The sequence below is a fragment of the Leuresthes tenuis genome, unplaced genomic scaffold (genome assembly GCF_036924035.1).
Source record: "Leuresthes tenuis unplaced genomic scaffold, fLeuTen1.0.hap1 SCAF_47, whole genome shotgun sequence".
NCBI classification, from domain to species: domain Eukaryota; kingdom Metazoa; phylum Chordata; class Actinopteri; order Atheriniformes; family Atherinopsidae; genus Leuresthes; species Leuresthes tenuis.
The window spans coordinates 61,951-134,039 of NW_027325401.1; the positions used below are offsets into that span (position 1 = coordinate 61,951).

Below are 72,089 nucleotides of genomic sequence, written 5' to 3' on the forward strand. Positions count from 1 at the left end.
GACATCCTGCAAAACAAAAAAATGCTAAACTTTACTCTCTGGAAGATCAAAGGAATCAAACATCTGGAACATATAATCCAAAATGGACATTTTATTTCATTTGATGAGCTCATATCACAACATGAGATAGGCAGCAATAAATTCCTAGAATATCAACAACTTAAGTCTATAATAACAAAGAAATATATCCTCCACCAACCAGACTTACAACTCCTGATTAGGGTAGTAGAATTTCTAAGCATCTGCACCCCAAAACTACTATCAAAAATATATAAATTATTGTCTAAGATAGATGACACAATGTCTCTACCGTCCTCAAAATGGGAGGCAGATTTATCCATCAGTTCTAGTCATAGCTTCTGGCCACATATATGTTTGAACACCTTCAGAATGACTCGAAATCCTAATTTACAGCTCATACAATACAAAATTCTTCATAGAACACACTATACAGGACAAAGGATGTTCAGGATGGGTCTAACACACTCAAACATCTGCTCACATTGCACAGATAACACACCTGATGATTATGCACACGCTTTGTGGTTTTGTGCGCCTGTCCAGAGGTTCTGGCTTGAAGTCTTTGCGGACCTATCAACATGACTAAAGTGTAGCATTCCTGCATGCCCCACACTGTGCATACTGGGTGACTTAGACAACATCAATGTGGAATTTAGCTTAGCACACATGATCCTCACAGTGTTATGTATAGCAAAGAAAACTATTCTCATGAACTGGAAAGCGAAGAACAATCTGTGTATTAACCAGTTTAGAAATTTTCTTTTAGATTATATTAGCATGGAAACAATGTTTGCTTCCTCAAAACATCAATTGGCTGAATTTAATTCTCTCTGGTCCCTTCTGATTAGCTTGATCACATAGTGGTGGTGGTGGGTTGCTGTCCCGTCGCTCTGGGCGGTTGGGTGTGTGCTGGGGGGGGCTGTGTGGCTTCGGGCGTCTGGTGGTCTCTCGGGTCGTGGGGAAATACAGCAGCCCTGTATTATTGCTTCCTGTGAAATCAAGATACAATGTGCACATGCTGGTTACAAATAAGAAAATACAAACAACAAACAGTTTCTTCCATGGTTCACAGCATGTGTATGATCATCTTCATCGCTGGTCTCAGTAAGGATGTTTCAATCTTCGGGGTCAGAGGTTACTAGCACTTAACACACCGGTGGAGTACAGCTTTTACTGCTGACTCTTATCTTTGTCCTTCCGGGCGTGTTGGTTAGGCTGATGTATGTCAGGGTGGAAGTCATCTACTGGTTCTGGTACCTTCTTACAGTGACTGGCATGAATCCAGGTTGCTCTCTCTGCAACTTTAACAGCTGTGTGAGTGACCAGTAGCACCTGGAACGGGCCTTGCCAATGTTTGGACTTCCAATGTTTCCTGCGAAGTTCCTTCACCACCTGTCATCTGGTTGGAGTGGTGTGTTTTCTGTGGCTGGAAGGGCTGCTTTTACTGCCTGTGAAACTTGAGATAGAACAGTGGAAAGGTTTCGACAGTAAGACAACATAGCATCATCACAAACAGTTGTGGAAGGGAGGGGTCTGGTTACAGGTCCCAATCCCAGGTTAGGAGGTCTGCCAAATAAAATTTCAAATGGGCTGAGATTCACTTGAGCTCTGATTCTCATTCTCATGTAGATAAGCACAATAGGTAATGCTTTTGTCCATGGCAGACCTGTTTCTTCACAACATTTGGCTAACTTGGACTTTAATGTACCATTTTCTCTTTCCACAGCACCTCCACTCTGTGGATGATAAGCACAATGTGTGCGCAAGGTTATTCCCAGGAATTTACCAACCTCAGTCAATGCAGTGTTTACAAAATGTGTGCCATTATCACTGCTGATCTTCTCTGGAATGCCCCATCTAGGAATGATTTCTGTTTAGCAGTGCTTTAGTCACTGCATTACTGTTTGCATGTTTTGCAGGGAAAACTTCAACCCATTTACTAAACACGTCCACTATTACTAGTGCATATTTCTTTCCTTCAGCTGGTGTGAGTTCAACAAAATCCATCATCAAATGTTCAAAAGGTTTCTCTGGTGGAGGGTGTGCAACTTGCGATGTGTGTAATGCCTTTCCTACATTATGTGTGGCACAAACCATACATGACTGACAGTATTTTTGCGCATATGAACTGAACCCTTTTGTGAACCACTGAGCAGTGAGTGCATTCAGCATCCCCCCTTTTGACACATGGTTCAACCCATGTGTCAATTTTGAAAAATGAGGAAAAAAATGTTTAGGTAGACAGGGTTTACCATCAGGTCCCATCCAAACACCATCCGTATGAGTTGCACCCACAGAGGACCAAATGCGTCCAGAGGACCAAATTTCATCTGCAGAGGCAAAAGTTTGCAAAGCATGGAGATCTGTGAGGGAGTCTTCTGCCTGCAAAGAGAGGGAAGCGAAAACAGGAAAAAAATTAGCTGCTTGCTTAGCTGCAGCATCAGCTCTGGCATTGCCACAAGCAACAGGATCGTCTGAGTTAGTGTGAGCCGTACACTTACAGACCGAGATTGCTGTAGGCAAAAGGATCGCATCAAGAAGATCAGAAACCTGCTTGGAGTTCAGAATAGTTTTACCATCTGATTTAAGGAAATGCCTGTGTTTCCACAGCGCACCAAAGTCATGAACAACACCAAAAGCATATCTGGAATCTGTGTAAATAGTGACAGACTTACCAGCTGCCAACTTACAAGCTTCAGTAAGTGCAATAAGCTCAGTAGTTTGAGCAGAGAAATGTTTAGGAAGAGAACCAGACAACAAAGTGTCATGTGAAGAACATACTGCAAACCAAACACAGTTTGTACCTGTGGCTGGATCACGCAAAGCTGATCCATCTACAAAAAGAATCATGTCAGAGTTTGGAAGAGGAGTCTCTAAAAGATCAGGTCGGGGTGTACAAACTTGTTCCAAAACAGCTTCACAGTCATGAGGCTCCCCATCCTCAGGAGTCGGAAGCAAAGTAGCAGGATTCAGAACAGTACAACGTTTAACAGTGACATTTGGCATATCACGGAGCACAGAGGTGTATCTGAGCCAACAAGCAGTTGAAAGATGTGAAGTTTTCTGCTCGAGAAGAATAATGGCAACAGCATGAGGAACCAAAACAGTCAAATTAGCGTAGCCCACAATATCTTGGGAGGCCAGGACAGCTTTCTCTGCAGCTGCAACAGCACGAAGACAACCAGGCAGGCCTGCAGCCACAGAGTCCAGTTTTGCTGAGAAATGAGCCACTGGCCTTTGCCTGCCCCATGTTCCTGCATAAGAACAGATGTCATACAACCATGCTTCTCATCAACTGCCTGTATGAAAGGTTTATGAGGATCTGGAATGCCAAGTGTTGGTGCTGTTTGAAGAGCCAGCTTAAGCTGACTAAAGGCTGATTCAGCCTCAGGAGTCCATGGAACACGATCAGCTGACTGGAGCTGCATGTCAGAACTGCAGCTGCCTTTACCATGGATAAGAGCACCTAAGAGAGCTTCGAGAAAAGAGTAGTTAGGAATAAAGTTCCTGCAGTAAGATGTTATACCTAAGAATGACATAAGCTGTTTTTTAGTAACCGGTTTAGGAATGATCTGAACTGCAGCAACATGTTTAGGAGAAAGTGAGCGCCCATCCTTAGAAATCACATGACCCAAAAAGGTGACTTCGTCCTGTACAAACTGTAACTTAGAAAGGCTGGCTTTATGGCCATAAGAAGGAAGATGTTTCAACAGATTCACTGTCTTTTTCACACTGTTGTTTAGATGGACCACATAAAAGGATGTCATCCACATACTGCAAAAGAGCAGAGCCTGTGGTTGATTGAAGTTAATCCAGACTAGCTTTGAGGGCAGCATTGTAAATAGTGGGACTTTCACAGTACCCCTGGCATAACCGGGTAAAAGTCCAAGATCTCCCTTCAAACTAAAAAGCAAACCAAAATGGGCTATGAGGGTGCACTGGCGACAAGTCAACCACTGAGAAAAACTGTGCATCTGATGTAATTTGAGACAAAATAGTGTGTGGGTTGGGCACAGTAGGAGCATGTGGCTGAACTGCAGCATTCACCGCTTGGAGGTCCTGTACAAAACGCCATTCATCTGGCTGGCCAGCATCTTTAATCTTTTTAACAGGAAACAATGGAGTAAGCACAGGTGAATTTTCAAAAGGAACAATAACGCCTGTTTTCTGAAAAGATTGAAAAACAGGTTTAATCCCTTTAATTGCTTCAGGCTTAAAAGGGTATTGTTTTTTACATGGACAAAAGTCTGATTTAGGGGTGACAATTACTGGTTCACAGCCTTTTATCAACCCCACATCATATTTGCTCTTAGCCCAAAGATCATTGGGCACTTCAGCCAACATGGGTATCGAAGACAAATCTGTTTCAGATAAAAAACATGCTTCAAAATGTGATTCTGTGGTAGGAATTAAGTCCACAGTTCTTTGACAATGCATTGTACTCAAAAATGTTTTTTTGTATGCTGACAATCGTTCAGAAAACATCAAATTTGGATCAGCAGGTGAAACAGTCCACTCCATTTCTTTTTGACATGTAGCAACAAACTCTCCCACACCTTGTCACTGCCAGTGTGTACGTTTGGCCAAGGAAATGTGAGGGCGAGTACCACAAACATTAAAAAAATCAAAGTGCTCTGGAGTCAATAAAGTAGGCGCACATATTTTTTCACTTCTTCTCATAGTCATTGTCAGGCCCCAAAGAAATGTGTGATGTGCAGTGCAAATCAGTAGGTTGCATGAAATCAGAAAGGGGTGAAACTAACGCTTTTTCTTCTTCCACTAGTTGTTGTGAAAAAGGAGAGCTGGGAAGTTTCCACTCATAAGCATATGTAAGTGCCGATGAATCAAACTGCACTGCTGTGAAAAAAGGCTGTAACATAACCTTAACACCCTCTGGTGTAGAAGTTAAAATAATGCCTAATTTACACATGAGATCACAGCCCATCAGGTTAATGGGACACAACTCTGATAACAAAAATGAGTGTTTGAAGGAGAGCTCATCGGGAGTGACAACACGCAATGGGCATTGTCATTTTTTCCTTCACAACCTGGCCTGATGCAGACATACAGTAAACGTGGTTTCCACTTAACTTTGGAGGACAATCAAACTCCCCTGACGTCACTACTGATGAACATAAGTTCCTATATTCTGAGAGAAATATCTTTGCTCTAGGACGGAAATAGCATGCAAAACTTTACTACGTGAATCACAGTCGGCAAGCGTTGCTTCACTACACAGAGCAGGAAGAATGTGTGAGTGTGTTTGTGCTATCACCCATTAGTGGAGGCTCCGCTGCCGCGTGACGTCCAGAACCTGCCTCCCACCCTCAGTCAGCCTTTTGCCCAATTTCATCACTGTTTAGCTGTGGACAGTCCTTCTTCCAGTGTCCAGTCTGGCCACAGTAAAAACAAATATTCGGATCATAGCTCTGGCGTGGCCCATTTCGACCTCCTCTCCCACACGTCCACGTCTTCGACTTCGGCCTCGTCCTCTGTTTACACCAACTGCGTAATACATGGTCATGGTTGCCAAATGCAGCTCCTTTTCACACTTGTCCCTTTTGGTTGTCTTACGCGTCTCAACTTGGTTCTGAGCATGGCGAGCATATCGGCGAACGTCAGCCAAACGAGGACCCTCACACCATCCCACGTAAATGTTCTTTACTTCAGTGGCGACATCTATATAATATTGTCTGGGTCCCGTTAAAACATGTATTTTTCCCATCTAATTCCTTGTTTGCTTTAAAAAGAGTATTCCCCATTTTCTATCCCTTCAGTTGCCAACCAGTTTGTATGGAGTACACTGGAGCAACTTGACTGATCAGTAAAACACTGCTTTTGTTGTCACCGCAAGGCTTCCCCCGTCGGTTGGACACTACTGAGTAACTACAACTCAACACAGTTTATACACATAACATTCATATACATACTAACAAACAAACAAACAATAATTTATCGCAATTTTCTCATCTCTGTTTGAACGTACACCCAGGTAAATATTCCTGTAGTCTTCTCATACCGACTATGGACCCATTCATTGTTTAACTTCACTGTTTTGCAAATCCTAATTGAATATTACACATTGACATTGAACTTTACTGGATAAGCAGGTCTTCATTGCATTCAGCAGCCTATATGTGAGCATCTATGTGTAAGCTGTTCTTCTTTGCATTTATCAGCAGCAAGCAATTCTTCACTGCACATGCATATGTAAATAGTAAAACAATTCCAATGTGTTAGCGAAACCTCCTATATCACAGTGGTTTCTAAGATCTATTTTAAGTTCTTTGCCATCAGTGAGATGACATAGTTTACAAAGTGTGTCAAATTATCACTGAAGATCTTTTCAGGAATTTCAAATCTAGAAATGAGTTATTTTACGCGTGATTTTGCTACTGAGAGTGCATCTGCTTGTGCACATGGAAATATTTCAGACCATTTGGTAAAAACCTCTGTTGTCACTGAGCAGAATCGTTTCCCTTAACATTAATTTAGTTCAATGAAATCTACACAATAATGAAATAATGAAATACAAACAAATATGTTGAAAAAGATACACTGGCTTAGGGAATTATCTTCGTTTTGGTCTTAGATTGCCCTGTGGAATGTATTTTGCACATATTTGACCTGCTAGACAAAACTTTATTAATTTATTTATTCTAAAAAAAAAAATTCAATAATTAGTAAAACCATATGCTGTAAAAACCTTGTTCATTATTGCTTCCATCCCTCCTGTTGAGACATGACATGGTCCGTGGCTCAATACTGCAGCATATTTAAACAAATTCTTTGGCAGTATGGTTTTCCTTCCGGTCATTCATACGAGTCTATTATAGATGGCAATTGAATAACATCTAATAATGCTAAAATATTTGTAGTTTATACATTTAGCTGTGGATGTCAACATACCTGTTTTTCCAATGCTGTGTTAACACATGTACAGTTGAGAAGGCATACTGACTGTCAGTGTAAACGTTAACAACCTTTTTGTTATTTAATTTACAAGCTTCAGTTAAAGCTACCAATTCGACTGCTTGAACAGAGTAATTTTTTGGTAGTGGTTGTTTTAAGAAAACTTCAGTTTCTGTTACTACTGCAAATCCTGTAGCATTTGTGCCATCAGGGTTTTTTGCTTGACCTGTTGAATAAATATAGTTATTTCTGCATTTTCATAACGTATATCAGTTAAGTCTGGCCTGGGTAAAACACTGATGGTTATTTCTGACATGCAATCATGAGGCTTTCCATCTGTGGGGTAGGTAGCAGTGTGGATGGATTAAGTGTAGCACATCTCTCGACAACAAGGTGTGGCTGTGAAAGAAGAACTGTTATGTAGGAGAGATGTCTGGTAAAGATATTTTGTTAAGTAACCATATCACAGCCACTGCATGAGGTACCTTAAGTGTTAATGGGTGAAATAACACCATTATTGTTGATGCCTGCACTGCCAATGGCTTCTGGCCATTGATTCAAAAGTACGATCTCGTCCCTGTTTCCCCCTTTCAGTGGACACTGGCCCCTAATTACCGCAATTCAGCAGGGGGTCTTTCATTAGGAGTACTGGACTCCCCCGTGCACGGTTTCAGCTCCGACCCTGGAAAGCGGAAAAAACGTTGAGATCTGGTTTGAGGACCCAATTGTTGAGAAAAGTCTCTCAATGAGACTCAGAGTTGCTGGAGTCAGTTAATGCAAATGTTTAATCTTGCAGCAAGTTCAAGAATGTGTGTGTGTATGGGTGTATGTGTGCGAACGTGTGTGAGTTTGTGTGTGTGAGAGTTTAAAGAACCTGTTATCCACAGGCAGGTCTTAACTAGTATGGCACAGGTCCAGCCTGTCTCATCTTTTTTGGAAGGTCCAGCGCTCGGCCGTAACCCTTCTGTCTGTTTGGACTCTCACATACATTCGGTTAATCATAGAAAAACGAGAACAAAACTTTTTAGCCCCTTAAATTCATAAAACAGACATGGTGCAGTTATTTCCATTCTAGAAAATAAGAGTAATCACCACCATTCCTATAAATTCTGGATATTCTAACAATCTGAATCTTTTTTAAATGTTCGATGAAGCCCTTTGCTGTTCTGTTTAGAGACTCAGCTGATCATAAACCAAGTTTTGCTCTTGAACCAAGCTTCTAAACTCTTCACCTTTTTCATTTCTCAGTTAGTATTCACTTTAAAACTGATTAAAAGAAAAATTAAATGAATGCCTATCAACAAATGTGGGATCTAAACTCTAGTGCTTTCTCTAAAATAATTTCCTTTCTCAATTCAGAAATGTGTGTGTGTAAGTCGCAACACCCGTGACACCAAAACGGCTTTCTTTTCTCTCTTTTCTCTACACTCTGCACTGTGAGCACACACACCAAATCAGAAAGGCTTTTTTCTCTCTTTTCTACATTATGGACTGTGGGGACAGTCCATAATGTGTGCCAGGGCGTTGTCTCACGTATTAGATTATGCTTAAGATACGAATGGGTTTATCAGTCACATCAGAATCCATACATACTGATCCTCCCGTAATAAAATGGTCGGATCTTATCAAACACACTTTGTTTCTTGTGACAAGTCAGCGAAACAGCGTATACACGTCAAGACACTGAATCAAGTTTGCCACAAGAACTCATAAGTTTGGCAGTATTGCTCTGCCGTCAGCAATCATACACCCATTTTATTTTCATGAGACATGTGCAGGCACCTGTTCATCTACTGTTCTATCACTATGAATTAGTTTATCTATTATCAATAAGGATACTTCTACAACTACTATCAAAGTATGTCCAGACTTCTTATGTTGTCAGTTGCTATATATGAATAAGTGGGTTGCTACTGAAAAGCATTAAGCATGTCACACAGCCCAAACATATAACATTTCAGGACACACCACACAGTTAACAACCACAGTGAAGCGTGTCAAAGCCCAAACATGTAACATTCAACAGGACACTTACACAACACATTCAAATCAAACAGTCAGACAACATACAAGAACATATACCCCAGCCGGCATTGCTCCCTGCCTATTTTCCTACAACTCACTATGTGTGCGCACACCTTTATTCACAAACTCTTCAACTTATACTCTTTTACCGAAGCTGCTACAGCTCGATTGGCCAAATACCCTTAGATCCTATTTCGGTGAATTTGACATCTGCCTTGTATGTAACAGATTAGCGGTTTAGCAGTTTTAATTTAGTTTGAGTGAAGGAATTCATTTTATAGCAAAATCCGAAATCGTGAAGAACTCATGAAAGTAAGCTTATTCTCGGATTCCTGAAACTTTAGATTTGCTCTTTCTTTTACTGCAAAGTACAACGTTGAGCAGCACTAATGAGTTGTTTCTATTTTTGGCAGGCTTTACCTTTGCGGATGAAGCCCTTTCTGTCTGTGCAAAAGAAATCTTGTTACTGTGCAGAGTGACTTCTCTGAGTAGAGTCGCCTTACTTGTTGCGACTGTGCCGATGTTCGAAGCTGGAGTGCAAAGTTGTTGCTTGAATGGTGCTCGCTGGAGCGTGTGGTAGTGTAAAGTTATACCATTTAAAAGGGCTGAAGAGTGCTCAGTGCAGCGGGTGGGCGGAGGTGCAAAGTGACACTATGGCCATAAAAAGAACACCGCTACAAGTGCGCATTGTGCCAGGAAGGGCCCTCGGACGTGAACCAGTGGACAGTTATCGCTTCTCGGCCTTTTGGCTAAGATCAAGTGTAGTATCTGTTCTTATCAGTTTAATGTCTGATATGTCCTCTATGCGAGGACTACATATTAAATGGATTTTTATCAATAGGAGTTGAAAAAGGAGCTTGCTCCGTTCACTCCAAGCATCGACCCGGTACTGCAGTGCCGCTGGGAACGGTGCGCTCTCCTCTGCTCTTGTGAAAAAGCAAACAGCGGTGCAGGATGGAAGTTTCTTTTAATCTGCTGAGAAAAGAGAGTGAATGCGAAGCAGACTTTAACACGGCTCTGGGAGCGAGCCGAGTGCGGGCTAACCGGGACAATTGCTTGAAAGAAACGCGACACCGAATGAGCAGTCAGAACAAAGCCTCAATACGGTGTTCCTGTGTTGTTTGTGGCTGCCTTGTCTTTTGCACAGAGTAAAAGACAAGGCAGCCATCGAATAGGGCCCGATTGTTCCTACTTGGTCAGCCGAGGAGCAAGGGGGGGAGCAAGCGTCTCAACCAAGCAAAGCTCACCATGGGGAAGGTGGCTATGCCAACTAGCCTGATGCCATGCTCCCGCAGTGATGGATAATCGTACACTGGTTTCTCTTCATAATGTACAAGTCTTTCGCCTTTTACTAAAGACTTCCGTGGAGAGCAGCACTAATGAATTGTTTCTATTTTTGGCAGGCTTTACCTTTGCGGGTGAAGCCCTTTCTGTCTGTGCAAAAGAAATCTTGTTACTGTGCAGAGTGACTTCTCTGAGTAGAGTCGCCTTACTTGTTGCGACTGTGCCGATGTTGCTTGAATGGTGCTCGCTGGAGCGTGCGGTAGTGTAAAGTTATACCATTTAAAAGGGTTGAAGAGTGCTCAGTGCAGCGGGTGGGCGGAGGTGCAAAGTGACACTATGGCCATAAAACGAACACCGCTACAAGTGCGCATTGTGCCAGGAAGGGCCCTCGGACGTGAACCAGTGGACAGATATCGCTTCTCGGCCTTTTGGCTAAGATCAAGTGTAGTATCTGTACTTATCAGTTTAATATGTGATATGTCTATGCAAGGACTACATATTAAATGGATTTTTATCAATAGGATTTGAAAAAGGAACGGTGCGCTCTCCTCTGCTCTTGTGAAAAAGCAAACAGCGGTGCAGGATGGAAGTTTCTTTTAATCTGCTGAGAAAAGAGAGTGAATGCAAAGCAGACTTTAACACGGCTCTGGTAGCGAGCCGAGTGCGGGCTAACCAGGAGAATTGCTTGAAAGATACGCGACACCGAATGAGCGGTCAGAACAAAATCTCAATACGGTGTTCTTGTGGTGTTTTTATAAAATGCGGTGTAAAAAAAGGTGTGAATGCCCCATAGAAAACTAAAAGGTGGAGCGGAAGTGTTCGGCTGCAAGAAGGTGTGAATGTCCGACTATATTTGGTGAAAAGCAGGTGAAGCAAGGTCTGAATGCCCAACCTTACATCATCAAAAGCGAGATAAGAGGTTTTTGGCTGCAAGAAGGCCATAGTTTGCCAAAAGCGGGTAAGGTGCGAATGATCGGCTAAATATCAACAAAAGTGGGGGCGGAGGTCTTCGGATGCAAGTGGGTGTGAATATCCCACCATACAAGTATGGTGGAGAGGAAGCTGTGAATGGCCGACCATAGTTTGCAAAAAGCGGGTGAGAAAAGGTGCGAATGTCCAACCATACATGATCAAAACAGGGAGCGGAGGTGTTTTGCTGCGACAAGGTGTGAATGTCCACCCATAATTAATGAAAAGCGGGCAACAAGTAGGTTCGAATGCCCAACCATACATCATCAAAAGCAGGAGTGGATGTGTTCGGCTACAAGAAGGTTTGAATGTCCGAGCATAGTTTGTAAAAAGCGGGTAAGAAAAGGTTCGAATGCCCGAACATACACCATCAAAAGAGGGAGCGGAGGTGTTCCGCTGAAAGACGGTGTGAATGTCCGACCATAGTTGGTAAAAAGCGGGTAAGAAAAGGTTCGAATGCCCGAATATATACCATCAAAACGGAAGCGGAGGTGTTCGGCTGTAAGAAGTTGTGAATGTCCGACCAAAGTTTGTAAAAAGCAGTTAAGAAAAGGTTCGAATATCCAACCAAACATAATCAAAAGTGGGAGCAGAGCTGTTCGACTGCAAGTAGGTGTGAATGTCCACCCATAATTCCTGAAAAATGGGTAAGAAAAGGTGCGAATGCCCAACCATACATCATCAAAAGAAGAAGTGGATGTGTTCTGCTACAAGAAGGTTTGAATATCCGACCATAGTTTGTAAAAAGTGGGTAAGAAAAAGTTCGAATGCCCGAACATACACCATCAAAAGAGGGAGCGGAGGTGTTCCGCTGTAAGATGCTGCGAATGTCCGACCATAGTTGGTAAAAAGCGGGTAAAAAAAGGTTAAAAAACCCGACTGTACACAATCAATAGCGGAAGCGGAGTTGTTCGGCTACAAGAAGGTGTGTAAGTCCACCAATAATTACTAAAAAATGGGTAAGAAAAGGTGTGAATGCCCAACTATACATCATCAAAAGCAGAAGTGGATGTGTTCGGCCACAAGAAGGTTTGAATGTCCGACCATAGTTTGTAAAAGGCGGGTAAGAAAAGGTTCGAATGCCCGTACATACACAATCAAAAGAGGGAGCGGAGGTGTTTCGCTGCAAGAAGGTGTGAATGTCCGAGCATAGTTTGTAAAAAGTGGGTGAGAAAAGGTTCGAATGCCAGAACATACACCATCAAAAGAGGGAGCGGAGGTGTTCCGCTGTAAGAAGGTGTGAATGTCCGACCATAGTTGGTAAAAAGCGGGTAAGAAAAGGTTCGAATGCCAAAATATACACCATCAAAAGCGGAAGCCGAGGTGTTCGGCTGCAAGTAGGTGTGAATGTCAGATCATAATTTGCAAAAAGCTGATGAGAAAGGTGTGAATGACCGACAATAATTGCTGAAAAATGTGTTAGAAAAGGTAAGAATGCCGGACCATTCATCATCAAAAGCGGGAGAAGAGGTGTTCGGCTGCAAGAAGGTGTGAATGTCCAGCCATAATTACTCAAAAACGGGTAAGAAAAGGTAGTATTGCCAGACCATAAATGATCAAAAAAGGGAGCGGAGGTTTTCCGCTGTAAGAAGGTGTGAATATCCGACCATAATTGGTAAAAAGCGGGTAAGAAAAGGTGCAAATGCCCGACAATGTATGATCAAAAGAGGGAGCGGAGGTTTTCGGCTGCAAGAAGGTCTAAATGTCCAACCATAATTTGTAAAAACCGGGGAAGAAAAGGCTCCGAAGCCCAACTATACACCATCAAAAGCGGGAGCGGAGGTGTTCAGCTGCAAGAAGGTCTGAATGTCCATCAATAATTGCTAGAAAACATGAAAAAAAAATTTCGAATATCCAACCGCACATGATCATAAGTGGGAGAAGAGGTGTTCAGCTGCAAGAAGGTGTGAATGTCCACCCATAATTCCTCAAAAATGGGTAAAAAAAAAGGTGCGAATGCCCAACCATACATCATCAAAAGCAGGACTGGATGTGTTCGGCTACAAGAAGGTTTGAATGTCCGAGCATAGTTTGTAAAAAGCGGGTAAGAAAAGGTTCGAATGCCCGAACATACACCATCAAAAGAGGGAGCGGAGGTGTTCCGCCATAAGAAGGTGTGAATGTCCGACCGTAGTTGGTTAAAATACCCGACTGTACACAATCAATAGCGGGAGCGAATGTGTTCGGCTACAAGAAGGTGTGAATGGCCGACCATTTTTTGTAAATAGCGGGTAAGAAAAGGTGCGAATGCCCGACAATGTATGATCAAAAGAGGGAGCGGAGGTTTTCGGCTAAAAGAAGGTCTGAATTTCCAACCATAATTTGTAAAAACCGGGGAAGAAAAGGCTCGAAAGCCCGACTATACACCATCAAAAGCGGCAGCAGAGGGGTTCAGCTGCAAGAAGGTCTGAATGTCCATCAATAATTGCTAGAAAAAATGAAAGAAAATTTTCGAATATAAAACCGCACATGATCATATGCGGGAGAGGAGGTGTTCAGCTGCAAGAAGGTGTGAATGTCCACCCATAATTCCTGAAAAATGGGTAAAAAAAGGTGCGAATGCCCAACCATACATCATCAAAAGCATGTGTGAATGTCAGATCATAATTTGCAAAAACCTGATTGTGTGCAGCTGAACACCTCTGCTCCCGCTTTTGATGGTGTATAGTCGGGCTTTCGAGGCTTTTCTTCAACGGTGTTTACAAATTATGGTTGGAAATTCAGACCTTGCAGCCGAACACCTCCGCTCCCTCTTTTGATCATACATTGTCGGGCATTCGCACCTTGTCTTACCCGCGTTTTACAAACCATGGTCGGACTTTCACACCTTCTTGTAGCTGAACAACTCCGCTCCCGCTATTGATTGTGTACAGTCGGGTATTTTAACCTTTTCTTACCCGCTTTTTACCAATTATGGTCGGACATTCACACCGTCTTACAGCGGAACACCTCCGCTCCCTCTTTTGATGGTGTATGTTCGGGCATTCAAACTTTTTCTTACCCACTTTTCACAAACTATGGTCGGACATTCAAACCTTCTTGTAGCAGAACACATCCACTTCTTCTTTTGATGATGTATGGTTGGGCATTCGCACCTTTTCTTACCCATTTTTCAGGAATTATGGGTGGACATTCACACCTACTTGCAGTCGAACAGCTCTGCTCCCACTTTTGATTATGTTTGGTTGGATATTCGCACCTTTTCTTAACTGCTTTTTACAAACTTTGGTCGGACATTCACAACTTCTTACAGCCGAACACCTCCGCTTCCGCTTTTGATGGTATATATTCGGGCATTCGAACCTTTTCTTACCCGCTTTTTACCAACTATGGTCGGACATTCACACCGTCTTTCAGCGGAACACCTCCGCTCCCTCTTTTGATGGTGTATGTTCGGGCATTCGCACCTTTTATTACCCACTTTTTACAAACTATGGTCGTACATTCAAACCTTCTTGTAGCCGAAAACCTCCACTCCCTCTTTTGATCATACTTTGTCGGGCATTCGCACCTTTTCTTACCCGCTTTTTACAAACTATGCTCGGACATTCAAACCTTCTTGTAGCCAAACACATCCACTCCTGCTTTTGTTGATGTATGGTTGGGCATTCGAACCTACTTGTTGCCCGCTTTTCATTAATTATGGGTGGACATTCACACCTTGTCGCAGCCAAACACCTCCGCTCCCTGTTTTGATCATGTATGGTTGGACATTCGCACCTTTTCTCACCCGCTTTTTGCAAACTATGGTCGGCCATTCACAGCTTCCTCTCCACCATACTTGTATGGTGGGATATTCACACCCACTTGCATCCGAAGACCTCCGCCCCCACTTTTGTTGATATTTAGTCGGTCATTCACACCTTACCCGTTTTCTTGCCGCCAAACACCTCTGATCTCGCTTTTGATGATGTAAGATTGGGCATTCAGACCTTGCTTTTCCTGCTTTTCACCAACTATATATATAACATTCACACCTTCTTGCAGCCGAACACTTCCGCTCCACCTTTTAGGTATCTATCACACCTTTTTTTTCACCGCATTTTATAGATTATGGTTGGAAATTCTCAACCACTCATCCGAAGACCTCTCCTCCCGCTTTTGTTAATATATTTGAACTTTAGTCAGACATTCACACCTACTTGCAGCCGAACACCACCTCTCTAGCTTTTGATGATGTATGGTCCGGCATTCTTACCGTTTCTAACACATTTTTCAGCAATTGTGGTAGGACATTCACACCTTCTTGCAGCTGAACACCTCTCCCACTTATGATCATGTGCGGATTGATTTTCGAAAATTTTCTTTCATGTTTTCTAGCAATTAAAAATGGACATTTAGACCTTCTTGCAGCTGAACACCTCCGCTACCGCTTTTGATCATACATTGTCAGGCATTCGCACCTTGTCTTACCCGCTTTTTACAAAATTTAGTCGAACATTCACACCTTTTTGCAGCCGAACACAGTTTTTTGCAGCCGAATTTGGGCATTCGAACCTTTTCATACCCACTTTTTACCAACTATGGTCGGACATTCACACCGTCTTACAGCGGAACACCTCCGCTCCCTCTTTTGATGGTGTATGTTCGGGCATTCGAACCTTTTCTTACCCGCTTTTTACAAACTATGCTCGGACATTCAAACCTTCTTGTAGCCGAACACATCCACTCCTGCTTTTAATGATGTATGGTTGGGCATTCGAACCTACTTGTTGCCCGCTTTTCATTAATTATGGGTGGACATTCACACCTTGTCGCAGCCAAACACCTCCGCTCCCTGTTTTGATCATGTATGGTTGGACATTCGCACCTTTTCTTACCCACTTTTTGCAAACTATGGTCGGCCATTCACAGCTTCCTCTCCACCATACTTGTATGGTGGGATATTCACACCCACTTGCATCCGAAGACCTCCGCCCCCACTTTTGTTGATATTTAGCCGATCATTCGCACCTTACCCGCTTTTGGCAAACTATGGCCTTCTAGCAGCCAAAAACCTCTGATCTCGCTTTTGATGATGTAAGGTTGGGCATTCAGACCTTGCTTCACCTGCTTTTCACCAAATATAGTCGGACATTCACACCTTCTTGCAGCCGAATACTTCCGCTCCACCTTTTAGTTTTCTATGGGGCATTCACACCTTTTTTTACACCGCATTTTATAAAAACACCACAGGAACACCGTATTGAGGCTTTGTTCTGACCGCTCATTCGGTGTCGCGTTTCTTTCAAGCAATTCTCCTGGTTAGCCCGCACTCGGCTCGCTCCCAGAGCCGTGTTAAAGTCTGCTTCGCATTCACTCTCTTTTCTCAGCAGATTAAAAGAAACTTCCATCCTGCACCGCTGTTTGCTTTTTCACAAGAGCAGAGGAGAGCGCACCGTTCCCAGCGGCACTGCAGTACCGGGTCGATGCTTGGAGTGAACGGAGCAAGCTCCTTTTTCAACTCCTATTGATAAAAATCCATTTAATATGTAGTCCTCGCATAGACATATCACATATTAAACTGATAAGTACAGATACTACACTTGATCTTAGCCAAAAGGCCGAGAAGCGATATCTGTCCACTGGTTCACGTCCGAGGGCCCTTCCTGGCACAATGCGCACTTGTAGCGGTGTTCGTTTTATGGCCATAGTGTCACTTTGCACCTCCGCCCACCCGCTGCACTGAGCACTCTTCAACCCTTTTAAATGGTATAACTTTACACTACCGCACGCTCCAGCGAGCACCATTCAAGCAACATCGGCACAGTCGCAACAAGTAAGGCGACTCTACTCAGAGAAGTCACTCTGCACAGTAACAAGATTTCTTTTGCACAGACAGAAAGGGCTTCACCCGCAAAGGTAAAGCCTGCCAAAAATAGAAACAATTCATTAGTGCTGCTCTCCACGGAAACCAGTGTACGATTATCCATCAACTAGGTGGCTAGTTGGCATAGCCACCTTCCCCATGGTGAGCTTTGCTTGGTTGAGATGCTTGCTCCCCCCCCTTGCTCCTCGGCTGACCAAGTAGGAACAATCGGGCCCTATTTGATGGCTGCCTTGTCTTTTACTCTGTGCAAAAGACAAGGCAGCCACAAACAACACGGGAACACCGTATTGAGGCTTTGTTCTGACTGCTCATTCGGTGTCGCGTTTCTTTCAAGCAATTCTCCCGGTTAGCCCGCACTCGGCTCGCTCCCAGAGCCGTGTTAAAGTCTGCTTCGCATTCACTCTCTTTTCTCAGCAGATTAAAAGAAAGTTTCATCTTAGGCTCCCTGAAACTTCCATCCTGCACCGCTGTTTGCTTTTTCACAAGAGCAGAGGAGAGCGCACCGTTCCCAGCGGCACTGCAGTACCGGGTCGATGCTTGGAGTGAACGGAGCAAGCTCCTTTTTCAACTCCTATTGATAAAAATCCATTTAATATGTAGTCCTCGCATAGAGGACATATCAGACATTAAACTGATAAGAACAGATGTTACACTTGATCTTAGCCAAAAGGCCGAGAAGCGATAACTGTCCACTGGTTCACGTCCGAGGGCCCTTCCTGGCACAATGCGCACTTGTAGCGGTGTTCTTTTTATGGCCATAGTGTCACTTTGCACCTCCGCCCACCCGCTGCACTAAGCACTCTTCAGCCCTTTTAAATGGTATAACTTTACACTACCACACGCTCCAGTGAGCACCATTCAAGCAACAACTTTGCACTCCAGCTTCGAACATCGGCACAGTCGCAAGAAGTAAGGCGACTCTACTCAGAGAAGTCACTCTGCACAGTAACAAGATTTCTTTTGCACAGACAGAAAGGGCTTCATCCGCAAAGGTAAAGCCTGCCAAAAATAGAAACAACTCATTAGTGCTGCTCAACGTTGTACTTTGCAGTAAAAGAAAGAGCAAATCTAAAGTTTCAGGAGTCCGAGAATAAGCTTACTTTCATGAGTTCTTCACGATTTCGGATTTTGCTATAAAATGAATTCCTTCACTCAAACTAAATTAAAACTGCTAAACCGCTAATCTGTTACATACAAGGCAGATGTCAAATTCACCGAAATAGGATCTAAGGGTATTTGGCTTATCGAGCTGTAGCAGCTTCGGTAAAAGAGTATAAGTTGAAGAGTTTGTGAATAAAGGTGTGCGCACACATAGTGAGTTGTAGGAAAATAGGCAGGGAGCAATGCCGGCTGGTGTATATGTTCTTGTATGTTGTCTGACTGTTTGATTTGAATGTGTTGTGTAAGTGTCCTGTTGAATGTTACATGTTTGGGCTTTGACACGCTTCACTGTGGTTGTTAACTGTGTGGTGTGTCCTGAAATGTTATATGTTTGGGCTGTGTGACATGCTTAATGCTTTTCAGTAGCAACCCACTTATTCATATATAGCAACTGACAACATAAGAAGTCCGGACATACTTTGATAGTAGTTGTAGAAGTATCCTTATTGATAATAGATAAACTAATTCATAGTGATAGAACAGTAGATGAACAGGTGCCTGCACATGTCTCATGAAAATAAAATGGGTGTATGATTGCTGACGGCAGAGCAATACTGCCAAACTTATGAGTTCTTGTGGCAAACTTGATTCAGTGTCTTGACGTGTATACGCTGTTTCGCTGACTTGTCACAAGAAACAAAGTGTGTTTGATAAGATCCGACCATTTTATTACGGGAGGATCAGTATGTATGGATTCTGATGTGACTGATAAACCCATTCGTATCTTAAGCATAATCTAATACGTGAGACAACGCCCTGGCACACAATCAAAAAAAAAAGAGAGAGAGCGGTTTTGTGTCCCCACAGTCCTTTCTGATTTGGTGTGTGTGCTCACAGTGCAGAGTGTAGAGAAAAGAGAGAAAAGAAAGCCGTTTTGGTGTCACGGGTGTTGTGACTTACACACATACATTTCTGAATTGAGAAAAGAAATTATTTTAGAGAAAGCACTAGAGTTTAGATCCCACATTTGTTGATAGGCATTCATTTAATTTTTCTTTTAATCAGTTTTAAAGAGAATACTAACTGAGAAATGAAAAAGGTGAAGAGTTTAGAAGCTTGGTTCAAGAGCAAAACTTGGTTTATGATCAGCTGAGTCTCTAAACAGAACAGCAATGGGCTTCATCGAACATTTAAAAAAGATTCAGATTGTTAGAATATCCAGAATTTATAGGAATGGTGGTGATTACTCTTATTTTCTAGAATGGAAATAACTGCACCATGTCTGTTTTATGAATTTAAGGGGCTAAAAAGTTTTGTTCTCATTTTTCTATGATTAACCGAATGTATGTGAGAGTCCAAACAGACAGAAGGGTTACGGCCGAGCGCTGGACCTTCCAAAAAAGATGAGACAGGCTGGACCTGTGCCATACTAGTTAAGACCTGCCTGTGGATAACAGGTTCTTTAAACTCTCACACACACAAACTCACACACGTTCACACACATACACCCATACACACACACATTCTTGAACTTGCTGCAAGATTAAACATTTGCATTAACTGACTCCAGCAACTCTGAGTCTCATTGAGAGACTTTTCTCAACAATTGGGTCCTCAAACCAGATCTCAACGTTTTTTCCGCTTTCCAGGGTCGGAGCTGAAACCGTGCACGGGGGAGTCCAGTACTCCTAATGAAAGACCCCCTGCTGAATTGCGGTAATTAGGGGCCAGTGTCCACTGAAAGGGGGAAAAAGGGACGAGATCGTACTTTTGAATCAATGGCCAGAAGCCATTGGCAGTGCAGGCATCAACAATAATGGTGTTATTTCACCCATTAACACTTAAGGTACCTCATGCAGTGGCTGTGATATGGTTACTTAACAAAATATCTTTACCAGACATCTCTCCTACATAACAGTTCTTCTTTCACAGCCACACCTTGTTGTCGAGAGATGTGCTACACTTAATCCATCCACACTGCTACCTACCCCACAGATGGAAAGCCTCATGATTGCATGTCAGAAATAACCATCAGTGTTTTACCCAGGCCAGACTTAACTGATATACGTTATGAAAATGCAGAAATAACTATATTTATTCAACAGGTCAAGCAAAAAACCCTGATGGCACAAATGCTACAGGATTTGCAGTAGTAACAGAAACTGAAGTTTTCTTAAAACAACCACTACCAAAAAATTACTCTGTTCAAGCAGTCGAATTGGTAGCTTTAACTGAAGCTTGTAAATTAAATAACAAAAAGGTTGTTAACGTTTACACTGACAGTCAGTATGCCTTCTCAACTGTACATGTGTTAACACAGCATTGGAAAAACAGGTATGTTGACATCCACAGCTAAATGTATAAACTACAAATATTTTAGCATTATTAGATGTTATTCAATTGCCATCTACAATAGACTCGTATGAATGACCGGAAGGAAAACCATACTGCCAAAGAATTTGTTTAAATATGCTGCAGTATTGAGCCACGGACCATGTCATGTCTCAACAGGAGGGATGGAAGCAATAATGAACAAGGTTTTTACAGCATATGGTTTTACTAATTATTGAATTTTTTTTTTTAGAATAAATAAATGAATAAAGTTTTGTCTAGCAGGTCAAATATGTGCAAAATACATTCCACAGGGCAATCTAAGACCAAAACGAAGATAATTCCCTAAGCCAGTGTATCTTTTTCAACATATTTGTTTGGATTTCATTATTTCATTATTGTGTAGATTTCATTGAACTAAATTAATGTTAAGGGAAACGATTCTGCTCAGTGACAACAGAGGTTTTTACCAAATGGTCTGAAATATTTCCATGTGCACAAGCAGATGCACTCTCAGTAGCAAAATCACGCGTAAAATAACTCATTTCTAGATTTGAAATTCCTGAAAAGATCTTCAGTGATAATTTTACACACTTTGTAAACTATGTCATCTCACTGATGGCAAAGAACTTAAAATAGATCTTAGAAACCACTGTGATATAGAAGGTTTCGCTATCACATTGGAATTGTTTTACTATTTACATATGCATGTGCAGTGAAGAATTGCTTGCTGCTGATAAATGCAAAGAAGAACAGCTTACACATAGATGCTCACATATAGGCTGCTGAATGCAATGAAGACCTGCTTATCCAGTAAAGTTCAATGTCAATGTGTAATATTCAATTAGGATTTGCAAAACAGTGAAGTTAAACAATGAATGGGTCCATAGTCGGTATGAGAAGACTACAGGAATATTTACCTGGGTGTACGTTCAAACAGAGATGAGAAAATTGCGATAAATTATTGTTTGTTTGTTTGTTAGTATGTATATGAATGTTATGTGTATAAACTGTGTTGAGTTGTAGTTACTCAGTAGTGTCTCAGTGAAACAACCGACAGGGGAAGCCTTGCGGTGACAACAAAAGCAGTGTTTTACTGATCAGTCAAGTTGCTCCAGTGTACTCCATACAAACTGGTTGGCTACTGAAGGGATAGAAAATGGGGAATACTTGTTTTAAAGCAAACAAGGAATTAGATGGGAAAAATACATGTTTTAACGGGACCCAGACAATATTATATAGATGTCGCCACTGAAGTAAAGAACATTTACGTGGGATGGTGTGAGGGTCCTCGTTTGGCTGACGTTCGCCGATATGCTCGCCATGCTCAGAACCAAGTTGAGACGCGTAAGACAACCAAAAGGGACAAGTGTGAAAAGGAGCTGCATTTGGCAACCATGACCATGTATTACGCAGTTGGTGTAAACAGAGGACGAGGCCGAAGTCGAAGACGTGGACGTGTGGGAGAGGAGGTCGAAATGGGCCACGCCAGAGCTATGATCCGAATATTTGTTTTTACTGTGGCCAGACTGGACACTGGAAGAAGGACTGTCCACAGCTAAAAAGTGATGAAATTGGGCAAAAGGCTGACTGAGGGTGGGAGGCAGGTTCTGGACGTCACGCGGCAGCGGAGCCTCCACTAATGGGTGATAGCACAAACACACTCACACATTTTTCCTGCTCTGTGTAGTGAAGCAACGCTTGCCGACTGTGATTCACGTAGTAAAGTTTTGCATGCTATTTCCGTCCCAGAGCAAAGATATTTCTCTCAGAATATAGGAACTTATGTTCATCAGTAGTGACGTCAGGGGAGTTTGATTGTCCTCCAAAGTTAAGTGGAAACCACGTTTACTGTATGTCTGCATCAGGCCAGGTTGTGAAGGAGAAAATGACAATGCCCATTGCGTGTTGTCACTCCCGATGAGCTCTCCTTCAAACACTCATTTTTGTTATCAGAGTTGTGTCCCATTAACCTGATGGGCTGTGATCTCATGTGTAAATTAGGCATTATTTTAACTTCTACACTAGAGGGTGTTAAGGTTATGTTACAGCCTGACAAAGTTTTCACAGCAGTGCAGTTTGATTCATCGGCACTTACATATGCTTATGAGTGGAAACTTCCCAGCTCTCCTTTTTCACAACAACTAGTGGAAGAAGCAAAAGTGTTAGTTTCACCCCTTTCTGATTTCATGCAACCTACTGATTTGCACTGCACATCACACATTTCTTTGGGGCCTGACAATGACTATGAGAAGAAGTGAAAAAATATGTGCGCCTACTTTATTGGCTGTGTCGCTCACTCCAGAGCACTTCGATTTTTTTAATGTTTGTGGTACTCGCCCTCACATTTCCTTGGCCAAACGTACACACTGGCAGTGACAAGGTGTGGGAGAGTTTGTTGCTACATGTCAGAAAGAAATGGAGTGGACTGTTTCACCTGCTGATCCAAATTTGATGTTTTCTGAACGATTGTCAGCATACAAAAAAACATTTTTGAGTACAATGCATTGTCAAAGAACTGTGGACTTAATTCCTACCACAGAATCACATTTTGAAGCATGTTTTTTTATCTGAAACAGATTTGTCTTCGATACTCATGTTGGCTGAAGTGCCCAATGATCTTTGGGCTAAGAGCAAATATGATGTGTACAGTTTTGTACAGGACCTCCAAGCGGTGAATGCTGCAGTTCAGCCACATGCTCCTACTGTGCCCAACCCACACACTATTTTGTCTCAAATTACATCAGATGCACAGTTTTTCTCAGTGGTTGACTTGTCGCCAGTGCACCCTGATAGCCCATTTTGGTTTGCTTTTTAGTTTGAAGGGAGATCTTGGACTTTTACCCGGTTATGCCAGGGGTACTGTGAAAGTCCCACTATTTACAATGCTGCCCTCAAAGCTAGTCTGGATTAACTTCAATCAACCACAGGCTCTGCTCTTTTGCAGTATGTGGATGACATCCTTTTATGTAGTCCATCTAAACAACAGTGTGAAAAAGACCAAATGACTCAAATAACTTTCTTGCTTTCAAAATTTTTCCTCTAGTGACGCTGACTTAGAGAGGGATGAAGATAATCATGTTTAATTGTTCATGTTTTGATTGTTTATCATTGGACCCTTTATTACTATGATGCCTGCATTTTAAACTCACGTTGTGTGCAAATGCAGGCTGATGTTTTACAGATAAAGTTATTATTTTCCTTGTTTCTTTTGGGTTGATTAATATAATGGTATTATTATAATCAAAAGGGAGGAATGTAATGGAAAATAATTCTTATATGCATTGTATTGAGTGTTACTGTGTATAACCTGCAAATGACCGAGCTGCAAGGTACCACCCTGCCCTGTTTTCTTAAATTCCTCTTTACAATGGTGGGCTTGTTATAATGAGATAGCTGCACTTTAGGGGGGACAGGGTTAGGCTGGTATTTACGAGTGTGTCTGGGTAACCTCAACTGATGGTTGGGGAGGAAAGTTAGAAGAACAATCAATTATACCCAAAAACAGATGACGTGATGAGCGGGCAATATAACTGTGTGTTTTTGCTTCAGTGGTCAGAGCAACTCTGTATTCTGTACTGTGTTGTTCTCTCTTGCAAGATATTATTATTAAAGCCTCTTATCTCCTCACAAGAAAATAACTGACTCCCCAAATGCAAGTGTCAGGACAAATGATCAAACTTCTCCAAGCTTCAGTCTGCAGAGAAGTACAAGACAGGGTTGCTCACTTTCTCCCTCACTTTTTTGCTATTTTCATCAAACCTTTAGCAGCTGCTATCAGACAAGATAGAAATATTAAAGACATCCAACCCCAAAATATTGAGCATAAAATAAGTCTTTATGCTGATGATGTATTACTTTTCCTTCAGAACTCACAGACGTCTCTCACTCACACGATCACACTCATAAATAAATTCTCAGCACTTTCTGACTACTCTATCAATTGGTCTAAGACCACAGTTCTGCCCATTAACTGTAGGGTCCAGAATATACCTGCGATCACTTTACAGTCAGGAAATATTAGATATTTAGGCATAAACATTTCCTCCAGGCTCTCAGAGCTAACAAAGCTAATTTATGTGCAATTATTAAAGACAGTAGAGGACAATCTCTCTCGTTAGAAGTCCTTACCTATATCACTTATGGAGAGAGTTACAACCATTAAAATGATGATACTACCAAAAGTTAACTATTTGTTCTCAATGATCCCCATAAAACCAACCTGCTACTTGGTTTAAGTCACTAGATTCATGCATCTCCAAATTTCTGTGGAAAAACAAACCACCACGTATTAGTTTAAAAACCCTACAGAAGACCAAGGACAGTGGTGGATTAGATTTACCTAATTTTCAGCACTATTCCTTAGCCAATAGGTTACGGTATATATCAAAATGGTTTAAACCTAGCCCAATAGATGAACATGGATAAATATAGAACAAGCATTGTGTGATAATCTGGAAATCTCTGACCTGCCACTTATTAGTCAAAACGTAAAAAATCACAAATGTTTCAAAAGCATTAACATCAGCACCTCTCTGACAGCCTGGTGGGAATTTCTTAAAATAACAAAGTCTTCACTTGTCCCGTGTAAGCTTACACCCATCTGGAACAATCCTGACATCCTGCAAAACAAAAAAATGCTAAACTTTACTCTGTGGAAGATCAAAAGAATCAAACATCTGGAACATATAATCCAAAATGGGCATTTTATTTCATTTGATGAGCTCATATCACAACATGAGATAGGCAGCAATAAATTCCTAGAATATCAACAACTTAAGTCTATAATAACAAAGAAATATATCCTCCACCAACCAGACTTACAACTCCCGATTAGGGTAGCAGAATTTCTAAGCATCTGCACCCCAAAACTACTATCAAAAATATATAAATTATTGTCTAAGATAGATGACACAATGTCTCTACCGTCCTCAAAATGGGAGGCAGATTTATCCATCAGTTCTAGTCATAGCTTCTGGCCACAAATATGTTTGAACACCTTCAGAATGACTCAAAATCCTAATTTACAGCTCATACAATACAAAATTCTTCATAGAACACACTATACAGGACAAAGGATGTTCAGGATGGGTCTAACACACTCAAACATCTGCTCACATTGCACAGATAACACACCTTATGATTTTGCACACGCTTTGTGGTTTTGTGCGCCTGTCCAGAAGTTCTGGCTTGAAGTCTGTGCGGACCTATCAACATGGCTAAAGTGTAGCATTCCTGCATGCCCCACACTGTGCATACTGGGTGACTTAGACAACATCAACGTGGAATTTAGCTTAGCACACATGATCCTCACAGTGTTATGTATAGCAAAGAAAACTATTCTCATGAACTGGAAAGCGAAGAACAATCTGTGTATTAACCAGTTTAGAAATCGCTCTGGGCGGTTGAGTGTGTGCTGGGGGGAGCTGTGTGGCTTCGGGCGTCTGGTGGTCTCTCGGGTCGTGGGGACCGGGTTGGTCATTGCTGGGGGGGACTGTGTGTCGGGCTTGGAGGGCAGTTTTGGGGGCTTGCGGGTTGGGTTGTCTTGCGGTGTGGGGCGGGGTCCCTTAGGGGCCTTGGGGTGGTGGCTGCTGGCTCTGTACCGGGTGACGGGGCCGCTCTGGCGTGGGTGGTGGGGCTGGGCCTTGACCTGGTGGCTTGCCGCTGCCTTGTGCCCGGGGCGGGGCCCTGCCTGTGCCTGGGGGGTCTGGGTTGCCCTGGACATGCCACAGTATGCGTGGGTTGGTGCAGGTCCTGGTGCCGGGCTTGTTGCTCTGGGAACTCGAAGGTGTCCGCAGGTGGTTGTTTTTTTTAGGGTGTTGGGGCGTGCGGTGAGGGGGAGGGGGTCTGTGTGGGGGTGTGCTTTTCCCCTATTGGGAGGGGCCTGGGGGGGCCTGGGTGATGGTGGGTGTCAGGCCCGGGCTGCTGCGACTGGTGTAATAAGAATAAGCTTCTTTTCACGAGTTCTACACAATTCCGGATTTTGATATAAAATTAATTCCTTCACTCAAACCAAGTTAAAACTGCTTTGTCCTTCATATTTATCCATGTCTAAATAGCTTTAAACAAAAAAGAACGTTGTACTTTGCAGGATAGGAAAGAACAACACTAAACCTTTAGGAATCCGAGAATAAGCTTATTTTCACGAGTTCTACACAATTTCAGATTTTGTTTTAAATGAATTCCTTCACTCAAACCAAGTTAAAACTACTTTGTCCTTCATATTTTTGCATGTCTAAATAGGTTTCAGGCATAAAATTCTTCATATTACCCTGTTTGTGAAAGAAGCATACTTGTGATGGAGCAATACACTCCTTTTGGGTAACCTAAACTGATGGTTGGGGAGGAAAGTTAGAAGAACAATCAACTATCAACCAAAGACAGATGACGTGATGAGCGGGCAATATAACTGTGTGTTTTTACTTCAGTGGTCAGTGCAACTCTGTATTCTGTACTGTGCTGTTCTCTCTTTCAAGATATTATTATTAAAGCCTCTTATCTCCTCAGAAGAAAATAACTGACTCTGTGCGTTACTAAATTTCCACCACAATTTTGGCGTCACGAACAGGATCCCTCGACTGGTGTCTCTGGACCGGATCGCAGTGCATGGCCAGCCTGGACTGAAGTAGCTGTTCCAGCCTCATACCTCCAAGGCCTTTTCTGAGAGAGAGGACTGGCAGGTCCTTTTCCTGAATACCAGCGCTGGGATCATTTTTGAAATATGATAGTCTGAGACGATAGGACTGCTTTTTAGTTTTTATTTGAATAAAAGAGGGTTTCCCGGTTGTGTCATTAGTGAGACAGAGATTTCATGGGTAAGTGAAACTTTTGAAGCAGTCCGAAGAAGTGTGAAGTACTCCGAAGAAGTGTGAGTACAGATTAAGGTCCTCATTGGAGACGTCCTTTGAGTGAAGGAATATATTTCCCCATTCCAAGTCTGAGAATGGGAAACAGTAGGTCTCAGACTTTTGACCCTACCGGGGGACCTGAGCATGATGAAATGAAAAAGACATATGGTCCAGAGGTTTTCCACCTGAAGGTTCTTTTAGTATGTTAGAAATAAGAAAGTTTTGCAAATATGAGAAAGAGATGAAGCAAAAAAAAGAAAATTAAGTTTAAATAAGAAGTAAGAAAGGTATAGAATTTTGGAAAAAATAAAGTGTATTAAGAGAAAGAAAGGAAAATGTTAAACAAATGCCATGACGGAATGATGATAATAATTTAGTATTAGCTGTGCCGGATCCAGACCTGGACTCCTGCCCTCCACGACGCCTGCAACAACAACAGCCAGCCCTGCCACAAGCCTCTGGCTCTCGGAAAGAAGGGACTTCTTCCATCCTCCCTCGGGAAGAAATTCCATCATTCTCACAACATCAGTTACATAGGTCTGATGATGAGGAAAAGGAAGACGTTTGGTTCTCCAGCGTACCTGCCCAAGAACTTTTAACGCAAGTGACAAAAATCCTTTACCCACAATCTGGACTTCAGAGATCTAAACTTGAGAAAAAACAAAACCAGATTCAAACCATGCCTATGGTTAAAGTTGCAGTTCCCACTGGACCATTACTGGTTTATCGACCCTGGACTGAGACTGACATCATGGAAGCATAACAATGCTTACCAGATCCAGAGATTTCTGGACCCCATTTTGCTGACGAGTTGCGAGATTTCTGCGCACAATTCTGCCTGACTGGGGTTGAATTGCGTCGCATATTGGCAAAAAAGTTCAAACTGACCGACCTCTGCAAAATAGAGGCCAGTATGCTACAACTGGATTTGCGACCTACCAACAGTGAACGAGGACATAATGATAACGCTCAATATGAAGCAGCCATCCAAAGACTGTGTCAAGCCATCACCACTCAATTTCCAACCAAAATCAATATGTCCCACATTTACACCTGCAAACAGAAACCTGGTGAAGGGACTGATGATTTTGTACACCGCATCCTTGAGAAAGTCAGCAAGCACAGCGGTCATCAGAGACCAAGGGATTTGGGTAATGAATCAGGACCATGGGAGAGTATTGCATGCAATGGAATGTCCGACCATAGTTGGTAAAAAGCGGGTAAGAAAAGGTTAAAATACCCGACTGTACACAATCAATAGTGGGAGCGTATGTGTTCGGCTACAAGAAGGTGTGAAAGTCCGACCATGGTTTGTAAAAAGCGGGTAAGAAAAGGTGCAAATGCCCGATAATGTATGATCAAAAGAGGGAGCGGAGGTTTTCGGCTGCAAGAAGGTCTGAATGTCCAACCATAATTTTTTTAAAAACGGGGAAGAAAATAATCGAAAGCCCGACTATACACCATCAAAAGCGGGAGCGGAGGTGTTCAGCTGCAAGAAGGTCTGAATGTCCATCAAAAATTGCTAGAAAACATGAAAGAAAATTTTCGAATATCAAACCGCACATGATCATAAGCGGGAGAGGAGGTGTTCAGCTGCAGGAAGGTTTGAATGTCCATAATTCCTGAAAAATGAAAAATTCCTGAAAAATGGGTAAGAAAAGGTGTGAATGTCCAACTATACATCATCAAAAGCAGGTGTGAATGTTAGATCATAATTTGCAAAAAGCTGATGAGAAAGGGTGAGAATGCCCAACTATACACCATCAAATGCAGGAGCGGAGGTGTTCAGCTGTAAGGAGGTATGAATCTCCGACCATAATTGCTGAAAAATGTGTTAGAAAAGGTAAGAATGCCGGACCATACATCATCAAAAGCGGGAGAGGTGGTGTTCGGCTGCAAGTAGGTGTGAATGTCCAGCCATAATTACTCACAAACGGGTAAGAAAAGGTAGTATTGCCAGACCATACATGATCAAAACAGGGAGCGGAGGTGGTTCGGCTGCAAGAAGGTGTGAATGTCCGACTAAAGTTCAAATATATTAACAAAAGCGGAAGGAGAGGTCTTCGGATGAGAGTGGTTGAGAATTTCCAACCATAATCTATAAAATGCGGTGAAAAAAAAGGTGTGATAGAACACTAAAAGGTGGAGCGGAAGTGTTCGGCTGCAAGAAGGTGTGAATGTCCGACTATATTTGGTGAAAAGCAGGTGAAGCAAGGTCTGAATGCCCAACCTTACATCATAAAAAGCGAGATCAGAGGTGTTTGGCTGAGAGAAGGCCACAGTCTGCGATGCAATAATTAAAGGCCTCATGCCAGATGTCGCCACTGAAGTAAAGAACATTTACGTGGGATGGTTTTTGGCATTTGGCAGCCATGACCATGTATTACGCAGTTGGTGTAAACAGAGGACGAGGCCGAAGTCGAAGACGTGGACGTGTGGGAGAGGAGGTCGAAATGGGCCACGCCAGAGCTATGATCCGAATATTTGTTTTTACTGTGGCCAGACTGGACACTGGAAGAAGGACTGTCCACAGCTGAAAAGTGATGAAATTGGGCAAAAGACTGACTGAGGGTGGGAGGCAGGTTCTGGACGTCACGCGGCAGCGGAGCCTCCACTAATGGGTGATAGCACAAACACACTCACACATTTTTCCTGCTCTGTGTAGTGAAGAAACGCTTGCCGAATATGATTCACGTAGTAAAGTTTTGCATGCTATTTCCGTCCTAGAGCAAAGATATTTCTCTCAGAATATAGGAACTTATGTTCATCAGTAGTGACGTCAGGGGAGTTTGATTGTCCTCCAAAGTTAAGTGGAAACCACGTTTACTGTATGTCTGCATCAGGCCAGGTTGTGAAGGAGAAAATGACAATGCCCATTGCGTGTTGTCACTCCGGATGAGCTCTCCTTCAAACACTCATTTTTGTTATCAGAGTTGTGTCCCATTAACCTGATGGGCTGTGATCTCATGTGTAAATTAGGCATTATTTTAACTTCTACACCAGAGGGTGTTAAGGTTATGTTACAGCCTGACAAAGTTTTCACAGCAGTGCAGTTTGATTCATCGGCACTTACATATGCTTATGAGTGGAAACTTCCCAGCTCTCCTTTTTCACAACAACTAGTGGAAGAAGCAAAAGTGTTAGTTTCACCCCTTTCTGATTTCATGCAACCTACTGATTTGCACTGCACATCACACATTTCTTTGGGGCCTGACAATGACTATGAGAAGAAGTGAAAAAATATGTGCGCCTACTTTATTGGCTGTGTCGCTCACTCCAGAGCACTTCGATTTTTTTAATGTTTGTGGTACTCGCCCTCACATTTCCTTGGCCAAACGTACACACTGGCAGTGTCAAGGTGTGGGAGAGTTTGTTGCTACATGTCAGAAATAAATGGAGTGGACCGTTTCACCTGCTGATCCAAATTTGATGTTTTCTGAACGATTGTCAGCATACAAAAAAACATTTTTGAGTACAATGCATTGTCAAAGAACTGTGGACTTAATTCCTACCACAGAATCACATTTTGAAGCATGTTTTTTATCTGAAACAGATTTGTCTTCGATACCCATGTTGGCTGAAGTATCCAATGATCTTTGGGCTAAGAGCAAATATGATGTGGGGTTGATAAAAGGCTGTGAACCAGTAATTGTCACCCCTAAATCAGACTTTTGTCCATGTAAAAAACAATACCCTTTTAAACCTGAAGCAATTAAAGGGATTAAACCTGTTTTTCAATCTTTTCAGAAAACAGGCGTTATTGTTCCTTTTGAAAATTCACCTGTGCTTACTCCATTGTTTCCTGTTAAAAAGATTAAAGATGCTGGCCAGCCAGATGAATGGCGTTTTGTACAGGACCTCCAAGCGGTGAATGCTGCAGTTCAGCCACATGCTCCTACTGTGCCCAACCCACACACTATTTTGTCTCAAATTACATCAGATGCACAGTTTTTCTCAGTGGTTGACTTGTCGCCAGTGCACCCTGATAGCCCATTTTGGTTTGCTTTTTAGTTTGAAGGGAGATCTTGGACTTTTACCCGGTTATGCCAGGGGTACTGTGAAAGTCCCACTATTTACAATGCTGCCCTCAAAGCTAGTCTGGATTAACTTCAATCAACCACAGGCTCTGCTCTTTTGCAGTATGTGGATGACATCCTTTTATGTAGTCCATCTAAACAACAGTGTGAAAAAGACAGTGAATCTGTTGAAACATCTTCATTCTTATGGCCATAAAGCCAGCCTTTCTAATTTACAGTTTGTACAGGACGAAGTCACCTTTTTGGGTCATGTGATTTCTAAGGATGGGCGCTCACTTTCTCCTAAACGTGTTGCTGCAGTTCAGATCATTCCTAAACCGGTTACTAAAAAACAGCTTATGTCATTCTTAGGTATAACATCTTACTGCAGGAACTTTATTCCTAACTACTCTTTTCTCGAAGCTCTCTTAGGTGCTCTTATCCATGGTAAAGGCCTCCAGTCAGCTGATCGTGTTCCATGGACTCCTGAGGCTGAATCAGCCTTTAGTCAGCTTAAGCTGGCTCTTCAAACAGCACCAACACTTGGCATTCCAGATCCTCATAAACCTTTCATACAGGCAGTTGATGAGAAGCATGACATCTGTTCTTATGCAGGAACATGGGGCAGGCAAAGGCCAGTGGCTCATTTCTCAGCAAAACTGGACTCTGTGGCTGCAGGCCTGCCTGGTTGTCTTCGTGTTGTTGCAGCTGCAGAGAAAGCTGTCCTGGCCTCCCAAGATATTGTGGGCTACGCTAATTTGACTGTTTTGGTTCCTCATGCTGTTGCCATTATTCTTCTCGAGCAGAAAACTTCACATCTTTCAACTGCTCGTTGGCTCAGATACACCTCTGTGATATGCCAAATGTCACTGTTAAACGTTGTACTGTTCTGAATCCTGCTACTTTGCTTCCGACTCCTGAGGATGGGGAGCCTCATGACTGTGAAGCTGTTTTGGAACAAGTTTGTACACCCCGACCTGATCTTTTAGAGACTCCTCTTCCAAACTCTGACATGATTCTTTTTGTAGATGGATCAGCTTTGCGTGATCCAGCCACAGGTACTAACTGTGTTTGGTTTGCAGTATGTTCTTCACATGACACTTTGTTGTCTGGTTCTCTTCCTAAACATTTCTCTGCTCAAACTACTGAGCTTATTGCACTTACTGAAGCTTGTAAGTTGGCAGCTGGTAAGTCTGTCACTATTTACACAGATTCCAGATATGCTTTTGGTGTTGTTCATGACTTTGGTGCGCTGTGGAAACACAGGCATTTCCTTAAATCAGATGGTAAAACTATTCTGAACTCCAAGCAGGTTTCTGATCTTCTTGATGTGATCCTTTTGCCTACAGCAATCTCGGTCTGTAAGTGTGCGGCTCACACTAACTCAGACGATCCTGTTGCTTGTGGCAATGCCAGAGCTGATGCTGCAGCTAAGCAAGCAGCTAAATCTTTTCCTGTTTTCGCTTCCCTCTCTTTGCAGGCAGAAGACTCCCTCACAGATCTCCATGCTTTGCAAACTTTTGCCTCTGCAGATGAAATTTGGTCCTCTGGACGCATTTGGTCCTCTGTGGGTGCAACTCATATGGATGGTGTTTGGATGGGACCTGATGGTAAACCCTGTCTACCTAAACATTTTTTTCCTCATTTTTCAAAATTGACACATGGGTTGGACCATGTGTCAAAAGGGGGGATGCTGAATGCACTCACTGCTCAGTGGTTCACAAAAGGGTTCAGTTCATATGCGCAAAAATACTGTCAGTCATGTATGGTTTGTGCCACACATAATGTAGGAAAGGCATTACACACATCGCAAGTTGCACACCCTCCACCAGAGAAACCTTTTGAACATTTGATGATGGATTTTGTTGAACTCACACCAGCTGAAGGAAAGAAATATGCACTAGTAATAGTGGACGTGTTTAGTAAATGGGTTGAAGTTTTCCCTGCAAAACACGCAAACAGTAATGCAGTGACTAAAGCACTGCTAAACAGAAATCATTCCTAGATGGGGCATTCCAGAGAAGATCAGCAGTGATAATGGCACACATTTTGTAAACACTGCATTGACTGAGGTTGGTAAATTCCTGGGAATAACCTTGCGCACACATTGTGCTTATCATCCACAGAGTGGAGGTGCTGTGGAAAGAGAAAATGGTACATTAAAGTCCAAGTTAGCCAAATGTTGTGAAGAAACAGGTCTGCCATGGACAAAAGTATTACCTATTGTGCTTACCTACATGAGAATGAGAATCAGAGCTCAAGTGAATCTCAGCCCATTTGAAATTTTATTTGGCAGACCTCCTAACCTGGGATTGGGACCTGTAACCAGACCCCTCCCTTCCACAACTGTTTGTGATGATGCTATGTTGTCTTACTGTCGAAACCTTTCCACTGTTCTATCTCAAGTTTCACAGACAGTAAAAGCAGCCCTTCCAGCCACAGAAAACACACCACTCCAACCAGATGACAGGTGGTGAAGGAACTTCGCAGGAAACATTGGAAGTCCAAACGTTGGCAAGGCCCGTTCCAGGTGCTACTGGTCACTCATACAGCTGTTAAAGTTGCAGAGAGAGCAACCTGGATTCATGCCAGTCACTGTAAGAAGGTACCAGAACCAGTAGATGACTTCCACCCTGACATACATCAGCCTAACCAACACGCCCGGAAGGACAAAGATAAGAGTCAGCAGTAAAAGCTGTACTCCACCGGTGTGTTACGTGCTAGTAACCTCTGACACCGAAGATTGAAACATCCTTACTGAGACCAGCGATGAAGATGATCATACACATGCTGTGAACCATGGTTCAAACTGTTTGTTGTTTGTATTTTCTTATTTGTAACCAGCATGTGCACATTGTATCTTGATTTCACAGGAAGCAATAATACAGGGCTGCTGTATTTCCCCACGACCCGAGAGACCACCAGACGCCCGAAGCCACACAGCCCCCCCCAGCACACACCCAACCGCCCAGAGCGACGGGACAGCAACCCACCACCACCACTATGTGATCAAGCTAATCAGAAGGGACCAGAGAGAATTAAATTCAGCCAATTGATGTTTTGAGGAAGCAGACATTGTTTCCATGCTAATATAATCTAAAAGAAAATTTCTAAACTGGTTAATACACAGATTGTTCTTCGCTTTCCAGTTCATGAGAATAGTTTTCTTTGCTATACATAACACTGTGAGGATCATGTGTGCTAAGCTAAATTCCACATTGATGTTGTCTAAGTCACCCAGTATGTACAGTGTGGGGCATGCAGGAATGCTACACTTTAGTCATGTTGATAGGTCCGCAAAGACTTCAAGCCAGAACCTCTGGACAGGCGCACAAAACCACAAAGCGTGTGCATAATCATCAGGTGTGTTATCTGTGCAATGTGAGCAGATGTTTGAGTGTGTTAGACCCATCCTGAACATCCTTTGTCCATTATAGTGTGTTCTATGAAGAATTTTGTATTGTATGAGCTGTAAATTAGGATTTCGAGTCATTCTGAAGGTGTTCAAACATATATGTGGCCAGAAGCTATGACTAGAAGTGATGGATAAATCTGCCTCCCATTTTGAGGACGGTAGAGACATTGTGTCATCTATCTTAGACAATAATTTATATATTTTTGATAGTAGTTTTGGGGTGCAGATGCTTAGAAATTCTACTACCCTAATCGGGAGTTGTAAGTCTGGTTGGTGGAGGATATATTTCTTTGTTATTATAGACTTAAGTTGTTGATATTCTAGGAATTTATTGCTGCCTATCTCATGTTGTGATATGAGCTCATCAAATGAAATAAAATGTCCATTATGGATTATATGTTCCAGATGTTTGATTGCTTTGATCTTCCAGAGAGTAAAGTTTAGCATTTTTTTGTTTTGCAGGATGTCAGGATTGTTCCAGATGGGTGTAAGCTTACACGGGACAAGTGAAGACTTTGTTATTTTAAGAAATTCCCACCAGGCTGTCAGAGAGGTGCTGATGTTAATGCTCTTGAAACATTTGTGATTTTTTACGTTTTGACTAATAAGTGGCAGGTCAGAGATTTCCAGATTATCACACAATGCTTGTTCTATATTTATCCATGGTTCATCTATTGGGCTAGGTTTAAACCATTTTGATATATACTGTAACCTATTGGCTAAGGAATAGTGCTGAAAATTAGGTAAATCTAATCCACCACTGTCCTTGGTCTTCTGTAGGGTTTTTAAACTAATACGTGGTGGTTTGTTTTTCCACAGAAATTTGGAGATGCATGAACCTAGTGACTTAAACCAAGTAGCAGATGGTTTTATGGGGATCATTGAGAACAAATAGTTAACTTTTGGTAGTATCATCATTTTAATGGTTGTAACTCTCCCCATAAGTGATATAGGTAAGGACTTCAAACGAGAGAGATCGTCCTCTACTGTGTTTAATAATTGCACATAATTTAGCTTTGTTAGCTCTGAGAGCCTGGAGGAAATGTTTATGCCTAAATATCTAATATTTCCTGACTGTAAAGTGATCGCAGGTATATTCTGGTCCCTATAGTTAATGGGCAGAACTGTGGTCTTAGACCAATTGATAGAGTAGTCAGAAAGTGCTGAGAATTTATTTATGAGTGTGATCGTGTGAGTGAGAGACGTCTGTGAGTTCTGAAGGAAAAGTAATACATCATCAGCATAAAGACTTATTTTTTGCTCAATATTTTGGGGTTGGATGCCTTTAATATTTCTATCTTGTCTGATAGCAGCTGCTAAAGGTTCGATGAAAATAGCAAAAAGTGAGGGCGAAAGGGGGCAACCCTGTCTTGTACCTCTCTGCAGACTGAAGCTTGGAGAAGTTTGATCATTTGTCCTGACACTTGCACTTGGGGAGTCAGTTATTTTCTTGTGAGGAGATAAGAGACTTTAATAATAATATCTTGCAAGAGAGAACAACACAGTACAGAATACAGAGTTGCTCTGACCACTGAAGCAAAAACACACAGTTATATTGCCCACTCATCACGTCATCTGTTTTTGGGTATAGTTGATTGTTCTTCTAACTTTCCTCCCCAACCATTAGTTGAGGTTACCCAGACACACTCGTAAATACCAGCCTAACCCTGTCCCCCCTAAAGTGCAGCTATCTCATAATAACAAGCCCACCATTGTAAAGAGGAATTTAAGAAAACAGGGCAGGGTGGTACCTTGCAGCTCAGTCATTTGCAGGTTATACACAGTAACACTCAATACAATGCATATAAGAATTATTTTCCATTACATTCCTCCCTTTTGATTATAATAATACCATTATATTAATCAACCCAAAAGAAACAAGGAAAATAATAACTTTATCTGTAAAACATCAGCCTGCATTTGCACACAACGTGAGTTTAAAATGCAGGCATCATAGTGATAAAGGGTCCAATGATAAACAATCAAAACATGAACAATTAAATATGATTATCTTCATCCCTCTCTAAGTCAGCGTCACTAGAGGAAAAATTTTGAAAGCAAAAAAGTTCTTTGAGTCATTTGAATCATTTGGTGAGATACATACAATGAGGCCTTTCACACAGGGAAAAATACAGCAGCCCTGTATTATTGCTTCCTGTGAAATCAAGATACAATGTGCACATGCTGGTTACAAATAAGAAAATACAAACAACAAACAGTTTCTTCCATGGTTCACAGCATGTGTATGATCATCTTCATCGCAGGTCTCAGTAAGGATGTTTCAATCTTCGGTGTCAGAGGTTACTAGCACTTAACACACCGGTGGAGTACAGCTTTTACTGCTGACTCTTATCTTTGTCCTTCCGGGCGTGTTGGTTAGGCTGATGTATGTCAGGGTGGAAGTCATCTACTGGTTCTGGTACCTTCTTACAGTGACTGGCATGAATCCACGTTGCTCTCTCTGCAACTTTAACAGCTGTGTGAGTGACCAGTAGCACCTGGAACGGGCCTTGCCAACGTTTGGACTTCCAATGTTTCCTGCGAAGTTCCTTCACCACCTGTCATCTGGTTGGAGTGGTGTGTTTTCTGTGGCTGGAAGGGCTGCTTTTACTGTCTGTGAAACTTGAGATAGAACAGTGGAAAGGTTTCGACAGTAAGACAACATTAGGGGTAAGCACAATAGGTAATGCTTTTGTCCATGGCAGACCTGTTTCTTCACAACATTTGGCTAACTTGGACTTTAATGTACCATTTTCTCTTTCCACAGCACCTCCACTCTGTGGATGATAAGCACAATGTGTGCGCAAGGTTATTCCCAGGAATTTACCAACCTCAGTCAATGCAGTGTTTACAAAATGTGTGCCATTATCACTGCTGATCTTCTCTGGAATGCCCCATCTAGGAATGATTTCTGTTTAGCAGTGCTTTAGTCACTGCATTACTGTTTGCATGTTTTGCAGGGAAAACTTCAACCCATTTACTAAACACGTCCACTATTACTAGTGCATATTTCTTTCCTTCAGCTGGTGTGAGTTCAACAAAATCCATCATCAAATGTTCAAAAGGTTTCTCTGGTGGAGGGTGTGCAACTTGCGATGTGTGTAATGCCTTTCCTACATTATGTGTGGCACAAACCATACATGACTGACAGTATTTTTGCGCATATGAACTGAACCCTTTTGTGAACCACTGAGCAGTGAGTGCATTCAGCATCCCCCCTTTTGACACATGGTTCAACCCATGTGTCAATTTTGAAAAATGAGGAAAAAAATGTTTAGGTAGACAGGGTTTACCATCAGGTCCCATCCAAACACCATCCGTATGAGTTGCACCCACAGAGGACCAAATGCGTCCAGAGGACCAAATTTCATCTGCAGAGGCAAAAGTTTGCAAAGCATGGAGATCTGTGAGGGAGTCTTCTGCCTGCAAAGAGAGGGAAGCGAAAACAGGAAAAAAATTAGCTGCTTGCTTAGCTGCAGCATCAGCTCTGGCATTGCCACAAGCAACAGGATCGTCTGAGTTAGTGTGAGCCGCACACTTACAGACCGAGATTGCTGTAGGCAAAAGGATCGCATCAAGAAGATCAGAAACCTGCTTGGAGTTCAGAATAGTTTTGATGGGGTTTTTCGTTCTTACTAACGAAGTCCCACCTTAAACAGAAAGAACCACACAAGAGATCAATATAAAGTTCAGCTTTTGCAAAAGGGGAGAGCCGTCGCTGCTTCAGCCACAGGTGTATGTGTCTAAGCAACCTACAACAATCTCCGACTCTCTCCTTGCAGCAGCCTGGTTTTATTCAAAGATTAGAAAAGGGGAAGAGTTTTACAAAACAAAAGGCTGCATAGAAATTTCAGAGCGTGTGACTCTGTCTAACATTTAGGTATGGAGACACATCTGTAACTTCAGAGTGTGAGACCTTGACGATAATCATTCAAAGAGATACATCTACAAACTAGTTTGAATCAGGCATTGTGCGTTGTAGTTTGAACTCAGTTAAACTCAGTTGACCTCCGGAAGGCTCTGTCCTGAAGCATCTCCCTTTGTTCATACTCACACACACATTTCATCATCACATGATTAGAACTAATGTAGTATAAGATCCATACATCACACATATGATTTTTATGGTATAGCATATAAGTGCAATTAAAGCACAGGAATATAATTGTAAAACAGGGTATATCATGAGATAACAATTAAAAACTCTAACATTTCCCTCCTGTTTATCGAATGAGATACAAAAAACAAAAACATATGCAATAATTTTAATGCGAAGCAAGCAAAGTTTCTTGTGGTTCACTGTGGTAGGCAGAAACAGTACATCAGTCTACATCACTTGTTTTGGACATTTTCAATGTAGAGGTCATTGTTAGTTTCTTTATGCTTTACACATGTGAAGAACAGTTATCAGAGTCATCACTAAAATCATCACTAAAAGCATCATCATCATCAGCATCTTCTGTGGGTTGGCGGAGCAGTTGTAGGTTCACCATGGTGGAAGTAGCCGTCTTAGTGATCACAGACTTGAAACAGGGAATCACACAAGTCGTAAACACACAGAATAAGATCAATACACCAAAGAGGGGGGTCACGATCTTTAATATTGGTTGCCACCAGGTGCCGGTCATCAGCCATGCGAGAAAGTTCCATTGTTGTTGCGCTTTCTCTTGTGACATGGTTTGTTGCAGGTTGAGCAGGGAGGCCATTGCTTCGTTTATGTGGGTGTCATTTTCTCCAGGGATATAGGTACAGCAAGAAGTACCTATAATGTGACACACACCACCTTGTGCTGCGGTGAGCAAGTCCAGAGCCATTCTGTTCTGGAGAACCATCAGCCGTGTGGCTTGGAGTTCACGATTCTGGCCATTTTCTACCTGCAAAGAAAAGTTGACAAAAGACTGGAAGCGATAATTCAGAGTTTCAATATACAGTGCATGTTTTCCAATACCATCCCAAGGGAAGAGGGAATGTATAACTTTTGAGCCTGTGCTCCAAACATCCCATACGACATCCAAACCAGATGTCGTATGGGACATCTGAGCCCCAGATAGGATTGTGTGGTTTGAAGATTGCGACACTTCTCTGTTGTCGCTTATGAAGGGAGGGCAGTTGGCCACGGTAGATCTTATAGGTGTGGTCGGTGACCCACACCGGTGCACAGACTCCCGTCCAGTTCATGGGCAACATCGGATATACATTATGTCCGCATAACCACCACCCGTTCTGGATGAGGTACGTCCCGTTCGATGGTGCGGACATGTTGGTTGGGGAGCCTTCTCCAGTTGCTGTGGCAATCCCGTCTTGGCACTCAGAAGTGATGTTTAGAGCTCCCATCCAGGCTCCTCCCTGTGGGCAGCCCTTGCTTTTGCACAGATGCGTCTCATTTCCTTGAGTGAAGCAAGTGAAGTTCTGCCCTTTGGGAATGTGGAGATATGCTACTTGTGGTGTGGGTTTTCCTTTGATTGTAATGTTCATGCTAGCCCAGAACAATGTACTGCATGTCCTGTTTTCTACTCCCCAATGGGAATCAGAGTCATTGATCACAATGTTACCATGTTGAAACCCAATACCTGCCATTGAGGCCATACATTTCGCTTCAGTTTCATTCATCCACTTGGCTGCAAGATGGGTCTGCGTAGAGGAAGGGGGAAGTTTGGATCACACATAACATCCCTCAGCTCCGTCAGGTTGTCCCACTGTGGATTTCACATACCTGTACCAGGTATTTGTGTCGAATGGATGTTTCGGGTCCCATGTCCAGTCCTTGTAGTCCACATCATGGGTCCATCTCTTTTCCCGGTTTGGTTTGGGATTACTTTGGACACCTAGGATGAATACAGACAATACACACGCTACAGCCGCAGCGCAGCTGAGTAACACCTTTTGTGTTCCCATTGCTGCTCAGTTATCAGAGATGCAGGTGCACCCTTGGCCTATCAGAGTGAGGATCAGTTGGTTTCTTCACTGACGTTGAGACACCTCACTCTAAACAATGAGGTCCCTTTGTAGTCAGGCTTCCCCACCACTCTGAAATTAGGGGTCCAACACTCTCTGTAACTTACAGTGGCTGAGGTGGATCCAGCTGGGTCTTTCAGCAATCTTCACTGCAGTGGGTGTGGTCAGGAGCACTTGGTATGGTCCTTCCCACCGTGGGCTGGCCCAGTTCTTCCTTTTGATGACTTTGATGTACACCCAGTCACCTGCTTTGATGGGACTGTCAACCTGTGGAAGAGAGGAATCAGAAGGCAGTAAATTTGCATAGGACACGTCTTTCTGGTTTAGTGTCCTGATCATATAATCTGCCAGAGTCTGTTCTTCCTCTGCTTTCTGTAAGTCTGATGAAAACACTGGTAACCTATATGGTCTCCCATGGACTATCTCAAACGGAGTTAATCCTTCTGATGTGGGAGTGATTCTCATATAGAGTTTCACCAGGTCCAAGCATTCTGGCCATGGACGGCCAGTAGTTTCCATGCACTTTTTCAATCTGATTTTGATAGTGCCGTTTGTTCTTTCCACAAGGCCTGCACTTTGAGGGTGGTAGGCACAATGATTTTTCAAATCCATTCCCAAATGCTCTGCCATTTTCTGAACTACTTTATTCACAAAGTGTGGTCCATTGTCACTGTAAATGGTTTGTGGGATGCCGTGGGCTGGGATGATAGTTTTGCAAATAGCCTTAGCTACTGTTAGTGCATCAGCTAGCTTTGATGGAACTATCTCAACCCATTTGGAAAAAGCATCGACCATCACTAAACAGTACTTGTGAGGTCCACTTTGTGTAAGTTCAATGAAGTCCATGTGCATTGTTTGAAACGGGTAAGAGGGTTTTGGAAAAGAGCCTCTTTTTGGTCTCATGTTTCCTTGGGGGTTATGCTTCACACACACAAGACATGCTTTACAAAAATTTTTTAAGTAGGAATTTAATCCGTACGTTGTATAGTGTTGTTGTATGATAGCACTCATCCCTCCTGTTGACACATGGCAAGGCCCATGTGTCACAATTGCTGCTGCTTTGAAAAGAGATTTAGGCAGAACTGGTTTTTCATTCACTTGAAAAATCCCATCAGAGTTTTGTGTGGCACCTTTTGTGGCCCACATCTGTTTTTCTTGTACTGATGCATTTTGTTGCATATCTGTTAGTACAGTTTGGTCAATAAGTTGTTTATCATCGGTGTGTGATAAAAATTTGTCATGTCCATGTTTTCCTGTAGCTGCTTCTTTTGCTACTTGGTCTGCAAATCTGTTGCCATTGGAGACTTCATCTTTGCCTGTAGTGTGTGCAGCACACTTGCACACTGCTAATTTGGCTGGCAACTGTATAGCTTGAAGGAGATCAGTCAGAAGGGAGGCATGTGTTACAGGTTTACCTGTAGATGTTGTCATGCCTCTGCGTTCCCATTGTTTTGCAAAATAAAACAAGGTTGAGAAAGCATATTGGCTGTCAGTGTAGATTGTTACCTCATGTCCTTCTGCTAATTTGCATGCTCTAGTCAGTGCAATAAGCTCAGCAGCTTGTGCTGACATTTGGCTAGGGAGTTTGGCTGCCTCTACCACTCTGGAGGGCAGTTGGACTATTGCATAGCCACTTCGATTGTTACCTTGTGGGTCTTTGGAACATGACCCATCAACAAACCATTTTTCTCCTACAGTGAGAGGTGTATCACTGAGGTCTGGTCTTGGTAACTGCAAATGTTCTGTTGTTTCCAGACAGTTGTGTGGTGTACCATCTTCAGGTAATGGAATCAATGTTGCAGGGTTTAAGACAGTACATCTTTTCACCACCAGATGGGGCTGAGACAGCAGTGTGGCTGTGTATGATAGATGTCTGGCTGGTGAAAGGAAATTCATTTTGCTTTGCAACAACAGCACGTCCACAGCATGTGGGACCAAAAGTTCCATTTTATGAAACAACACGACATCTGCTGATTGGGTGACTGCAAGAGCAGCTGCACAAACAGCTTGGACACACTCAGGTAAAGCTTGGGCCACTGGGTCCAACTTCTTTGAGTAGAAAGCTACAGGTTTCAATCTGCCACCATGGTTCTGCAACAACACTGAAGTCATGTAGCCATTTTTGCAGTCCACTGTCTGAACGAAGGTTTTACTGTAGTCTGGTAACACGAGAGTTGTGGTTTCCATCAAAGCTTGTTTTAAAACTACAAATGCTGTCTCAGTTTCAGGGGTCCACTTGATTTTATCAGACATTGTCATGGGGACACCGTAAATGAGATTCTGCAAAGTGTGAGTTTTTTCTGCATAATGTGGAATCCACGCTCTGCAGTAGTTGCAAAGTCCTAGGAAGGACATCATTTGTTTCTTTGTCTCTGGTTTAGGCACGTCAGCTATAGTTTGTTTTCTAGCTGTTTGTATCTGCCTGCCTGCGGCTGACAGTGTGTGGCCCAAATAGTTCACCTCTTTTCTCACCCACTGGAGCTTATCTTTTGATACTTTCTTTCCAGTTCTGCAGAGGTGCTGCAACAGGGCAAGAGAGTCTTCTCTGCATGCTTCCTCTGTTTCTGATGCCACCAAAATGTCATCCACATACACAAGCAACTGGCTTCGCTCGGGCATGTGAAAATCTGCCAAACAGGCCATTATTGCTTGGGTAAAGATAGTGGGGCTGTCAGCAAACCCTTGTGGCAATCTGGTGTAGGTGTATCCTTGACCCTCATATGTGAATGCAAACCAGAACTGAGAGTCTGGGTGAATTGGGACTGAGAAAAAGGCGTTACTGAGGTCAACTACAGTAAAGAACTTTTTATCAGGCTTTAGAGAGTTCAACAATGTGTGTGGATCAGGTACATTTGGAGCTCTTGTTTCAACTGCTTCATTTACAGCACGTAGATCTTGAATCATACGCCAGTCTTTACCATTTGCTTTTTGCACTGGAAAGATTGGTGTATTACATGGGGAATCTGGGCATGGTCTGATTATTTCCCCTTTGTTAAGGTCTGTTACCACTGGTGAGATGCCCTTCACTGCCTCATGTTTCAGAGGGTATTGTTTTACTCTGGGCCTCCAGTCTGATCGAGGTTTAATTTGTACTGGAGGTATGGATGTTAAAAGTCCAACATCAGAAGGACCCTTTGACCACAGTTTTTCTGGGATCTCTGCCAATTCAGCTTCTTCTTTGGCAGTTAGAAAAACGTCAGTTTGTCTTGGGAGGGGGTGCACTTGTGCTTCGCACGTTGCTGCACCACCGAAAGGTTGTCTCCACATGTCACAGCTGGGACTGTAACTCCAGTTTCCGTCACTGCTCTCATAATCATTTGCAACTGCTGCCATTTTCGTTCTCATGCCAGCATCTGTCCAAGTTATGTTCTCAGGCTTGAACAGAGAGATATGAGGGGTAGCTGATAACCTGTAGCTGGATGCTCGATCCACAGGGAGGAGTACAGTCACAGCAGCAAATGACCTTCGGTCAGTGTACATGTGAAGCAATCCCACTACAACAGGAGACATTTTGCCAAATTCTTTGACGTATGTGTCATGGGGATCAGTCAAAACATTCATGGTGACATGTAATTGACTATGCGTCATTTCTGTCTCTGGATTTAGTAGTTGTTCACGTGCTTCTTGTAGCATTCTGCTAGGAAGGTGAGAATCAAACTTTGGGCTCAAATCATATGAACAATACACACTGTTGTCATCTGTGCAGGATGCATAAACGTCAACATCTCTGACTCTGCAAGCCTTCATGCCGTTTTTAATTGGGACGATGGCGATGCCCAGCCGGGTCATCAAGTCTCTTCCCAACAGGTTAACGGGGCATTTTGGTGAAATCACTACAGAGGCTGAGATAGTGAGTTTAGCTTCTTCATCTGCAACAGTCAAAGCTTTAGAAAAATACTCTTTGTGTGTTTGCCCATCTGCTGATTTAACCCAAATGCTATTTTGAGACTGTTTTAAACCTGGGACATGTGTTTTAAGAACTGTTTTGCATGCACCACTGTCACATAGAAACTCTGTAGGTTTACTATTTATTTTCAACACTATATAGGGTTTCTCTTTGAGTGCATTCAAAACGTCCCAAGCTGCATGGACATCAACAACCATCTCATCTGTAGGATTAGAGGAGTCAGAGGTTTTCATGTCTAGTCAGGAGTTAGACCTTCCTCTGTCTCCTCTTCCTCCTTTGTGATCATCTTGTTTTTTCTTTGGACAATTTCTGGACCAATGTCCCTGTTCTCCACAGTTCCAGCATTCGTCAGAATTTCTATCAGATCCAGATTGGAAGGGCCTTTGGCCTCTTCCCCTCCCTCTGTTTTTTCCTCGACCGCCACCTCTCTGGCTGCCGCGGAAGAAAACAGTGGAGCTGCTGGATTCCAAACCATCGGTGTAAAACACATCTGAATTTCCTTCTTTCTCATTTACCACTCTCTCAGCATGTCTGGCCCATTGCATGGTCTGGCCGACTGTGCTTTCAGCGGATTCAACATGATGTTTTCTTATCCAATTTCCAATCTCAGGGCGGAATCCTGTGAGGAGACCATTTTTCAGCTGTTGCTGATAAGTAGAACGATCGTTAATATTAACCTCGATACCGCTATGTATTCTGAATTCTTTTTCAAATCTCAAACGGAAATCTTCAACATCTTCATCACTTTTCTGTTTTATTCCCGCCAGGCAGCCATAATCTGCCCGTCTGCGGTACAATGTTGCCACTCTTCCTGTGAGAGCGTTCCACTGAACCTGAAACTCAGCACCGAGTGTGGCTGGCTCATCATTTGGGGCAGGAAAGGGCACGTGATTATCACGTGCGCCAGTAAAATCTCCTCTGACTCGGGCCCAATCCTTCCCGAGTGAAGTCATGGCTGCTTGGCCTGCTTCAAGCCCATTTAATCTATATGAAAGGATGATTCCTAGCATGTCCTCAGCCCACTGGGCAGGATCCTCTTTTGCAGGTGTGCATCCTTCCACAGCTCTTCTGGCTTCTTCTAAAGTCCACGGCCTGTACACATACATGTGAGCAGCCTGTCCTTCACCAGGGTTAGGATTGGCCACTTGAATCATTGGATAATGTTCGACTGTGTTCTGAGGAGGCATTGTTTCTTTTTTAGAATGACTTCTAAGCCACATAGGGGAGACGAAGGGGTTTGTGGGACTTGGGTAAAACGTGAAATCAGGCACAGGTTTGCTCAGATTAGGATACAAATCAGAGGTATTCGCTAACTGAGTAGGGGGTGCAGTGGGAGAAATAGCCTCTGCCCCTGCAGGGGGCGAGCACCCGTCAGCCGGTGTTGGGGGTACTGCAGCTTGAGGTGGGCGCTTGCTAGCCTGTGTTTCATTATCTTCTGGTCTTACAAACAAGCTTGCTGTTTTATTATCTCCCGAATTTCTCTGTTTTGCCTTCTGAATCTGCTCTCTCCTTTCTTCAGATGCCTTCAACCACAAGTTAGCGTACTGCAACTCTTTTTCCTTTCTCTCCCTCTTTGCTCCACGCTTTGCAGCTACGCTTCCTTCCAGCATCACAACCACTCCTTTCCACTGATCAACTTTCAACTTTTTGTCAACACCAAACTTCTTCTGCCACTTTGACATATAACGTAGACAACCAGGAAATTTGCCAACCATATATTTTTCATCACCTTCGGCACCTCTGGGGGAGGATTTACTGGTTTGATTACCCATTTTTTATTTTAACTTAATTTAGTACTCTGCGTATATTTTTATTAATATATGTCCTTAATACAGATTAAACTGACCTACTTCAACAAACTACTGGTTTGTGTTAACACCGTTAGGTTTCCACCAGTAATGCTGATTCAGTCAGTGTACTCTGTCATTCACACTCTCATTCACTCGTATTTACACAGCAGCAAGTATTTTGTACAGCACAAAGCACAAATTCTTTCCCTGCTACTCAGAAGCAAACCTTCGACAAGGAACTACTTCTGACAAAGAGCAGACTTCTGCAGCAGTCTCTCTCACTTGGGACTCAAGGCCACTGCGTACAGAGCCTCTGACCCTTTACTTTCTGGGACTCAAGGTTTTTAGCCTCTGACCCTGTACTCTTTGGGACTCAAGGCCTCTCTTCTTACAGAGCCTCTGACCCGTAACACAGCGCTTTTCACTTACTTGATCTTCTCTGTTGGTTCGTTTCACTCCGTCCGGATCCCGTCAATCCACCGTTGGCAGACGAAGTCGGACCTATGACGCTGGCCCAGCGAAGAATTTACCCCCCAGGACTTTCTTCCAGGTCCTGTTGACACTGGCCGTGCACGGATTTCAGCGCGTCGTCCTCCGTCCGCCAGCGGTCAGGTATGTTGGGATCCGGGTCACGGCACCAAGTTGATGGGGTTTTTCGTTCTTACTAACGAAGTCCCACCTTAAACAGAAAGAACCACACAAGAGATCAATATAAAGTTCAGCTTTTGCAAAAGGGGAGAGCCGTCGCTGCTTCAGCCACAGGTGTATGTGTCTAAGCAACCTACAACAATCTCCGACTCTCTCCTTGCAGCAGCCTGGTTTTATTCAAAGATTAGAAAAGGGGAAGAGTTTTACAAAACAAAAGGCTGCATAGAAATTTCAGAGCGTGTGACTCTGTCTAACATTTAGGTATGGAGACACATCTGTAACTTCAGAGTGTGAGACCTTGACGATAATCATTCAAAGAGATACATCTACAAACTAGTTTGAATCAGGCATTGTGCGTTGTAGTTTGAACTCAGTTAAACTCAGTTGACCTCCGGAAGGCTCTGTCCTGAAGCATCTCCCTTTGTTCATACTCACACACACATTTCATCATCACATGATTAGAACTAATGTAGTATAAGATCCATACATCACACATATGATTTTTATGGTATAGCATATAAGTGCAATTAAAGCACAGGAATATAATTGTAAAACAGGGTATATCATGAGATAACAATTAAAAACTCTAACAAGTTTTACCATCTGATTTAAGGAAATGCCTGTGTTTCCACAGCGCACCAAAGTCATGAACAACACCAAAAGCATATCTGGAATCTGTGTAAATAGTGACAGACTTACCAGCTGCCAACTTACAAGCTTCAGTAAGTGCAATAAGCTCAGTAGTTTGAGCAGAGAAATGTTTAGGAAGAGAACCAGACAACAAAGTGTCATGTGAAGAAAATACTGCAAACCAAACACAGTTAGGACCTGTGGCTGGATCACGCAAAGCTGATCCATCTACAAAAAGAATCATGTCAGAGTTTGGAAGAGGAGTCTCTAAAAGATCAGGTCGGGGTGTACAAACTTGTTCCAAAACAGCTTCACAGTCATGAGGCTCCCCATCCTCAGGAGTCGGAAGCAAAGTAGCAGGATTCAGAACAGTACAACGTTTAACAGTGACATTTGGCATATCAAGGAGCACAGAGGTGTATCTGAGCCAACAAGATGTTGAAAGATGGGAAGTTTTCTGCTCGAGAAGAATAATGGCAACAGCATGAGGAACCAAAACAGTCAAATTAGCGTAGCCCACAATATCTTGGGAGGCCAGGACAGCTTTCTCTGCAGCTGCAACAGCACGAAGACAACCAGGCAGGCCTGCAGCCACAGAGTCCAGTTTTGCTGAGAAATGAGCCACTGGCCTTTGCCTGCCCCATGTTCCTGCATAAGAACAGATGTCATACAACCATGCTTCTCATCAACTGCCTGTATGAAAGGTTTATGAGGATCTGGAATGCCAAGTGTTGGTGCTGTTTGAAGAGCCAGCTTAAGCTGACTAAAGGCTGATTCAGCCTCAGGAGTCCATGGAACACGATCAGCTGACTGGAGCTGCATGTCAGAACTGCAGCTGCCTTTACCATGGATAAGAGCACCTAAGAGAGCTTCGAGAAAAGAGTAGTTAGGAATAAAGTTCCTGCAGTAAGATGTTATACCTAAGAATGACATAAGCTGTTTTTTAGTAACCGGTTTAGGAATGATCTGAACTGCAGCAACACGTTTAGGAGAAAGTGAGCGTTTGCCCAATTTCATCACTTTTCAGCTGTGGACAGTCCTTCTTCCAGTGTCCAGTCTGGCCACAGTAAAAACAAATATTCGGATCATAGCTCTGATCCCACACGTCCACGTCTTCGACTTCGGCCTCGTCCTCTTTTTACACCAACTGCGTAATACATGGTCATGGCTGCCAAATGCAGCTCCTTTTCACACTTGTCCCTTTTGGTTGTCTTACGCGTCTCAACTTGGTTATGAGCATGGCGAGCATATCGGCGAACGTCAGCCAAACGAGGACCCTCACACCATCCCACGTAAATGTTCTTTACTTCAGTGGCGACATCTGGCATGAGGCCTTTAATTATTGCATTGCATGCAATACTCTCCCATGGTCCTGATTCATTACCCAAATCCCTTGGTCTCTGATGACCGCTGTGCTTGCTGACTTCCTCAAGGATGCTTTGTATAAAATCATCAGTCACTTCACCGGGTTTCTGTTTGCAGGTGTAAATGTGGGACATATTGATTTTGGTTGGAAATTGAGTGGTGATGGCTTGACACAGTCTTTGGTTGGCTGCTTCATATTGAGCGTTATCATTATGTCCTCGTTCACTGTTGGTAGGTCGCAAATCCAGTTGTAGCATACTGGCCTCTATTTTGCAGAGGTCGGACGGTTTGAACTTTTTTGCTAATATGCGACGCAATTCAACCCCAGTCGGGCAGAATTGTGCGCAGAAATCTCGCAACTCGTCAGCAAAATGGGGTCCAGAAATCTCTGGATCTGGTAAGCATTGTTATGCTTCCATGATGTCAGTCTCAGTCCAGGGTCGATAAACCAGTAATGGTCCAGTGGGAACTGCAACTTTAACCATAGGCATGGTTTGAATCTGGTTTTGTTTTTTCTCACGTTTAGATCTCTGAAGTCCAGATTGTGGGTAAAGGATTTTTGTCACTTGCGTTAAAAGTTCTTGGGCAGGTACGCTGGAGAACCAAACGTCTTCCTTTTCCTCATCATCAGACCTATGTAGCTGATGTTGTGAGAATGATGGAATTTCTTCCCGAGGGAGGATGGAAGAAGTCCCTTCTTCCCGAGAGCCAGAGGCTTGTGGCAGGGCTGGCTGTTGTTGTTGCAGGCGTCGTGGAGGGCAGGAGTCCAGGTCTGGATCCGGCACAGCTAATACTAAATTATTATCATCATTCCGTCATGGCATTTGTTTAACATTTTCCTTTCTTTCTCTTAATACACTTTATTTTTTCCAAAATTCTATACCTTTCTTACTTCTTATTTAAACTTAATTTTCTTTTTTTTTGCTTCATCTCTTTCTCATATTTGCAAAACTTTTCTTCTAATTTTCTTATTTCTAACATACTAAAAGAACCTTCTGGTGGAAAACCTCTGGACCATATGTCTTTTTCATTTCATCATGCTTAGGTCCCCCGGTAGGGTCAAAAGTCTGAGACCTACTGTTTCCCATTCTCAGACTTGGAATGGGGAAATATATTCCTTCACTCAAAGGACGTCTCCAATGAGGACCTTAATCTGTACTCACACTTCTTCGGAGTACTTCACACTTCTTCGGACTGCTTCAAAAGTTTCACTTACCCATGAAATCTCTGTCTCACTAATGACACAACCGGGAAACCCTCTTTTATTCAAATAAAAACTAAAAAGCAGTCCTATCGTCTCAGACTATCATATTTCAAAAATGATCCCAGCGCTGGTATTCAAGAAAAGGACCTGCCAGTCCTCTCTCTCAGAAAAGGCCTTGGAGGTATGAGGCTGGAACAGCTACTTCAGTCCAGGCTGGCCATGCACTGCGATCCGGTCCAGAGACACCAGTCGAGGGATCCTGTTCGTGACGCCAAAATTGTGGTGGAAATTTAGTAACGCACAGAGTCAGTTATTTTCTTCTGAGGAGATAAGAGGCTTTAATAATAATATCTTGAAAGAGAGAACAACACAGTACAGAATACAGAGTTGCTCTGAAGCAAAAACACAGTTATATTGCCCGCTCATCACGTCATCTGTCTTTGGTTGATAGTTGATTGTTCTTCTAACTTTCCTCCCCAACCATCAGTTTAGGTTACCCAAAAGGAGTGTATTGCTCCATCACAAGTATGCTTCTTTTTTTTTATATTTTATATCAAAATCCGGAATTGTGTAGAACTCGTGAAAAGAAGCTTATTCTTGGATTCCTGAAAAAATTTAGTGTTGTTGTTTCCTATCCTGAAAAGTACTACGTTCGTTTTTGTTTAAAGGTATTTAGACATGGATAAATATGAAGGACAAAGCAGTTTTAACTTAGTTTGAGTGAAGGAATTCATTTTATATCAAAATCCGAAATTGTGTAGAACTCGTGAAAATAAGCTTATTCTCGGATTCCTAAAGGTTTAGTGTTGTTGTTTCCTATCCTGCAAAGTACAACGTTCTTTTTTGTTTAAAGCTATTTAGACATGGATAAATATGAAGGAAAAGCAGTTTTAACTTGGTTTGAGTGAAGGAATTCATTTTATATCAAAATCCGGAATTGTGCATTATGGCAGCAGAATTGTAGTCTGAATACCTTTATGCCAAACAGATTTGCTTTGCCAAGGGAAGTTTTATAATTGTTTATTGTTTATGTTTATAATATATAAACTAGCAGAGTAATTAATTCATCCTCCTGGTCCCTCCCACCCCGGAGAGGGCAGCCAGAGACTGGCTGCAATAGGCATCCCCGCTACCTGGGACCCAACACAGGGCAGGAGGGCCTGATGTCCACCAGGCTCGGGGCCTGCAGTCACCATATTCCGGGAGCTACTGTACCCCCAGAAGGAACCCATCCCGCCCCAGCCCACTCAACCCAACCCCACCCCGGAGGACCTCTACAAAAACAAACAAACAACAACAAAAATCAAACAAACAAACAAACAAATCACCCGGTTACACCAGTCGCAGCAGCCCGGGCCTGAGACCCACCATCACCCAGGCCCCCCCAGGCCCCCCCCAACAGGGGAAAAGCACACCCCCATACAGACCCCCTCCTCCTCACCGCACGCCCCAACACCCTAAAAAAAATAACCACCTGCGGACACCTTGGAGTTCCCAGAGCAACAAGGCCGGCACCAGGACCTGCACCAACCCACGCATGCTGTGGCATGTCCAGGGCAACCCAGACCCTCCAGGCACAGGCAGGGCCCCGCCCCGGGCACAAGGCAGCGGCAAGCCACCAGGTCCAGGCCCAGCTCCACCACCCACGCCAGAGCGGCCCCGTCACCCGGTACAGAGCCAGCAGCCACCACCCCAAGGCCCATAAGGGACCCCGCCCCACACCGCAAGACAGCCCCACCCGCAAGCCCCCAAAACTGCCCTCCAAGCCCGACACACAGTCCCCCCAGCAATGACCAACCGCCCAGAGCGACGGGACAGCAACCCACCACCAACACTATGTGATCAAGCTAATCAGAGGGGACCAGAGAGAATTAAATTCAGCCAATTGATGTTTTGAGGAGGCAGACATTGTTTCCATGCTAATATAATCTAAAAGAAAATTTCTAAACTGGTTAATACACAGATTGTTCTTCGCTTTCCAGTTCATGAGAATAGTTTTCTTTGCTATACATAACACTGTGAGGATCATGTGTGCTAAGCTAAATTCCACGTTGATGTTGTCTAAGTCACCCAGTATGCACAGTGTGGGGCATGCAGGAATGCTACACTTTAGCCATGTTGATAGGTCCGCACAGACTTCAAGCCAGAACTTCTGGACAGGCGCACAAAACCACAAAGCGTGTGCATAATCATCAGGTGTGTTATCTGTGCAATGTGAGCAGATGTTTGAGTGTGTTAGACCCATCCTGAACATCCTTTGTCCTGTATAGTGTGTTCTATGAAGAATTTTGTATTGTATGAGCTGTAAATTAGGATTTCGAGTCATTGTGAAGGTGTTCAAACATATTTGTGGCCAGAAGCTATGACTAGAACTGATGGATAAATCTGCCTCCCATTTTGAGGACGGTAGAGACATTGTGTCATCTATCTTAGACAATAATTTATATATTTTTGATAGTAGTTTTGGGGTGCAGATGCTTAGAAATTCTGCTTCCCTAATCGGGAGTTGTAAGTCTGGTTGGTGGAGGATATATTTCTTTGTTATTATAGACTTAAGTTGTTGATATTCTAGGAATTTATTGCTGCCTATCTCATGTTGTGATATGAGCTCATCAAATGAAATAAAATGTCCATTATGGATTATATGTTCCAGATGTTTGATTGCTTTGATCTTCCAGAGAGTAATGTTTAGCATTTTTTTGTTTTGCAGGATGTCAGGATTGTTCCAGATGGGTGTAAGCTTACACGGGACAAGTGAAGACTTTGTTATTTTAAGAAATTCCCACCAGGCTGTCAGAGAGGTGCTGATGTTAATGCTTTTGAAACATTTGTGATTTTTCACGTTTTGACTAATAAGTGGCAGGTCCGAGATTTCCAGATTATCACACAATGCTTGTTCTATACTTATCCATGTTCATGTATTGGGCTAGGTTTAAACCATTTTGATATATACTGTAACCTATTGGCTAAGGAATAGTGCTGAAAATTAGGTAAATCTAATCCACCCTGTCCTTGGTCTTCTGTAGGGTTTTTAAACTAATACGTGGTGGTTTGTTTTTCCACAGAAATTTAGAGATGCATGAATCTAGTGACTTAAACCAAGTAGCAGGTGGTTTTATGGGGATCATTGAGAACAGATAGTTAACTTTTGGTAGTATCATCATTTTAATGGTTGTAACTCTCCCCATAAGTGATATAGGTAAGGACTTCAAACGAGAGAGATCGTCCTTTACTGTCTTTAATAATTGCACATTGAGGCGGCCTGTTGCCACTGCGGGTTCTTTCAGAGAGACACAGAGACAGAGGACGGTTCAACGTATAGTTTATTTAACCCTTTTTCATGAATGTGGAGTCGTTCGCAGGCCTTCCCTCCCGGTTCGTGCTGCCGACTCCACTTCAATCCTCCTTACAGCTCTGAGTTTTTTAAAGAGGAGAGTGATTAGACAAGTGACTGCCGGTGTACTAATCACTCACCTAGTCCTGCTCCCCAGAGCTCTCTCCACAGCTCTCTCCTGCAGCTGATGCACCACGCCCCCTCCACATACCTCCACCGCCTGACCTTGGCCGGGGAGCGGTCCGGCCTAACCTACTCTCTCCCCCCCCCACCTCGCCATGCGAGCTGTAAAGGAAGTCGGCTACCGCTAATCGGTGCCCCCGGCCTATGGACCACTTTGAATTTAAAAGGCTGTAGTGCCAGATACCAGCGGGTGATCCGTGCATTGACATTTTTCATTCGATGGAGCCACTGGAGGGGAGCAAGGTCCGAGCAAAGGGTGAATGGGCGCCCCAGCAAGTAATACCGCAGAGCGCCGACCACCCACCGGATGGCCAGGCACTCCCTCTCCACCGTGTTGTATCTGGTCTCCCTCTCAGATAGTTTCTGGCTGATGTAAAGCACTGGGCGGTGAACGCCCCGCACCTGCTGGGACAGAACAGCCCCCGACCCCCTTCCCGATGCATCAGTCTGCAGGACAAATGGGAGAAAGGAGTTAGGTGTGTGGAGAAGAGGCTCCCCACAGAGGGTCTGCTTTACCCTCTCAAGTGACACCTGGCACTGCTTCGTCCACCGGACCGGATCAGATGCACCTTTTCGCGAAGTTGGGAATAAATCGCCGGTAATATCCGGCCAGCCCCAAAAACCGCCTCACCTCTTTCTTGATCTTAGGTTTTGGGCAGGCTGCAATCGCTGCTGTCTTGTCTACCTGTGGACGCACCTGTCCGCCGCCCAAGTGGTACCCCAGATACCGTACCTCCCTCCATCCAACTGCACACTTCTTTGGGTTGGCCGTGAGCCCCGCCTGCCGCAGTGACTCCAGCACTGCCGCCATCTGCTGAACATGCTCCGCCCAGCTGTTGCTATGGATGATGACGTCATCCAGGTAAGCGGCAGCATACGCAGGAACTTACATCATGAAAAGCGAGATCAGAGGTGTTTGGCTGAGAGAAGGCCACAGTTTGCGATGCAATAATTAAAGGCCTCATGCCAGATGTCGCCACTGAAGTAAAGAATATTTACGTGGGATGGTGTGAGGGTCCTCGTTTGGCTGACGTTCGCCGATATGCTCGCCATGCTCATAACCAAGTTGAGACGCGTAAGACAACCAAAAGGGACAAGTGTGAAAAGGAGCTGCATTTGGCAGCCATGACCATGTATTACGCAGTGTGTGTAAACAGAGGACGAGGCCGAAGTCGAAGACGTGGACGTGTGGGAGAGGAGGTCGAAATGGGCCACGCCAGAGCTATGATCCGAATATTTGTTTTTACTGTGGCCAGACTGGACACTGGAAGAAGGACTGTCCACAGCTGAAAAGTGATGAAATTGGGCAAAAGGCTGACTGAGGGTGGGAGGCAGGTTCTGGACGTCACGCGGCAGCGGAGCCTCCACTAATGGGTGATAGCACAAACACACTCACACATTTTTCCTGCTCTGTGTAGTGAAGAAACGCTTGCCGACTGTGATTCACGTAGTAAAGTTTTGCATGCTATTTCCGTCCTAGAGCAAAGATATTTCTCTCAGAATATAGGAAATTATGTTCATCAGTAGTGACGTCAGGGGAGTTTGATTGTCCTCCAAAGTTAAGTGGAAACCACGTTTACTGTATGTCTGCATCAGGCCAGGTTGTGAAGGAGAAAATGACAATGCCCATTGCGTGTTGTCACTCCCGATGAGCTCTCCTTCAAACACTCATTTTTGTTATCAGAGTTGTGTCCCATTAACCTGATGGGCTGTGATCTCATGTGTAAATTAGGCATTATTTTAACTTCTACACCAGAGGGTGTTAAGGTTATGTTACAGCCTGACAAAGTTTTCACAGCAGTGCAGTTTGATTCATCGGCACTTACATATGCTTATGAGTGGAAACTTCCCAGCTCTCCTTTTTCACAACAACTAGTGGAAGAAGCAAAAGCGTTAGTTTCACCCCTTTCTGATTTCATGCAACCTACTGATTTGCACTGCACATCACACATTTCTTTGGGGCTATGATAAGAAGTGAAAAAATATGTGCGCCTACTTTATTGGCTGTGTCGCTCACTCCAGAGCACTTCGATTTTTTAATGTTTGTGGTACTCGCCCTCACATTTCCTTGGCCAAACGTACACACTGGCAGTGACAAGGTGTGGAAGAGTTTGTTGCTACATGTCAGAAAGAAATGGAGTGGACCGTTTCACCTGCTGATCCAAATTTGATGTTTTCTGAACGATTGTCAGCATACAAAAAAACATTTTTGAGTACAATGCATTGTCAAAGAACTGTGGACTTAATTCCTACCACAGAATCACATTTTGAAGCAAGTTTTTTATCTGAAACAGATTTGTCTTCGATACCCATGTTGGCTGAAGTGCCCAATGATCTTTGGGCTAAGAGCAAATATGATGTGGGGTTGATAAAAGGCTGTGAACCAGTAATTGTCACCCCTAAATCAGACTTTTGTCCATGTAAAAAACAATACCCTTTTAAGCCTGAAGCAATTAAAGGGATTAAACCTGTTTTTCAATCTTTTCAGAAAACAGGCGTTATTGTTCCTTTTGAAAATTCACCTGTGCTTACTCCATTGTTTCCTGTTAAAAAGATTAAAGATGCTGGCCAGCCAGATGAATGGCGTTTTGTACAGGACCTTCAAGCGGTGAATGCTGCAGTTCAGCCACATGCTCCTACTGTGCCCAACCCACACACTATTTTGTCTCAAATTACATCAGATGCACAGTTTTTCTCAGTGGTTGACTTGTCGCCAGTGCACCCTGATAGCCCATTTTGGTTTGCTTTTTAGTTTGAAGGGAGATCTTGGACTTTTACCCGGTTATGCCAGGGGTACTGTGAAAGTCCCACTATTTACAATGCTGCCCTCAAAGCTAGTCTGGATTAACTTCAATCAACCACAGGCTCTGCTCTTTTGCAGTATGTGGATGACATCCTTTTATGTGGTCCATCTAAACAACAGTGTGAAAAAGACAGTGAATCTGTTGAAACATCTTCCTTCTTATGGCCATAAAGCCAGCCTTTCTAAGTTACAGTTTGTACAGGACGAAGTCACCTTTTTGGGTCATGTGATTTCTAAGGATGGGCGCTCACTTTCTCCTAAACATGTTGCTGCAGTTCAGATCATTCCTAAACCGGTTACTAAAAAACAGCTTATGTCATTCTTAGGTATAACATCTTACTGCAGGAACTTTATTCCTAACTACTCTTTTCTCGAAGCTCTCTTAGGTGCTCTTATCCATGGTAAAGGCAGCTGCAGTTCTGACATGCAGCTCCAGTCAGCTGATCGTGTTCCATGGACTCCTGAGGCTGAATCAGCCTTTAGTCAGCTTAAGCTGGCTCTTCAAACAGCACCAACACTTGGCATTCCAGATCCTCATAAACCTTTCATACAGGCAGTTGATGAGAAGCATGGTTGTATGACATCTGTTCTTATGCAGGAACATGGGGCAGGCAAAGGCCAGTGGCTCATTTCTCAGCAAAACTGGACTCTGTGGCTGCAGGCCTGCCTGGTTGTCTTCGTGCTGTTGCAGCTGCAGAGAAAGCTGTCCTGGCCTCCCAAGATATTGTGGGCTACGCTAATTTGACTGTTTTGGTTCCTCATGCTGTTGCCATTATTCTTCTCGAGCAGAAAAGTTCACATCTTTCAACTGCTTGTTGGCTCAGATACACCTCTGTGCTCCGTGATATGCCAAATGTCACTGTTAAACGTTGTACTGTTCTGAATCCTGCTACTTTGCTTCCGACTCCTGAGGATGGGGAGCCTCATGACTGTGAAGCTGTTTTGGAACAAGTTTGTACACCCCGACCTGATCTTTTAGAGACTCCTCTTCCAAACTCTGACTTGATTCTTTTTGTAGATGGATCAGCTTTGCGTGATCCAGCCACAGGTACTAACTGTGTTTGGTTTGCAGTATGTTCTTCACATGACACTTTGTTGTCTGGTTCTCTTCCTAAACATTTCTCTGCTCAAACTACTGAGCTTATTGCACTTACTGAAGCTTGTAAGTTGGCAGCTGGTAAGTCTGTCACTATTTACACAGATTCCAGATATGCTTTTGGTGTTGTTCATGACTTTGGTGCGCTGTGGAAACACAGGCATTTCCTTAAATCAGATGGTAAAACTATTCTGAACTCCAAGCAGGTTTCTGATCTTCTTGATGTGATCCTTTTGCCTACAGCAATCTCGGTCTGTAAGTGTGCGGCTCACACTAACTCAGACGATCCTGTTGCTTGTGGCAATGCCAGAGCTGATGCTGCAGCTAAGCAAGCAGCTAATTTTTTTCCTGTTTTCGCTTCCCTCTCTTTGCAGGCAGAAGACTCCCTCACAGATCTCCATGCTTTGCAAACTTTTGCCTCTGCAGATGAAATTTGGTCCTCTGGACGCATTTGGTCCTCTGTGGGTGCAACTCATACGGATGGTGTTTGGATGGGACCTGATGGTAAACCCTGTCTACCTAAACATTTTTTTCCTCATTTTTCAAAATTGACACATGGGTTGAACCATGTGTCAAAAGGGGGGATGCTGAATGCACTCACTGCTCAGTGGTTCACAAAAGGGTTCAGTTCATATGCGCAAAAATACTGTCAGTCATGTATGGTTTGTGCCACACATAATGTAGGAAAGGCATTACACACATCGCAAGTTGCACACCCTCCAACAGAGAAACCTTTTGAACATTTGATGATGGATTTTGTTGAACTCACACCAGCTGAAGGAAAGAAATATGCACTAGTAATAGTGGACGTGTTTAGTAAATGGGTTGAAGTTTTCCCTGCAAAACATGCAAACAGTAATGCAGTGACTAAAGCACTGCTAAACAGAAATCATTCCTAGATGGGGCATTCCAGAGAAGATCAGCAGTGATAATGGCACACATTTTGTAAACACTGCATTGACTGAGGTTGGTAAATTCCTGGGAATAACCTTGCGCACACATTGTGCTTATCATCCACAGAGTGGAGGTGCTGTGGAAAGAGAAAATGGTACATTAAAGTCCAAGTTAGCCAAATGTTGTGAAGAAACAGGTCTGCCATGGACAAAAGCATTACCTATTGTGCTTACCCCTAATGTTGTCTTACTGTCGAAACCTTTCCACTGTTCTATCTCAAGTTTCACAGACAGTAAAAGCAGCCCTTCCAGCCACAGAAAACACACCACTCCAACCAGATGACAGGTGGTGAAGGAACTTCGCAGGAAACATTGGAAGTCCAAACGTTGGCAAGGCCCGTTCCAGGTGCTACTGGTCACTCACACAGCTGTTAAAGTTGCAGAGAGAGCAACGTGGATTCATGCCAGTCACTGTAAGAAGGTACCAGAACCAGTAGATGACTTCCACCCTGACATACATCAGCCTAACCAACACGCCCGGAAGGACAAAGATAAGAGTCAGCAGTAAAAGCTGTACTCCACCGGTGTGTTAAGTGCTAGTAACCTCTGACACCGAAGATTGAAACATCTTTACTGAGACCTGCAATGAAGATGATCATACACATGCTGTGAACCATGGAAGAAACTGTTTGTTGTTTGTATTTTCTTATTTGTAACCAGCATGTGCACATTGTATCTTGATTTCACAGGAAGCAATAATACAGGGCTGCTGTATTTTTCCCTGTGTGAAAGGCCTCATTGTATGTATCTCACCAAATGATTCAAATGACTCAAAGAACTTTTTTGCTTTCAAAATTTTTCCTCTAGTGACGCTGACTTAGAGAGGGATGAAGATAATCATATTTAATTGTTCATGTTTTGATTGTTTATCATTGGACCCTTTATCACTATGATGCCTGCATTTTAAACTCACGTTGTGTGCAAATGCAGGCTGATGTTTTACAGATAAAGTTATTATTTTCCTTGTTTCTTTTGGGTTGATTAATATAATGGTATTATTATAATCAAAAGGGAGGAATGTAATGGAAAATAATTCTTATATGCATTGTATTGAGTGTTACTGTGTATAACCTGCAAATGACTGAGCTGCAAGGTACCACCCTGCCCTGTTTTCTTAAATTCCTCTTTACAATGGTGGGCTTGTTATTATGAGATAGCTGCACTTTAGGGGGGACAGGGTTAGGCTGGTATTTACGAGTGTGTCTGGGTAACCTCAACTAATGGTTGGGGAGGAAAGTTAGAAGAACAATCAACTATACCCAAAAACAGATGACGTGATGAGCGGGCAATATAACTGTGTGTTTTTGCTTCAGTGGTCAGAGCAACTCTGTATTCTGTACTGTGTTGTTCTCTCTTGCAAGATATTATTATTAAAGCCTCTTATCTCCTCAAAAGAAAATAACTGACTCCCCAAGTGCAAGTGTCAGGACAAATGATCAAACTTCTCCAAGCTTCAGTCTGCAGAGAGGTACAAGACAGGGTTGCCCCCTTTCGCCCTCACTTTTTGCTATTTTCATCGAACCTTTAGCAGCTGCTATCAGACAAGATAGAAATATTAAAGGCATCCAACCCCAAAATATTGAGCAAAAAATAAGTCTTTATGCTGATGATGTATTACTTTTCCTTCAGAACTCACAGACGTCTCTCACTCACACGATCACACTCATAAATAAATTCTCAGCACTTTCTGACTACTCTATCAATTGGTCTAAGACCACAGTTCTGCCCATTAACTATAGGGACCAGAATATACCTGCGATCACTTTACAGTCAGGAAATATTAGATATTTAGGCATAAACATTTCCTCCAGGCTCTCAGAGCTAACAAAGCTAAATTATGTGCAATTATTAAACACAGTAGAGGACGATCTCTCTCGTTTGAAGTCCTTACCTATATCACTTATGGGGAGAGTTACAACCATTAAAATGATGATACTACCAAAAGTTAACTATTTGTTCTCAATGATCCCCATAAAACCATCTGCTACTTGGTTTAAGTCACTAGGTTCATGCATCTCCAAATTTCTGTGGAAAAACAAACCACCACGTATTAGTTTAAAAACCCTACAGAAGACCAAGGACAGTGGTGGATTAGATTTACCTAATTTTCAGCACTATTCCTTAGCCAATAGGTTACAGTATATATCAAAATGGTTTAAACCTAGCCCAATAGATGAACCATGGATAAATATAGAACAAGCATTGTGTGATAATCTGGAAATCTCTGACCTGCCACTTATTAGTCAAAACGTAAAAAATCACAAATGTTTCAAGAGCATTAACATCAGCACCTCTCTGACAGCCTGGTGGGAATTTCTTAAAATAACAAAGTCTTCACTTGTCCCGTGTAAGCTTACACCCATCTGGAACAATCCTGACATCCTGCAAAACAAAAAAATGCTAAACTTTACTCTCTGGAAGATCAAAGCAATCAAACATCTGGAACATATAATCCATAATGGACATTTTATTTCATTTGATGAGCTCATATCACAACATGAGATAGGCAGCAATAAATTCCTAGAATATCAACAACTTAAGTCTATAATAACAAAGAAATATATCCTCCACCAACCAGACTTACAACTCCCGATTAGGGTAGTAGAATTTCTAAGCATCTGCACCCCAAAACTACTATCAAAAATATATAAATTATTGTCTAAGATAGATGACACAATGTCTCTACCGTCCTCAAAATGGGAGGCAGATTTATCCATCAGTTCTAGTCATAGCTTCTGGCCACATATATGTTTGAACACCTTCAGAATGACTCGAAATCCTAATTTACAGCTCATACAATACAAAATTCTTCATAGAACACACTATACAGGACAAAGGATGTTCAGGATGGGTCTAACACACTCAAACATCTGCTCACATTGCACAGATAACACACCTGATGATTATGCACACGCTTTGTGGTTTTGTGCGCCTGTCCAGAGGTTCTGGCTTGAAGTCTTTGCGGACCTATCAACATGACTAAAGTGTAGCATTCCTGCATGCCCCACACTGTACATACTGGGTGACTTAGACAACATCAATGTGGAATTTAGCTTAGCACACATGATCCTCACAGTGTTATGTATAGCAAAGAAAACTATTCTCATGAACTGGAAAGCGAAGAACAATCTGTGTATTAACCAGTTTAGAAATTTTCTTTTAGATTATATTAGCATGGAAACAATGTCTGCTTCCTCAAAACATCAATTGGCTGAATTTAATTCTCTCTGGTCCCTTCTGATTAGCTTGATCACATAGTGGTGGTGGTGGGTTGCTGTCCCGTCGCTCTGGGCGGTTGGGTGTGTGCTGGGGGGGGCTGTGTGGCTTCGGGCGTCTGGTGGTCTCTCGGGTCGTGGGGAAATACAGCAGCCCTGTATTATTGCTTCCTGTGAAATCAAGATACAATGTGCACATGCTGGTTACAAATAAGAAAATACAAACAACAAACAGTTTGAACCATGGTTCACACCATGTGTATGATCATCTTCATCGCTGGTCTCAGTAAGGATGTTTCAATCTTCGGTGTCAGAGGTTACTAGCACTTAACACACCGGTGGAGTACAGCTTTTACTGCTGACTCTTATCTTTGTCCTTCCGGGCGTGTTGGTTAGGCTGATGTATGTCAGGGTGGAAGTCATCTACTGGTTCTGGTACCTTCTTACAGTGACTGGCATGAATCCAGGTTGCTCTCTCTGCAACTTTAACAGCTGTATGAGTGACCAGTAGCACCTGGAACGGGCCTTGCCAACGTTTGGACTTCCAATGTTTCCTGCGAAGTTCCTTCACCACCTGTCATCTGGTTGGAGTGGTGTGTTTTCTGTGGCTGGAAGGGCTACTTTTACTGTCTGTGAAACTTGAGATAGAACAGTGGAAAGGTTTCAACAGTAAGACAACATAGCATCATCACAAACAGTTGTGGAAGGGAGGGGTCTGGTTACAGGTCCCAATCCCAGGTTAGGAGGTCTGCCAAATAAAATTTCAAATGGGCTGAGTTTCACTTGAGCTCTGATTCTCATTCTCATGTAGGTAAGCACAATAGGTAATACTTTTGTCCATGGCAGACCTGTTTCTTCACAACATTTGGCTAACTTGGACTTTAATGTACCATTTTCTCTTTCCACAGCACCTCCACTCTGTGGATGATAAGCACAATGTGTGCGCAAGGTTATTCCCAGGAATTTACCAACCTCAGTCAATGCAGTGTTTACAAAATGTGTGCCATTATCACTGCTGATCTTCTCTGGAATGCCCCATCTAGGAATGATTTCTGTTTAGCAGTGCTTTAGTCACTGCATTACTGTTTGCGTGTTTTGCAGGGAAAACTTCAACCCATTTACTAAACACGTCCACTATTACTAGTGCATATTTCTTTCCTTCAGCTGGTGTGAGTTCAACAAAATCCATCATCAAATGTTCAAAAGGTTTCTCTGGTGGAGGGTGTGCAACTTGCGATGTGTGTAATGCCTTTCCTACATTATGTGTGGCACAAACCATACATGACTGACAGTATTTTTGCGCATGTGAACTGAACCCTTTTGTGAACCACTGAGCAGTGAGTGCATTCAGCATCCCCCCTTTTGACACATGGTCCAACCCATGTGTCAATTTTGAAAAATGAGGAAAAAAATGTTTAGGTAGACAGGGTTTACCATCAGGTCCCATCCAAACACCATCCATATGAGTTGCACCCACAGAGGACCAAATGCGTCCAGAGGACCAAATTTCATCTGCAGAGGCAAAAGTTTGCAAAGCATGGAGATCTGTGAGGGAGTCTTCTGCCTGCAAAGAGAGGGAAGCGAAAACAGGAAAAGATTTAGCTGCTTGCTTAGCTGCAGCATCAGCTCTGGCATTGCCACAAGCAACAGGATCGTCTGAGTTAGTGTGAGCCGCACACTTACAGACCGAGATTGCTGTAGGCAAAAGGATCACATCAAGAAGATCAGAAACCTGCTTGGAGTTCAGAATAGTTTTACCATCTGATTTAAGGAAATGCCTGTGTTTCCACAGCGCACCAAAGTCATGAACAACACCAAAAGCATATCTGGAATCTGTGTAAATAGTGACAGACTTACCAGCTGCCAACTTACAAGCTTCAGTAAGTGCAATAAGCTCAGTAGTTTGAGCAGAGAAATGTTTAGGAAGAGAACCAGACAACAAAGTGTCATGTGAAGAACATACTGCAAACCAAACACAGTTAGTACCTGTGGCTGGATCACGCAAAGCTGATCCATCTACAAAAAGAATCATGTCAGAGTTTGGAAGAGGAGTCTCTAAAAGATCAGGTCGGGGTGTACAAACTTGTTCCAAAACAGCTTCACAGTCATGAGGCTCCCCATCCTCAGGAGTCGGAAGCAAAGTAGCAGGATTCAGAACAGTACAACGTTTAACAGTGACATTTGGCATATCACAGAGGTGTATCTGAGCCAACGAGCAGTTGAAAGATGTGAAGTTTTCTGCTCGAGAAGAATAATGGCAACAGCATGAGGAACCAAAACAGTCAAATTAGCGTAGCCCACAATATCTTGGGAGGCCAGGACAGCTTTCTCTGCAGCTGCAACAACACGAAGACAACCAGGCAGGCCTGCAGCCACAGAGTCCAGTTTTGCTGAGAAATGAGCCACTGGCCTTTGCCTGCCCCATGTTCCTGCATAAGAACAGATGTCATGCTTCTCATCAACTGCCTGTATGAAAGGTTTATGAGGATCTGGAATGCCAAGTGTTGGTGCTGTTTGAAGAGCCAGCTTAAGCTGACTAAAGGCTGATTCAGCCTCAGGAGTCCATGGAACACGATCAGCTGACTGGAGGCCTTTACCATGGATAAGAGCACCTAAGAGAGCTTCGAGAAAAGAGTAGTTAGGAATAAAGTTCCTGCAGTAAGATGTTATACCTAAGAATGACATAAGCTGTTTTTTAGTAACCGGTTTAGGAATGATCTGAACTGCAGCAACACGTTTAGGAGAAAGTGAGCGCCCATCCTTAGAAATCACATGACCCAAAAAGGTGACTTCGTCCTGTACAAACTGTAAATTAGAAAGGCTGGCTTTATGGCCATAAGAATGAAGATGTTTCAACAGATTCACTGTCTTTTTCACACTGTTGTTTAGATGGACTACATAAAAGGATGTCATCCACATACTGCAAAAGAGCAGAGCCTGTGGTTGATTGAAGTTAATCCAGACTAGCTTTGAGGGCAGCATTGTAAATAGTGGGACTTTCACAGTACCCCTGGCATAACCGGGTAAAAGTCCAAGATCTCCCTTCAAACTAAAAAGCAAACCAAAATGGGCTATCAGGGTGCACTGGCGACAAGTCAACCACTGAGAAAAACTGTGCATCTGATGTAATTTGAGACAAAATAGTGTGTGGGTTGGGCACAGTAGGAGCATGTGGCTGAACTGCAGCATTCACCGCTTGGAGGTCCTGTACAAAACGCCATTCATCTGGCTGGCCAGCATCTTTAATCTTTTTAACAGGAAACAATGGAGTAAGCACAGGTGAATTTTCAAAAGGAACAATAACGCCTGTTTTCTGAAAAGATTGAAAAACAGGTTTAATCCCTTTAATTGCTTCAGGTTTAAAAGGGTATTGTTTTTTACATGGACAAAAGTCTGATTTAGGGGTGACAATTACTGGTTCACAGCCTTTTATCAACCCCACATCATATTTGCTCTTAGCCCAAAGATCATTGGATACTTCAGCCAACATGGGTATCGAAGACAAATCTGTTTCAGATAAAAAACATGCTTCAAAATGTGATTCTGTGGTAGGAATTAAGTCCACAGTTCTTTGACAATGCATTGTACTCAAAAATGTTTTTTTGTATGCTGACAATCGTTCAGAAAACATCAAATTTGGATCAGCAGGTGAAACGGTCCACTCCATTTATTTCTGACATGTAGCAACAAACTCTCCCACACCTTGACACTGCCAGTGTGTACGTTTGGCCAAGGAAATGTGAGGGCGAGTACCACAAACATTAAAAAAATCGAAGTGCTCTGGAGTGAGCGACACAGCCAATAAAGTAGGCGCACATATTTTTTCACTTCTTCTCATAGTCATTGTCAGGCCCCAAAGAAATGTGTGATGTGCAGTGCAAATCAGTAGGTTGCATGAAATCAGAAAGGGGTGAAACTAACACTTTTGCTTCTTCCACTAGTTGTTGTGAAAAAGGAGAGCTGGGAAGTTTCCACTCATAAGCATATGTAAGTGCCGATGAATCAAACTGCACTGCTGTGAAAACTTTGTCAGGCTGTAACATAACCTTAACACCCTCTGGTGTAGAAGTTAAAATAATGCCTAATTTACACATGAGATCACAGCCCATCAGGTTAATGGGACACAACTCTGATAACAAAAATGAGTGTTTGAAGGAGAGCTCATCCGGAGTGACAACACGCAATGGGCATTGTCATTTTCTCCTTCACAACCTGGCCTGATGCAGACATACAGTAAACGTGGTTTCCACTTAACTTTGGAGGACAATCAAACTCCCCTGACGTCACTACTGATGAACATAAGTTCCTATATTCTGAGAGAAATATCTTTGCTCTAGGACGGAAATAGCATGCAAAACTTTACTACGTGAATCATATTCGGCAAGCGTTTCTTCACTACACAGAGCAGGAAAAATGTGTGAGTGTGTTTGTGCTATCACCCATTAGTGGAGGCTCCGCTGCCGCGTGACGTCCAGAACCTGCCTCCCACCCTCAGTCAGTCTTTTGCCCAATTTCATCACTTTTCAGCTGTGGACAGTCCTTCTTCCAGTGTCCAGTCTGGCCACAGTAAAAACAAATATTCGGATCATAGCTCTGGCGTGGCCCATTTCGACCTCCTCTCCCACACGTCCACGTCTTCGACTTCGGCCTCGTCCTCTGTTTACACCAACTGCGTAATACATGGTCATGGCTGCCAAATGCCAAAAACCATCCCACGTAAATGTTCTTTACTTCAGTGGCGACATCTGGCATGAGGCCTTTAATTATTGCATCGCAGACTGTGGCCTTCTCTCAGCCAAACACCTCTGATCTCGCTTTTCATGATGTAAGGTTGGGCATTCAGACCTTGCTTCACCTGCTTTTCACCAAATATAGTCGGACATTCACACCTTCTTGCAGCCGAACACTTCCGCTCCACCTTTTAGTGTTCTATCACACCTTTTTTTTCACCGCATTTTATAGATTATGGTTGGAAATTCTCAACCACTCTCATCCGAAGACCTCTCCTTCCGCTTTTGTTAATATATTTGAACTTTAGTCGGACATTCACACCTTCTTGCAGCCGAACCACCTCCGCTCCCTGTTTTGATCATGTATGGTCTGGCAATACTACCTTTTCTTACCCGTTTGTGAGTAATTATGGCTGGACATTCACACCTACTTGCAGCCGAACACCACCTCTCCCGCTTTTGATGATGTATGGTCCGGCATTCTTACCTTTTCTAACACATTTTTCAGCAATTATGGTCGGAGATTCATACCTCCTTACAGCTGAACACCTCCGCTCCTGCATTTGATGGTGTATAGTTGGGCATTCTCACCCTTTCTCATCAGCTTTTTGCAAATTATGATCTAACATTCACACCTGCTTTTGATGATGTATAGTTGGACATTCACACCTTTTCTTACCCATTTTTCAGGAATTTTTCATTTTTCAGGAATTATGGACATTCAAACCTTCCTGCAGCTGAACACCTCCTCTCCCGCTTATGATCATGTGCGGTTTGATATTCGAAAATTTTCTTTCATGTTTTCTAGCAATTTTTGATGGACATTCAGACCTTTTTGCAGCTGAACACCTCCGCTCCCGCTTTTGATGGTGTATAGTCGGGCTTTCGATTATTTTCTTCCCCGTTTTTAAAAAAATTATGGTTGGACATTCAGACCTTCTTGCAGCCGAAAACCTCCGCTCCCTCTTTTGATCATACATTGTCGGGCATTTGCACCTTTTCTTACCCGCTTTTTACAAACCATGGTCGGACTTTCACACCTTCTTGTAGCCGAACACATACGCTCCCACTATTGATTGTGTACAGTCGGGTATTTTAACCTTTTCTTACCCGCTTTTTACCAACTATGGTCGGACATTCCATTGCATGCAATACTCTCCCATGGTCCTGATTCATTACCCAAATCCCTTGGTCTCTGATGACCGCTGTGCTTGCTGACTTTCTCAAGGATGCGGTGTACAAAATCATCAGTCCCTTCACCAGGTTTCTGTTTGCAGGTGTAAATGTGGGACATATTGATTTTGGTTGGAAATTGAGTGGTGATGGCTTGACACAGTCTTTGGATGGCTGCTTCATATTGAGCGTTATCATTATGTCCTCGTTCACTGTTGGTAGGTCGCAAATTCAGTTGTAGCATACTGGCCTCTATTTTGCAGAGGTCGGTCAGTTTGAACTTTTTTGCCAATATGCGACGCAATTCAACCCCAGTCAGGCAGAATTGTGCGCAGAAATCTCGCAACTCGTCAGCAAAATGGGGTCCAGAAATCTCTGGATCTGGTAAGCATTGTTATGCTTCCATGATGTCAGTCTCAGTCCAGGGTCGATAAACCAGTAATGGTCCAGTGGGAACTGCAACTTTAACCATAGGCATGGTTTGAATCTGGTTTTGTTTTTTCTCAAGTTTAGATCTCTGAAGTCCAGATTGTGGGTAAAGGATTTTTGTCACTTGCGTTAAAAGTTCTTGGGCAGGTACGCTGGAGAACCAAACGTCTTCCTTTTCCTCATCATCAGACCTATGTAACTGATGTTGTGAGAATGATGGAATTTCTTCCCGAGGGAGGATGGAAGAAGTCCCTTCTTTCCGAGAGCCAGAGGCTTGTGGCAGGGCTGGCTGTTGTTGTTGCAGGCGTCGTGGAGGGCAGGAGTCCAGGTCTGGATCCGGCACAGCTAATACTAAATTATTATCATCATTCCGTCATGGCATTTGTTTAACATTTTCCTTTCTTTCTCTTAATACACTTTATTTTTTCCAAAATTCTATACCTTTCTTACTTCTTATTTAAACTTAATTTTCTTTTTTTTGCTTCATCTCTTTCTCATATTTGCAAAACTTTCTTATTTCTAACATACTAAAAGAACCTTCAGGTGGAAAACCTCTGGACCATATGTCTTTTTCATTTCATCATGCTCAGGTCCCCCGGTAGGGTCAAAAGTCTGAGACCTACTGTTTCCCATTCTCAGACTTGGAATGGGGAAATATATTCCTTCACTCAAAGGACGTCTCCAATGAGGACCTTAATCTGTACTCACACTTCTTCGGAGTACTTCACACTTCTTCGGACTGCTTCAAAAGTTTCACTTACCCATGAAATCTCTGTCTCACTAATGACACAACCGGGAAACCCTCTTTTATTCAAATAAAAACTAAAAAGCAGTCCTATCGTCTCAGACTATCATATTTCAAAAATGATCCCAGCGCTGGTATTCAGGAAAAGGACCTGCCAGTCCTCTCTCTCAGAAAAGGCCTTGGAGGTATGAGGCTGGAACAGCTACTTCAGTCCAGGCTGGCCATGCACTGCGATCCGGTCCAGAGACACCAGTCGAGGGATCCTGTTCGTGACGCCAAAATTGTGGTGGAAATTTAGTAACGCACAGAGTCAGTTATTTTCTTCTGAGGAGATAAGAGGCTTTAATAATAATATCTTGAAAGAGAGAACAGCACAGTACAGAATACAGAGTTGCACTGACCACTGAAGTAAAAACACACAGTTATATTGCCCGCTCATCACGTCATCTGTCTTTGGTTGATAGTTGATTGTTCTTCTAACTTTCCTCCCCAACCATCAGTTTAGGTTACCCAAAAGGAGTGTATTGCTCCATCACAAGTATGCTTCTTTCACAAACAGGGTAATATGAAGAATATTATGCCTGAAACCTATTTAGACATGCAAAAATATGAAGGACAAAGCAGTTTTAACTTGGTTTGAGTGAAGGAATTCATTTTATAACAAAATCTGAAATTGTGTAGAACTCGTGAAAATAAGCTTATTCTCGGATTCCTAAAGGTTTAGTGTTGTTCTTTCCTATCCTGCAAAGTACAACGTTCTTTTTTGTTTAAAGCTATTTAGACATGGATAAATATGAAGGACAAAGCAGTTTTAACTTGGTTTGAGTGAAGGAATTAATTTTATATCAAAATCCGGAATTGTGTAGAACTCGTGAAAATAAGCTTATTCTTATTACACCAGTCGCAGCAGCCCGGGCCTGACACCCACCATCACCCAGGCCCCCCCAGGCCCCTCCCAACAGGGGAAAAGCACACCCCCACACAGACCCCCTCCCCCTCACCGCACGCCCCAACACCCTAAAAAAAACAACCACCTGCGGACACCTTCGAGTTCCCAGAGCAACAAGCCCGGCACCAGGACCTGCACCAACCCACGCATACTGTGGCATGTCCAGGGCAACCCAGACCCCCCAGGCACAGGCAGGGCCCCGCCCTGGGCACAAGGCAGCGGCAAGCCACCAGGTCAAGGCCCAGCTCCACCACCCACGCCAGAGCGGCCCGGTCACCCGGTACAGAGCCAGCAGCCACCACCCCAAGGCCCCTAAGGGACCCCGCCCCACACCGCAAGACAACCCAACCCGCAAGCCCCCAAAACTGCCCTCCAAGCCCGACACACAGTCCCCCCCAGCAATGACCAACACGGTCCCCACGACCCGAGAGACCACCAGACGCCCGAAGCCACACAGCTCCCCCCAGCACACACCCAACCGCCCAGAGCGATTTCTAAACTGGTTAATACACAGATTGTTCTTCGCTTTCCAGTTCATGAGAATAGTTTTCTTTGCTATACATAACACTGTGAGGATCATGTGTGCTAAGCTAAATTCCACGTTGATGTTGTCTAAGTCACCCAGTATGCACAGTGTGGGGCATGCAGGAATGCTACACTTTAGCCATGTTGATAGGTCCGCACAGACTTCAAGCCAGAACTTCTGGACAGGCGCACAAAACCACAAAGCGTGTGCATAATCATCAGGTGTGTTATCTGTGCAATGTGAGCAGATGTTTGAGTGTGTTAGACCCATCCTGAACATCCTTTGTCCTGTATAGTGTGTTCTATGAAGAATTTTGTATTGTATGAGCTGTAAATTAGGATTTTGAGTCATTCTGAAGGTGTTCAAACATATTTGTGGCCAGAAGCTATGACTAGAACTGATGGATAAATCTGCCTCCCATTTTGAGGACGGTAGAGACATTGTGTCATCTATCTTAGACAATAATTTATATATTTTTGATAGTAGTTTTGGGGTGCAGATGCTTAGAAATTCTGCTACCCTAATCGGGAGTTGTAAGTCTGGTTGGTGGAGGATATATTTCTTTGTTATTATAGACTTAAGTTGTTGATATTCTAGGAATTTATTGCTGCCTATCTCATGTTGTGATATGAGCTCATCAAATGAAATAAAATGCCCATTTTGGATTATATGTTCCAGATGTTTGATTCTTTTGATCTTCCACAGAGTAAAGTTTAGCATTTTTTTGTTTTGCAGGATGTCAGGATTGTTCCAGATGGGTGTAAGCTTACACGGGACAAGTGAAGACTTTGTTATTTTAAGAAATTCCCACCAGGCTGTCAGAGAGGTGCTGATGTTAATGCTTTTGAAACATTTGTGATTTTTTACGTTTTGACTAATAAGTGGCAGGTCAGAGATTTCCAGATTATCACACAATGCTTGTTCTATATTTATCCATGTTCATCTATTGGGCTAGGTTTAAACCATTTTGATATATACCGTAACCTATTGGCTAAGGAATAGTGCTGAAAATTAGGTAAATCTAATCCACCACTGTCCTTGGTCTTCTGTAGGGTTTTTAAACTAATACGTGGTGGTTTGTTTTTCCACAGAAATTTGGAGATGCATGAATCTAGTGACTTAAACCAAGTAGCAGGTTGGTTTTATGGGGATCATTGAGAACAAATAGTTAACTTTTGGTAGTATCATCATTTTAATGGTTGTAACTCTCTCCATAAGTGATATAGGTAAGGACTTCTAACGAGAGAGATTGTCCTCTACTGTCTTTAATAATTGCACATAAATTAGCTTTGTTAGCTCTGAGAGCCTGGAGGAAATATTTATGCCTAAATATCTAATATTTCCTGACTGTAAAGTGATCGCAGGTATATTCTGGACCCTACAGTTAATGGGCAGAACTGTGGTCTTAGACCAATTGATAGAGTAGTCAGAAAGTGCTGAGAATTTATTTATGAGTGTGATCGTGTGAGTGAGAGACGTCTGTGAGTTCTGAAGGAAAAGTAATACATCATCAGCATAAAGACTTATTTTATGCTAAATATTTTGGGGTTGGATGTCTTTAATATTTCTATCTTGTCTGATAGCAGCTGCTAAAGGTTTGATGAAAATAGCAAAAAAGTGAGGGAGAAAGTGAGCAACCCTGTCTTGTACTTCTCTGCAGACTGAAGCTTGGAGAAGTTTGATCATTTGTCCTGACACTTGCATTTGGGGAGTCAGTTATTTT

At 43.0% G+C, this 72,089-nt stretch overlaps 1 protein-coding gene and 5 non-coding genes across 6 annotated transcripts; 3 read left to right on the top strand and 3 right to left on the bottom strand.

The window, feature by feature from the left end:
* The first annotated feature begins 9,687 nt into the window (after positions 1-9,687).
* Positions 9,688-9,878, top strand: LOC140285517 (U2 spliceosomal RNA). The gene has a single exon (XR_011910535.1). It is a non-coding gene; the product is annotated as a U2 spliceosomal RNA (small nuclear RNA).
* A 387-nt stretch (positions 9,879-10,265) lies between these two features.
* LOC140285529 (U5 spliceosomal RNA) lies at positions 10,266-10,379 on the top strand. The gene has a single exon (XR_011910546.1). It is a non-coding gene; the product is annotated as a U5 spliceosomal RNA (small nuclear RNA).
* Positions 10,380-10,654: 275 nt separating this feature from the next.
* Positions 10,655-10,840, top strand: LOC140285565 (U2 spliceosomal RNA). Its single transcript, XR_011910579.1, has one exon. It is a non-coding gene; the product is annotated as a U2 spliceosomal RNA (small nuclear RNA).
* A 5,738-nt stretch (positions 10,841-16,578) lies between these two features.
* On the bottom strand, positions 16,579-16,766 carry LOC140285542 (U2 spliceosomal RNA). The gene has a single exon (XR_011910558.1). It is a non-coding gene; the product is annotated as a U2 spliceosomal RNA (small nuclear RNA).
* Positions 16,767-17,512: 746 nt separating this feature from the next.
* LOC140285570 (U2 spliceosomal RNA) lies at positions 17,513-17,703 on the bottom strand. The gene has a single exon (XR_011910583.1). It is a non-coding gene; the product is annotated as a U2 spliceosomal RNA (small nuclear RNA).
* Positions 17,704-40,389: 22,686 nt separating this feature from the next.
* On the bottom strand, positions 40,390-44,247 carry LOC140285513 (uncharacterized). Its single transcript, XM_072379134.1, has 3 exons — positions 43,159-44,247; positions 40,794-40,953; positions 40,390-40,556 (listed from the first exon to the last, which is right to left on the bottom strand). Exons 1-3 carry the CDS (start codon positions 44,245-44,247, stop codon positions 40,390-40,392), a joined length of 1,416 nt encoding a protein of 471 aa, XP_072235235.1.
* Between the last annotated feature and the right edge of the window lie 27,842 nt (positions 44,248-72,089).

Bases quoted from the DNA above. Each gene is read 5' to 3' on its own strand.
- LOC140285513 (XM_072379134.1), bottom strand. From the start codon at position 44,247: ATGAATGTTTTGACTGATCCCCATGACACATACGTCAAAGAATTTGGC. The intron at 40,954-43,158 runs GTGAGAAAAGAG...TCTCTTCCACAG, and splicing joins CAAAAGATAAGCTCCAGTGG to GTTGACAGTCCCATCAAAGC. The intron at 40,557-40,793 runs GTAAGTTACAGA...TATTCATCCTAG, and splicing joins CTGGATCCACCTCAGCCACT to GTGTCCAAAGTAATCCCAAA.